This window comes from Poromitra crassiceps (assembly GCF_964638095.1).
Source record: "Poromitra crassiceps genome assembly, chromosome: 23".
NCBI classification, from domain to species: Eukaryota; Metazoa; Chordata; class Actinopteri; order Beryciformes; family Melamphaidae; genus Poromitra; species Poromitra crassiceps.
Genome location: NC_139639.1, coordinates 12,941,521 through 13,013,072, shown reverse-complemented (window position 1 = coordinate 13,013,072; position 71,552 = coordinate 12,941,521). Strand labels below are relative to the sequence as shown.

Sequence of the window (71,552 nt, the reverse complement as noted above, 5' to 3'; positions counted from 1 at the left end):
TGTGTGTGTGTGTGTGTGTGTGTGTGTGTGTGTGTGTGTGTGCGCGCGTGTGTGTGTGTGTGTGTGCGTGTGTCCACAGCACCCTCCCTTGCCCCAGTACAACTCTCCAGTCCTGCAGAAGCTCCAGATGGTCTTCAGTCACTACTATTTCACTATAGTCGGCAACGCGGTGGCACTGGCCAACGTCATCTGCATAGGCGTAAGTTACACACACACACACACACACACACACACACACACAGACCAAGCTGACTAACATACCCTATAATGTTTCCTTTGCGTGTGTTTCAGACCGTCCTGGTGTTGAACGCTGACAAGTCCATTGCCGAGAGAAACGACTACAACATGGAGGTTAGCAGCTGTGTTCTTTGTGTTTTTTTTGTCATGTGGACGTTTTGAAGTTGGTTAATGATGAACACTCAGCTCACATGCTCTGCTGCCTTGACTCAGGGTGCCGGTCTAAGCCCTTGTTACACGGCCCACCCTTGTATACACAGGACGCCGAACGTAAGTAGAGCTGAAGCGTGAAGCAGGCACAGGCTGAACTGACACCTAACCGTTCACACGAGAAGCCTTCTCTTTTCCTCTCACACAGTGCCTCCTCGGCGCGCCTTGAACCCGCCCACAACAACTCCCATTGACTTCATGTCTGGCAGCTTCAAGCTGGACTGAATCCTGAACGATCGCTCCAGCGCGGCTTCGGCGTTGCTTCGCCGTGGCGTGCGGCCGGTGTGAACGCTCTCACCTGTTAACAAGGACGCCGGAATGAAACTGCGTGGCTTCAGCGTGTGGCTTTGGCGTTGCTTCGGCGTGGCGCGCGGCCGGTGTGAACGCTCTCACCTGTTAACAAGGACGCCGGAATGAAACTGCGTGGCTTCAGCGTGTGGCTTCGGCGTGGCTTCAGCGTGTGGCTTCGGCGTGGCTTCGGCGTTGCTTCGGCGTATAGTGTGAACGGCCACTAACTGATTAACGCCGCGTGTGCTTCTGTGCTGCAATCCAATCCTCTGTGCCGATTTCAGCTTAATCACAATAATCACAACTCTGTCACTGTGTGTGTGTGTGTGTGTGTGTGTGTGTGTGTGTGTGTGTGTGTGTCTGTGTTGTCAGATCTATATAGCTTAAATTCAAACAGTGATTAATTAGTGCGTCTGTAATCTCAACACCTTTACAGATTTGAGAGAAGAACCTGTTTTCGGAAAATATATTCTCTGTTTGTTTTTGCTCATTCTTAACACATTCACTGCCAACGACGTGTTAACACGTTTTCAATATCCAGCTGTTGACTGCCAACGACGTGTTTACACGTAAAAAAAAAATCGATTTTTTTTTTTTTGACGGTGGATCGTTGATCTGGCCCTTTTGCATCTCCTATTATAGTGTTAGAGCCGCCGGGCGTGTGCAATCCATTCCGCCGACCCACTGAGTGGAGACGGTGCTCAGACTATTGAGAGCCAAGCAAGCCAAGACAGCAGCATGGAAGCCATTATCATGAAAATGGATGGGGCGAAAACGCTTTCGCTTTCGCCTGGGTCCTGGCTGTGGGGGATTGCAAACTTGCATGGTGGATTGCGGATGGAGCACACTTTGAGGCACGCAGCGTAAATATGACCAGAGTCGCAGGGGCTTCATCGGAGCTCTCGGCCAGGGCTCCGGGAGGCGGGCGAGTCCAGCCGGGCTTCCTCGGGGAGCGGCCAGGCACAGCCGCACAGCGGCAGCGGGGCAGTGAGACTGTGACAAGCTTGTGGTGCAGCAGGCCATTTTGCCTTGCAAAATAGCACCAAATTGGAAACAGCCATAAAAGGCTTTTAGAATGGGATTTTCAACCCATTCTTTTTTGTTTCTTTTTCGCTGTAATTTAGAGTAATTTAATTTCTATTCAGAAATTTATTTGAGAGGTCGAGAGTATGAGAAAGTGCATTTGCACAGGTAGGAAAGTGCTTGTGACACGGCGCTGCAGCCAAGAAGAACGCCCACGGAGGGAGGAGTTGAGCAGAGGGGAGTTTCCTGCTGTTATGGAGGAAATTACTGTTCAAAACTATTGTTTAGGTCTTACTGATGCCAAAAATGAATGGTTAAAGTGACTGTTCTATCGAATTTCACAAAAAGCCGTTTATCTCTGAATAATTTTTCTCACGCTGAAACCATGCTGTATTCAACTGCTAATGCTTACATAACTACTAACTCTACAAACTAACTCTTTTAGACAGAGAAAGCACACATTCTATTAGTTATTTTTAGATGATTGGTGTTCACGAAGTATTAACAGAAAAGAATCCTCGGCTGTTGTAAAATGAGCCTAGAATCCTCAAAAACCCCCCTGGCAGAACCTACCGACAGCATTGAAAAAGGCTGGCAGTCAATGTGTTAAGACAATCTGCTTCACAAATGAGTTGAAGTGAATGTGAATGAGCCCGGCCTAAACTGACCACTGTCCCCCATTGGCTGCCAGGTGATCAACTGTTGCTTCATCATCTACTACCTGTCGGAGATGTGTCTGAAGATCTTTGCCTTAGGCTGGAGAGGCTACCTGTCCTACAGGAACAACATCTTTGACGGCCTCCTCACCATCCTGCTCACGGTAACGTGGCTGCACCTGCTGAATACCTATGGAACTGTCGCGTTAACTTGACTCAGATGTTCAAGGAATACACAGTTTTGGGGGGATTGGCCCAAAATCATCCATGTGTCTCTGTTAACTCTACCAAAAACTTTTCATATTCCTTTAATGCAAATAAATTCAATTTCAATTTCACTCATTGCATTTATTTCCCCCATTTAGGCCCTGCAGATCACCATATTGGCCACCTACAGACTTCCATTGTAGGTTTCTATTTTACTCCCTTCATAAATGTTTACATATTATGATTGCACACCTGACTTGACACTGTGTATGTGTGTGTGTGTGTGTGTGTGTGTGTGTGTGTGTGTGCGCGTGCGTGCGTGTGTGTGTGTGTGCGTGCCTGCCTACGTGTGTGTTTGCGTGTGTGTACGTACGTACATGTGTGCACGTGCATGTGTGTGTGTGTGTGTGTGTGTGTGTGTGCACGCACCACAACAGGGACCCAACAACTCACAGTCTGTCTCTGTGGGAGATGGTTCGCCTGGTCAATATGCTCATCGTCTTCCGCTTCCTGCGCATCATCCCGGATATCAAGGTACAGGACATGCTACAGGACATGCTACAGGACAAGGTACAGGACATGGTACAGGACATGGTACAGGACATGGTACAGGACATGGTACAGGACATGGTACAGGACAAGGTACAGGACATGGTACAGGACATGGTACAGGACATGGTACAGGACAAGGTACAGGACATGGCTGCGTGTCCAAAGCTCAAGCTGCGCTGACACTCAACGACCTCATCACAAATAAGATCGTGTCATTTTGTGTCCCTATGTGTGTTAAGCTCCAGACACGTGGGCCAACAGTCGGCCATCGGTCAATGTCGGGCCGTCAGTGAGCGACTGTGGCCCTACAGTAGTTTTTGCGGTGTGTCCCGCACCGTTTGCCCTAGTCATCCCGCTCAGCCTGTTAAATCGTCAGTGAGAGAGATCGCTCCGATTGGCCGGTCAGCTGGCCTTCAGCAAAGCCCCTGGAGCCTGTCGCTGTATGATATCGCCCGTTTCGTTTCGTGCGCTTTCTCCATATTTTTCTAGCTCCGCCTCTTCCGTTTTTCCTCCACAAGCAAAAGACCAGGCAAACGCTGACAACGTCAGCGCCATCTGCGACTCTTTTTATCAGAGATATTCTGGATTAGAAGTAGCTATATTACTAAACCGTCACAGCACGCAAAAAACGTTCTTCTCACTTTTCAACGTCATCCCTACTGTATCTGATCATTCCAATACACATTTTCACAACGATGTATCATAACAACGGTTTGTATATGTGCAGTACTAGGTCTCACGCAGGCACACAACGTACGTGCTAGTTGTCGTCTATAAAGAGCTGCAGGGATGACGTATTTTTGTAGTCAGAACGCGGAAGTCCCGGACTTCCTGGTTCTTCACTGTTTCTGTCTATGAAATTTTTGAACGGGTTTTTGCCGCGATACTTCTAATAATCTCTCTGGGCAACGCTGGCTTAATGAAACGCGAACCAGAGTTCAGTCGGATAATCTTCACAGATGAGGACCACTTTCATGAGTTTTGTAGCGTAAATGCGAGCCCTAGAAGTAAAAAGCTCGAGCTAAGCTAATCCAGAACTACACACTGTCGCATAGGCTTCCACGTCACGTCAGCGCTCAACCTGGACTGTTGTTGGATGTGTGCACTGATTACCCCGGGCTGAACGGGCTGAACCAGGTGAGGGAAAGAGAATTTCCGTGTTCGTCCTTTGAAGTGGTGACGTTATTGACGTATATATCCCCATCGACTCAACAGTGTAGTCTCATTTAGCCGTTTGCTAGCTAGCCGCCCTTTTAACGGCACGTAAAAGCTTCAAAACTCATAAAAGTGGTCTTCATGTGTGAAGATGATATTACTAAACACTGGTTCGCGTTTGATTAAGCCAGCGTTGCCCAGACAGATTATTAGAAGCATCGCGCCAAAAACCCATTCAAAACTCCCATAGGCGAAAACAGTGAAGAACCAGGAGTGTTAGCATCGATGATTTCCGGACTCATCCCTGCGGCTCTCTATTGCGGTGTGTTCTTAATGCAACTTTTCAGCCCCCGACACAGGCGACGCATGCTAGTTCTTAGATGGCAGTCTGGTGTGTCTGGGCCCTGATGCATACCTCATTTTGTTTCTCCAGCTCATGTCTCTAGTCGCCAGTACGCTGCTGGACCTGGTGAAAAACCTCCGCGCCTTTGCCGGAGTGCTGGTGGTGAGTGACGTCATCACACACACTGTCCACATCAGCATACGGCCATACAGTTGGTGTGCCATGTTTGGTCATGTTTTATTTAGAATTAGAAACATACATTCATTTATTAATTCATTCATTCAAGAGTTTCATTCCAAAGTGAGACATCTACTATTTGAACACATAGCTGCTCTTTACTGTAAAATATTGCATTTTATTCAAAGTATTCGCAATATTAAGAGCTTTGATTTAGATTTAGAGGAGCAAACATACAGAAATGTGTCCACACTTGCAAAAGTGCCTTAATATAAATATATTAATAATAAAAAAATAATATAGTGATGATAAAAAGGAATATTCCTGACAATGACTTCCATCACAGACACGTATTTGTAATATTCATTGATATGGGTGATGCATTCAAGGAGAAAAACAAAATTATTATTTTTTTAAATCAAAGTGTAGCATTTTGGAGTGAACCTGCTACTGTACTTTCCTAACAGCAGATCCCTCCTCTCTCTGTAGGTGGTGTACTATGTGTATGCTGTGATTGGGATCTGGCTATTTGAGGGAGCAATTACACCACCATCAACACACATGAGGTATAGTGATATAGTGAACACACATGAGGTATAGTGATATAGTGAACACACATGAGGTATAGTGATATAGTGAACACATGAGGTATAGTGATAGTGAACACACATGAGGTATAGTGATATAGTGAACACACATGAGGTATAGTGAACACACATGAGGTATAGTGAACACACATGAGGTATAGTGATAGTGAACACACATGAGGTATAGTGATATAGTGAACACACATGAGGTATAGTGAACACACATGAGGTATAGTGATAGTGAACACACATGAGGTATAGTGAACACACATGAGGTATAGTGAACACACATGAGGTATAGTGATAGTGAACACACATGAGGTATAGTGAACACACATGAGGTATAGTGAACACACATGAGGTATAGTGAACACACATGAGATATAGTGAACACACATGAGGTATAGTGAACACACATGAGGTATAGTGAACACACATGAGGTATAGTGATAGTGAACACACATGAGATATAGTGATATAGTGAACACACATGAGGTATAGTGATATAGTGAACACACATGAGGTATAGTGAACACACATGAGGTATAGTGATAGTGAACACACATGAGGTATAGTGATATAGTGAACACACATGAGGTATAGTGATATAGTGAACACACATGAGGTATAGTGAACACACATGAGGTATAGTGAACACACATGAGGTATAGTGATAGTGAACACACATGAGGTATAGTGAACACACATGAGGTATAGTGAACACACATGAGGTATAGTGAACACACATGAGGTATAGTGAACACACATGAGGTATAGTGAACACACATGAGGTATAGTGAACACACATGAGGTATAGTGATAGTGAACACACATGAGGTATAGTGATATAGTGAACACATGAGATATAGTGAACACACGAGATATAGTGAACACATGAGGTATAGTGAACACACATGAGGTATAGTGAACACACATGAGGTATAGTGAACACACATGAGGTATAGTGAACACACATGAGGTATAGTGAACACACATGAGGTATAGTGAACACACATGAGATATAGTGAACACACATGAGGTATAGTGAACACACATGAGGTATAGTGATAGTGAACACACATGAGGTATAGTGAACACACATGAGGTATAGTGAACACACATGAGGTATAGTGAACACACATGAGATATAGTGAACACACATGAGGTATAGTGAACACACATGAGGTATAGTGAACACACATGAGGTATAGTGAACACACATGAGGTATAGTGAACACACATGAGGTATAGTGAACACACATGAGGTATAGTGAACACACATGAGGTATAGTGAACACACATGAGGTATAGTGATAGTGAACACACATGAGGTATAGTGATATAGTGAACACACATGAGATATAGTGAACACACATGAGGTTTAGTGAACACACATGAGGTATAGTGATACCTCCTTAATATAGTTTTACTTTTCTTCTCCTCTCTCATCTACTTAGCTGGTTTACATTCAATAAAATGTCTCTCACTGATTTCTCTTTCCCTCGCCAAGAGGAAAGAAGCTTCCTCTCACAATACTTAGCCTGCACATTTTAAAACGGACAGTAAACGCTTTCTTCCTCAGTCCTCATCCACCACGTTATTGAAGATCCATTGCATTTACACAGGAGCCAAATGTGTGTCTCTGACCACGTCTGGAGCTGGTTTGGGTGATCAGATCTTCAATGCATTTCCATGTGTGATCAGAAAACACCGTGAAGATCTGTTAAAACGCAGGGGGAGAGGAGGTCCAAAAAGCGAAAGCAGTCAAATACATAGAGACAGTCCGCATGTGTGGGAACGCCCACAAAATGTTAAACGGCTGGCGCGCGAGTGGGGTAAAACCGCCCATATATCTCATGGGCTGACTCACCAAAAGACGGTGCTGCAGCTTTAAACTACATGTTTGGGGGTTCTAGAGCAGAACACAAGACGCCTGCTCAGATGTGCGTTTACTGCGGTGGTTAAATCCCCGATCGTGTCTGCCTGGGCTGGGCTATCAGCTAAATTCTAACTTTGCTGAATGGATAGAACGGGGGTTTTTACCCCACCCTGACCACGCCCCCAGCCAGGCTGAGCCAGCTAACCCAGCGTCTATGACGAGACGTGGCCTCAACCTATACCAAATGTCGAAAGCATGATACCGTCCATACAGATGAGCTTTGCTCAATAAGGGTTGAGTAACATAGTGCAAAACAAAGTCACTGGTCAGCACAAAATCAACGTGCTGACACAGGCAGAAAGAGGCTACAGCACTTAATGTGCAAATTAAAGCAGGCAAATTACAGCGGGGCTAATTAGTCCCTGGTTCTTAATTGGTTCTTAAATGTGTGTGTGTGTGTGTGTGTGTGTGTGTGTGTGTGTGTGCGCGTGTGAGTATGATGTCCAATTCCAGCATGGAGAACATCACCTCTAACGTGAGCTTTGCATGTGGCACGTATGAAGAGCTGGGCTACTGGGCCGACAACTTCAATGACTTCGCTGTGAGTAACACAACCATCCAGGAGAGTGTTAAAGGATTTAATTTGATACCTTCCCTCTCTCTCTCTCTCGCTCTCCCTCTCTCTCTCTCTCCCTCTCACTCTCTCTCGCTCTCCCTCTCACTCTCCCTCTCTCTCTCTCTCTCTCTCCCTCTTACTCTCTCTCTCTCCCTCTCTCTCCCTCTCACTCTCTCTCGCTCTCCCTCTCTCTCTCTCTCTCTCTCCCTCTTAATCTCTCTCTCCCTCTCTCTCCCTCTCACTCTCTCTCGCTCTCCCTCTCACTCTCCCTCTCTCTCTCTCTCTCTCTCTTACTCTCTCTCTCCCTCTCACTCTCCCTCTCTCTCTCTCTCTCTCTCCCTCTTACTCTCTCCCTCTCTCTCCCTCTCCCTCTCTCTCTCTCTCTCCCTCTCTCTCTCTCTCTCTCTCTCCCTCTCTCTCTCTCTCTCTCTCTCTCCCTCTCTCTATCTCTCTCCCCCTCTCCCTCTCCCTCTCTCTCTCTCTCATATTGCATGTATGCGGTTTTACAATGAAAGATCTGGGTAGTGAAATGGGACTTTGTTTTCCAGCCTTTCTTGTTGTATTTAGTCCACACTGTTTATTTCATGATAATGACCGGCTCCCTGTACATTATACCACTTATTACACGGCTACGTACTAAAGAAAGCTACGGTAACACTTTTTGCCACCGGGTGTCGCGAATGAGCTAAATTTACCGGACTTCTTTCTGCAGATTGATATGACTGGACTTGGTCCTCCAGTCTTTCAGAACGGCGTGCATAGCAACGGTCTGTTATACCTAGCAGCGGTAGACCGTAGAATGATAGAACCACTCTGCCTGCGGCCTCGTGGGATAACAGCTGAGCAGCGGGATATATTTGCCACAACACACTGGCTCTCATGCTATATTGCTTAAATAACCCCCATGTTAAAACTAAGTAGAATATTGCTTTAAATGGGAAGTGATACAGCATCTGCCATTACTGTATGAACCTCTACACGCAAATAATGTCTGTTTTCTCTTTGTCCAGGATCACTACCCCGCGACCCCCGGAGACGAGGTTTAACCAGTGCCAGGCCTCTGAGGGTAATGCTAAGACGGGCCGACCTCCACTAACTTCGGTCCCTGCCCCCCCCAGCTCCACAGCCACAGTCCTTGTCACCTCCCCACCCCAAACTGACTCATCACTAACCCCGCCCCCCAGCAGCACCATCAGAGTCCAGCCCAAGCAGCACCTTCCCCCATGCTCCCCGGAGAGCCAGGACCTGGCAGCCGAAGATCTGCAGCACAACAACAGCACGGCCCTGCTCTTCCTCTTCCTCCTGTTCTTCCTCCTCTTCCTGGCCGCGCTGGCCTACAACTGCTACATGCAGTACCTCCCGGCACCCTGCCTGCGGCTGCGGGCCGCTCTCCTGGGCACTCACAAGAAGAACCCTGTTCGGCCCCGAGTACCGGGCCTGCGAGGCGGGCCTCTGCTGTGACAGAGAAACTGGACCTGACGGAGCGGCACCCCGACCCAGAATGGCAGCCAAGTCGCCCCAAACTCAGCTCCGGGCGCTGAGACAGACCCTTCCCGAGCTCGCGCCCGACGCCCCCGCACTTCCTGCCGAAGACTCCTCCTCCGCCCCGAGCCCGCCCCTGTTGTTGCCTCAGACTGAGACAGTGAATGGCACGTTTCACCTAATGTGAGGAGCCTGCGGGCGACCAGGCGGGCGACGAGTCGCCCTCCAAAAAGAAAAAGGAGTTCTGCACTCCTTCCTTCATAAAGAAGAACAAGGAAAAGACAGACTAGATCGGGCCAATAACGGATGGGTCCTCACGGCTGGCTTCTGCCTCTTTTCACTTTGCTGTTTGTCTGCGACCATTGCACCGTTTGAGCAAAGCCACACTTCTTACACACATTTCTGCTTTGATATCATTCGTCTCTGCTCATTAATTAACCTGTTGTTCTTTGTTAGCGTGTGCCAATTTTGTATATAGTTTAAAAAGGCTCAACTGCTTGAAGGTTTTTAATGAATCGTTGCTTTTAGTTGTGAGCGAGTGATGCATTCTGTCTCCTCCGGTCCATCGGAGTGGCTTTCTTCTACGCATGTCTACTACTTAAGGTTCCCTCACACACCTGATGTGAGCTTTGGGCTTTTATTGCTCTTGTTTATTTTTATTTTATTTTTAAGAATATTACTCAAACTGATGTCACCACTAGAATGTATTGGGATTGTATCGAAAACATGTCCAAGTGTCTTTTAAAAACAAGGAATGCAAAAACAGTAGCTTGTATCCTCTCATTTAACCGGTGGTCAATTTTGACAGTGAAAGATACAACTTGCATAGTTATGCAGTGTAAGTACAGATTAGCACAGGCGAGTAGAACCACAGTAGGGCGATCTTCAGTGGATGGAAAATACTGTTTAAGTCCATATTCATGTGTCCAAAATCCATTCTTTGTTGCAATTATTATTATAATTGGAACTCACGCTGTTTTAGTGCTTTGAGCTTTATGAGATTATTTGAACCTTTCACACAGTGGAATCATAACAAGTAGCACTCTGACTGGTGCTTCAACACCAGGCCCAACATCACTAGGTGCGTGTTGGTACTTCCACAAGTGATACTCTATGTATAGTCTGCTAGTGGATTCAGGTGTTGAGGACAGTTCATAGCCTCTGATATCTTGCTCAGTGAAGGAATGTATAAAAGAAAAGATTCTCCATTTTAATTTTCTTTGGCGTTTGCGCCCTAGTTTCTCTCCATCTCAGTGAAAGGCAGAAAGCCGTGACAAATGTCTTATCTTCGATAATTGGCTTTGTTTGCGGATAATGAAAAATAGTTTTATTCAGATTTTTCTCGCGGTGTCGATGGAGCCATTGTTACTGTCTGTGAGAGAGCACTGTGAACCACCGCCTTTTAAAAAACCACATGGGAACTGCATCTAGATGTCATGGCGTATCATTGAGTAGGTACAGTTGTTACAAAACATGTGAATGATATGATCACTACTATGATGCTGCATGTCAGAGCCCCTCAGCCGAGACTCTCCTGTTTAAAACTCCACTTCAAAACAAATCCACTTCTCAATGAGTATCTGTTGCTTTCCGGTTTGCGGTCGAGACACTGTGGACATTGGGGACGCAATTCTGTTTTGAATGGCATTGATGTGTGATCAATGATGTGCTTGCAAATATAGCAACAGTTCACACAGTGACCTGAACGGGCGCCACTGCCTGAGACAGCGAATGGCACGTTTCACCTAATGTGAGATGCCTGACAAACCCCCGGCCTCTGTTAACGCCACAACAAGTGGCTTATTTTACAATAGGTGAAGGACTGCATGGCGTTAAAATGCATAGAGCTTGTTCCGTCGACTTAACGGCCTCTTTCGATTTTGCTATATTGTATATTGTATATATTGTGTATTGTATATTACTAGTCATGGTTTTCATTTGAGTCTGATTATTTATTTCTTCCCATTTAAATGTGTCATCATTATACTGTACCATCTACGGACTTAATACGACCACCTCTTTTTCTCTCATGGTCTTTTTCAACCATGAATAAAAAAAACACTATCTTGGAAACCATTTGTGTCTGAATTGTGTCTGATTGTAGCTCACTCAGGTAGATGGTGTGTTTACAGTTACAGACCATGTTGAATATAGGCTGCTTGGAGTTGGGATTGTGAATTTGTGGAACAATGCCGCCCCCATCTGGCGGAGTCAGGCTACTCGGCTCCGCCACTTGTAAGAAATAGAGAGGTCCAGGAACGAGTCCGGAAATCATCGATGCAGCCCTGGTTCTTCACAGTTTTCGCCTATGGGAGTTTTGAATGGGTTTTTGGCGCGATGCTTCTAATAATCTCTCTGGACAACGCTGGCTTAATCAAACGCGAACCAGTGTTTAGTAACATCATCTTCACACATGAAGACCACTTTTATGAGTTTTGAAGCTTTTATGTGCCGTTAAAAGGGTGGCTAGCTAGCTAGCAAACGGCTAAATGAGACTACAATGTCGACGCGGATATTATACGTCATCACGAGTGAACGCGGAAATTCTTTCTCTCGCGCCTTCGCGTGGACGCCTATGCGACGTGTGTAGTTCTGGATTAGTTTAGCACGAGCTTTTTACTTCCAGGGCTCGCATTTACGCTACAAAACTCATGAAAGTGGTCCTCATGTGTGAAGATTATCCCGCTGAACCTTCGTTCGCGTTTGATTAAACTTGCGTTGCCCACAGACCTTATTTGAAGCATCGCGCCGAAAACGCATTCAAAAATCCCATAGACAGAAACAGTGAAGAACCAGGAAGTTCGGGACTTCCGCATTCAGCCTACAAAAATACGTCATCCCTGGAGCTCTCTATTGAACTCTTCCGATCTCCTAAATGGGCGTGGTTCTCGGCTTGTGATTGGCTGTCTGTCAATATTATGAAACTTCATTGGCTGACCAGTCTCCTAAGGGGGCGTGAAAGTGGCACAGATACAGGAAGTGACTGGAAGTTAGGGTGTCTCTATCTATAGTTGCAGCTTGTTCTGCACAACACATGTGTTGTTCTCTGCGAAAGAATTGATTCATTTCTCTTTAAGAAGCCACCAAAAACGTGCAAATGGACGGTGAGTTTAATCTTCAAAGACAGCTCTGTAATATCGCTCTAAAATACAAGTGCCTAACGCTACATAACAGAGTACAGACAGTTAATGTTCGCTCGTATGCTGCCTGAACCTCCAGCAATTTAGCTAGCGTTAATGTTGCCTTTCTTTTCTGCAAAATAACATACAATAACATAGCCTACTACTGTATCATTCAATAGCCTTTTTAAACCAACATGATCTGCTTTTCAGTTCGGCATGCATCCAATCTACGAAGCAGCTGTAAATTACAATTCCCCACGATCTTCTTCGACCAAAATACACCACTAAGGGTGGTACGTCAGTGAGCAACGCTACATTAAAAAGTATTTTTTTATGGGTGCTTTTTCGATTTGAGTATGCCGAATCGAGGGGTGGCTCTTAAGGAATCAGAAAAGATCCTCGGTCACTTTTGGTCAGATAATGTATAGCTTTGTCGAAGCAAGGTGACATTACATTACTAGACTTTTGGCTTGACCCCTCTAGACAAGTTGGATTGTAGCCTATAAAAGAATGGAGAGTATCAGCCATCAGGTGTACAGAAACTGGGAGTTTAATTGTAAAATGCATATTATCTGTCCATTGTTGGTGATACACGAAGACATTTCTAATTTAAATGTTTTGTATTGTCTTGGAGTAGGATAATGTGGGCAATGTAATAATTCATGTTTTATCCATGTGTTTTGGCACAGATGGACTTGTTCGAGCCAAATTCCCTCCTGACCTGGAGAAGATGCTTGGTGTTGAGGTGAGCAGACAGATTATTTATTTACTTTAGTTACTTCTGAGAGATAATGCCGCCCATCAGTAAGTAATAGTAGTAGCTACTTTGTCCACGTGGGGAAATTAGTTTTCGGTAGAAAAATAATTGTTGGCAGCGTTACATCAAAATAGGCACAGCACATCAAAACAAACACAATCACAGATCTGATCTGATCAAAAAATCAAAACATGGTGCACTATAGCAGCAGCTGGTGGTTACAACACTATATCAAGTAAATAAGAGTAGTTCACTGTTAGTAGTAGAGTAGTAAGAGTAGTGCAGAGTTAAACTAATGTGGAAAACATGCTACAGCGTCAAAGCCCTCGCCATACGTGCCGAGGGCTGTGCTGCGTCTGGTGAGCCAGACTCATTGAAAAAGTATTCCGTTAGAATGCATATGAATATCGATGAAAGTCTATATGGATTTTTCCCACAGTAAATTTCAAACCTAATAACCTGTGTGAACTTCATTATCGTCTTCCTCTCATCTCCAGTCTCAAACGAACTCTCAAGCAGACACTTTCGTCCAGGCTTTCCTGAGGAACAGCATCCAGTCCAAGCAGCAGGATCAGCAGGATCTGAAGGAGCTTCTGGCTCACAAAGCCGTGATCCTGGAGTACGCCCGGCCCAAGAAGAAGAAAGAGAAGAGCAACAGCAAGAAAGCCAAAGGGCTCAACGCCAGACAGAAGAGAGAACTGAAGGTTTTCCACATCAAGCCCGAACACCAGAGGTTGGTTGGTAATCAAAAAATCTGAATTGTCACAGTAGCTGCATCCTAATCATTTCTTACTGTTAAAATGCTACACTAGCCGTAAGCTAACTGTTGTATGTTCTCAACTCTAGATATGAACTTTTCCTGCCACTACATAACCTATGGAGACAAAAATACATTATTGACCTGTGCAATGGATTGAAACCATCCTGGTGAGTATCGGTTTGGAGCTCAGTGGTGTTATCGCCCATTAGAGACCACTTCAAATGTCTTTTCATCTCTGTCCTATAGTCTCTTGCTTGGTTACCAGTCATGTTACATCTCTAATAAACCTCTCTATCTTTTGTAGCAGTCCACACTTTGTTCAGCAGAAGCTTTTGAAGGCAGACTTTCATGGTGCCATTATCACAGGTAGGAGTTCACTTTTGCTTTCTGTGATGAAATCCCACTCTCTGATGGCCCACCGCAGAGCGAAGCTGATTACCGCTTCGCCGCATGCAAACGAGCAGAGGTGGAGATAATTAATTAGAATTGCAACGGCGCTAATACAAGGCCAAGCAATGCACACAATATAGCCCATTAGCGGCAACGGCGCATGCGCTGTGTACAGCGCCTCATGGCAAACAAGGAAGTAACTTCAGTTACTCTTGGTTAGTTTGGTTAATCTTTGTTAGATCTCGGTGTGTAGATTTACTTTGAAAATGGCCGTTTCCAGTAACTTTGGATTATTATTTTATCGCGTGGTGAGTACACGAGGCACAACATGTACATGTGGGTGTTTCTGGCGCTGTTGCAATCTGTACCATTCACTACCATAGACACTGCATGAAATAGGCCACGCCCATCACGGGGGAAAGCTCTCCATTCACTGCCATACACCAGCATCATTTTCCTTGAATTAAACATAGCTAAAAGCTGTTGTGTGGTGGGCTGTGCAGACAACGAATGTAAAAAATCGCCAAATTCAAGTTTTTTTTGTACTCCCGAGCAAAACAAGGAAGCTGTTGAGAATTCGCGAGAAGAAAAATGTGGGTTTAGCTGTCAAGGAAGTAAGTTGGAGTGTTCATCTTCCGGATATATGATCTTTGTGTGCAACACGTGACATAGGGGAACGCACTTATCTGGTTAAATAAAGGTAAAAAAAAAAAGGGAGAACGCCAGGATTGGGGGGGGGGGGGTTTTGTTTCCCCCCATTTTGGGTGTGGTTTCTGAATGATGACGCGCTCCGCAGTGTCTCTATTGTAGCACTAGCAAAGTGGTACCGCCCTTTGTAGGGAACGCACAGTGATGATAAAGGCATCCACATTATCCATTTACTGTCTGCAATATGGCAAATAGGCGAATCTCCCAAAATGTTGGCGTATCCCTTTAAGGCTAATATCAAAATTCAATCGATCATTGTTATGCCAAAATATTTCAATACTTCAGTGTTTCCCCCAGAACATTATTCTTAATCTTATCAGGGTGGAAAAGCCGCTGAAACATTTAGATCATCATGGACCACTAATTAAGGATGAATTTACACGCACAAAAAACGTTAAACAATAACAGAATAGACTTACAAGTGTCTAAGCCAAGTGTTGCTATGTTAACAATTGGTTGTCGACCATGACTTGGATGTATTTCTGTAAGCACTTCCTATCTTTGTCACTTTACTAGCATCTTGTCTTGTATTGCACAGTGGTTCGGTCCAGATGCCGTCATATGTGGGAACTACAGGGATTCTGGTTCAGGAGTTCAAACACGTCTTCAAGATCATCACCAAAGAGGACCGACTGAAAGGTTTGGCCAGCTGAATGTCTCTCACTCACTCAACACCTGTTTTATTTAGAGCAGTGGTTCTCAAATGGGGGTCCGGGGACCCCCAGGGGTCCATGGCACTTTGCCAGGGGGTCCACGAAAAGTTTTCGGGGGGGGGGAGGACTTATTTTTGTGTGCAAGAGCTTCATTGTTCAACGAAAATATGTTATGCTTTAAATCTAAAATGGTTCATGGATTACATTCTAATCTGACAAACCTATCAATTTAAATGTCAAGCACGGTACCATGGAAACAAGCTTTTTTTATTTATTTTTATTTACAGTTTTTCTTTTATTACACACAGACCACAAAACAATAAACAAAAATGTGCAACATGCACATACAAGGGAGAGGGAGGTGAAGGTGAGAAAACAAAAACAACCAACAACAACAAACATCCCCCACAACAGCAATGCAACACAGAGTCAAGCAATCGTTCATAAGTATTTCAGTATAGAATGTTATGGCAAACAAGGATGCCGGTGTCAACAGGAATCCGGATAGAGTGGGCAGCATCCACAATGAATAAAGAAAACATCCACTTTATGTTGTATAGGAAACTATCTAGGCTGTAAGGCTATCGATTGATAAGCTAAAGAGTTTCTCACCAAGTCCCACAGCTCAGTAGGACCGATATCAAGGTCCCCCAGCCTCCCGGTAACTCTTTCCATACTTAACAAGTCTAAAAAACCACTCACCCAGTCCTCTATTAAAAAGCATCTGGGTTTGCGGAACTTCCAATTTAATAAAATTATTCTCTTAGTGGCCAGAAAGGCCAGACCAACGATCTTCTGTACATGCTTGCTTTGTGTTTGTGTGACCCTAGTTCCTAGCAGACATTCAACAGGGCCAGCAGTAACGTTTACATTCAACAGTCTCGAGAGTGTGTCAATAACCTCTTCCCAAAATATTTTTACTGCTGGGCAGTGCCACAGCATATGAAATAAAGTACCAACTTCTCCACAATGCCAGCATTGATCTGAGGAGTTGGGGTCCATTTTCTTAATTATTGAGGGAGTTATATACTGTATGCCCTATGTAAAATTTTAAACTGTAGTATTCTGTATCGGACTGCATTAGCTATAGTTATTGAATCTCTCCATATTAAAGGAGGACTTACCTCCAAAACACTTTTTTTCAGCTTTTAACCAATATATATGACTTTGGGGGTGATGTGTGAAGAATTCTGGTCAGAATTTCCACATTTGACACCAAACTGTTGCCATTTTACCATTTGTATCATTTTTCAGCAGCATATCTGGCATAAGCGCCCTCTTAGGGTCAAAGACTGCTTTTTTTTTTTTTCTCAAATGAATGGGATATTTGACACGTCATGACGTCATGGTGAACCAAAGACTATGGGATTTCAAGATAATTACTCCCCTACCCCCCCTGTACCCTTTCAGCTCCTCAGAACTCCAAGCCTATTCTTATTGAAGTTTGCTCTTAAAATACTGAACCAAACGTTGTCAAAGTTGGCACATGTCTTAATTATAGTTAGTTTCCCGCTGAATGTGTCACTACTTTATTAATATCTTACCTGAATAAGCTCGAATGATGATGTTTATATTATCAGTCCGAGTTGGAAGCACTGTCTCAAGCCCAGGCAGGCGGGAGAGAGTCCTACTGTAAACCTCATGCACTAGCTCCAAGCTCCGCGGGCGCGCGCAGCAGAGCAGAGCTCTCTGTGATCTGAGAGTAGAGAGAGCAGTCTGATATTTCCGCAAACAAATATGGTCGCAGTTTAGCGCACATGTAAAATATAACGCTATACTACGACGTGACAACGTGACAAAGCTTCTCTAAACACATCGGCTACTATCATTTCCCTGCATCCCTCCTACTGAGATTATATCGGTAATGATTTTGGACAGACTGAATGCGCAGAGGAGAAGGAGAGATCTGCAGCTCTGCCCTGAGTAGCCCTGAGAGACACTCGCCTCGCTCCGACTACTGTGCCCGTCTGTGAAAAGCGTCCTGTCCAGTCGCACCTTCGCAAACAGATGCGGGATTCCCTCAATCCTGTACCCAATCTCAGACTGTATTCTCTAAATCGCACACCAGCTATTTCTGTCTGTTTGTTTGTTGCTCCGTGAGGTTACAAGCGCCCCATGCATGCAACAGGCTGTTTCGCCAGCCGGGGTCTGGCAGGAGGGAGGAGGCGCAGGCAGCCTGCACTGCGCTGAGAGGAAAAAACTTTTGCACAACTTTTAACAACAATCACGAAAAGCCCCCAAACTAAAATGAAAAAGGGACTATATGGCAACTTGGACGAGGGAATGACGTAGAGAAATCTCGCATTGTGTTACCCCAGAACGGGGGGTTTGTCGTATTGTGCGGTGTGCTGCTGTAACGAGCCCATGCCACTTTGCTCTCGTAACGTAGTTCAACACACTGCCATAGAGTTACATGCAGAAAAATAATTAAATTTCTAGTTCGCCACTGAATTACCAAATTGATATAACTTTCAACCATTTTGAGCAAAGCTCTTTCCATACAGGCCACCAGCGTTGGCTAATTGTTGATATTTATACAGATATGGCCCCTCTCAAATAAATTATTTTTGAGGCAATAGGCAAACTGTAATGGCGTCGATTTCCGAAAAAAAATCTGGACTTCAACACAGCCAAAGAGTCCAGTATAGACAAGAGCATTATGTCATTTCTTGGTTTTTTCCATAGGTATTTTCAAATCACTGTTCTAATACATATCTAGGGGGTAAGTCCTCCTTTAAGTCCCATTCTACAGGGTCTATTGACACACCTAAATTCTGTTCCCATCGAGTTTGAGTCAATACCAGACAATCAGTAGGGGAATGGGTCAGCAGCCTATACAGGCCTGAAACCCAGAGCCCAAAATCACAAATCAGAATGAGGGGGTCCCCGGTATATTTTTTTTATCTTATAAGGGGTCCTTGGCTGAAAAACATTTGAGAAACCTCTGATTTAGAGAGCTTCACGCTATCTCCCTCAGTTCCCTCAGTATCTCCCACGCTATCTCCCCCCCCCCCCCCCCCCCGCGCATTCTTGTTGTCTTTTCAGAGCAGGTTTCAACCCAGCGATCAGACTTGTGATGAAAAACCTTGCGCTCTCGGACGTCTCTTAAGATGTTTTGTCCCTTTCTTTTGCGACAGTGATCCCCAAGAGGAACAGCGTGTTTGTGGTGGAAATCAACGGCTTCGTCTCCCACATCTACGGAAACAAGTTCCAACAGCGTGCCAGCGAGCGCTCCGTCAAGAAGTTTAAACTCAAAGGGACCATTGACTTGTGATGGTGGTCGCACTGCGACGACGTGGCTCAGGAAGGGACATGAAGTCATCTGCAACTTTCATCCAAATCCAGTAGGATTTTGCAGCAGCATGGACAGTGGCTTGTAATTGACAGAAAATCAAATTTTCCCAGTCGTCGAGGAGTAGTTAAAGTAGAGAGAGGCCTGAAACTCCAGTGGGCGGGGAGTTTCTGCTCCGAGAGAGTATGTGCTGGAACGTGCGATTTGAACGGCAGAAATCTCAGCCACCGGTAATTCCTGAGTCATTCCAGATCAACAAGGAAGAGAGTGGCAGAGGAATCGAAGCTGCTAAAGACATGGGGGGGGATTTCACAGAGCACGATTAGTGAGTTATCCAGCCAGCTTGAAGTTGTTTTGGTTTCACAGTTCAAATCAGTATCGTTGGCTTATACGGTTTCACAGTTCAAATCAGTATCATTGGCTTAGGGCCTGTGTCCACCTAGCGTCTTTTCCTCAGGTCCAGCGTCTTTTTTCAGTTGTTTCCAATGGGGGGAGAGCGTATGCGAGCGCACACGGACGTGTAGAGAAAGTGCGCTGCACCCAGCGTCTATTTTCAGAGCGCTCCGGCGTTTTTGTGCGCCGGCTCCCAGCGCTCCCAGCTGAGAATAATTTAACTTTTCAGAAAGACGCTGGTGTCGGGTGCTCCTTTTCTGGCAACTAATCATATGGAGAAACTATCGCAACAGAGACAGAAAGGCTCAATTGTGGGAGCAGATTGGCTAGACACTTAATATTTCTGGTGAGTGTTGTGCTTACTGCTTTTAATAGCGTAGCCTACCTGTGTTGTTAGCTTGCTAGCTGTCAGCTATCAAGCTCCTACCGCACTGAGCTAACGTTGCTTCCTTGTATATTGTGCGCTCGGATCAGCGCTCCCCAGCGCACTCCCAGCGTTTAACGTCGGAAAAAGACGCTAGGTGGACACAGGCCCTCACAGTTCAAATCAGTATCATTGGCTTATACGGTTTCACAGTTCAAATCAGTATCATTGGCTTATAGGGTTTCACAGTTCAAATCAGTATCATTGGCTTATACGGTTTCACAGTTCAAATCAGTATCATTGGCTTATAGGGTTTCACAGTTCAAATCAGTATCGTTGGCTTATACGGTTTCACAGTTCAAATCAGTATCGTTGGCTTATACGGTTTCACAGTTCAAATCAGTATCATTGGCTTATACCGTTTAACAGTTCAAATCAGTATCGTTGGCTTATACAGGAGCAGCAGGTCATGCTGATTGGTCCATAAAGATGTCGATTCAGAGGTTTACCACCAGGAGAAGATTTCTATTCAATTAAAGTTGGCAATGCAACAGTAGATGGAAGCTTTATACTACGAGAGGGAGGGGGAGTTACTCATTCACTTTAGTTACATTATTTATATCCCATTGTTTTCTCCACCAAAAGTAAATGGACATTGGCTTTGTTGGATAAAAATGTCAGCTCCCTGAGAACAAGGTTTGAAATTGTTTCAGCTCTTTGATTTGTAAAAATGTGTTTTTATATAGGCAAAGCAATGGTTTATTTTATTATGTATAATGTCCAGTAGAGGGCAGAGCAGCCATTTACTTTGTGTGTGGGGGGGAGGGGCTGTATTCACAAATTTGCACGCCTCCAATCAGGTCCACACAGCTGCCAGAGTTTGGAAGTTTGTGGAGGTGAGTGGCTGAGGATCAGATCGCTGTGGATAACTGCTGTGTCTGTCAATATTGATCATGTAAATGAAGCTTATTTGTGTGATTAAATTGAAGTTGTTGCAATCAGTTGATTCCTGTTATTCTGTTTCTCTGTTGTGCTTTGTGAAGCACTTCATTGCACTGATTAGTTATTCTAGTTTTGTAGGAGGAGACTTTTGGAGCATCCTTCATGCATCTTGTCAGCTCTTTTTTGGTTTCCGGGTCAACAAGGAGACAAGGCTGTGAGGACGGAGGAAAGGATACATTTTCACCAAATAGGATACACCCATCTGAACCTTCAACAATGAGGACAGTAGCTATAAGCCGTACAGAGTAGACGTACGCACAGTCAACATAAAGTCTTACATTATCATACATGATCTAAAACAAATATAATAAAATGATGTGTAACAACACAGGCGAGGCCTGTGCGCGAACCCGGGTCTCCAACTTACAAGCCCAACACGTTAAGCATCAGCCATTAGCTAAGGCTCACGTTTTGGCTTTTATCCTTACAGACCCAGGATCGCTACAAATGTAATCGCTGCATGGAATCATGAAATTGAATTATAGCGAGGTAATTGCATGCAGGTTCCAGTAGAAACCTTCGTTAGATGTATATATATTACTAAATGATTAGTGAGCGGTGACTTAGGTCGGGGGAGATGGACAACTTACCCGGGGGGTTTCATGTGGACACCTTTGGTGGGGTCCTATGCGTAATATCCCTCACAAGCACATAAGCACCTTTTGTGGCTGGTAGCACCAAGTTAACAATGCCAAACGTCTGATGTATGTATTTTATTTTCCTGTGTCTGAGCCTGTTTGTCTTGTTCGTTTATTGTTCTATTAAAAAAATGAAAATATAATATATATATTACTTCCAAGGGATTATTTTCATTCAAGTCAGTAGCTGAGGGGTTAAGACAGAGGACTCTGAAGCAGGCGTGCTGGGATCAAACCCTGCTTGGGGATGTCTCTTTTCTCTCTGAACATAACCCTTGTGGGAGTGACATATTTCGACATTGTGGGGAAGATCTGGACGTGCAGGGAACGTCATAGACCCTTTTCACGGGGGCCATTTTGTGTCGAAAAGGCAGAATAAACACAGGTGCAAGCAAAACACTAATGAGGAGTCCCAAATTCCAATCATGGAAGTTTGAAACCCTCATTAGTGCTTTGCACCTGTGTTTACCCTGCCTTTTTGACACAAAATGGCCCCCCTTGAGAGGGGTCTATGGGCAGGGGTGGGCAATGCCCAATCAGACATGAGTCTTTACAACCCAATCAAAAGGTAGGACAATATTGCAACATGCACAGTCAGAGAGATTATCTCCTTTTCATTAGTAGATCCTGCACCCCATACAGCACAAGACTACAGAAAATACTGTTTATTGTTGCATTAGACCACACACAGCATCTCAGAGGGGTCACTGATCGGCACACCAGAGTCACCCATGGTGCCAAAATTTCAACATTGTGAAGAAATGTAAATAACATGTAGAACAGCACTATTAGTCGACAATAACCTTGCAGATAATTAACATCACACATGTAGAACAGGAAGTCCTTTAGCTAACATCCCAAAGCACATTAATAAACACATCTACCCCAGAGCATGCTGGGAACTCCGCCTACAATATATTTCTTTTCACCCCAAACCAATGGAGAAATTCAGTATGTTGCAGGAGGGGGCGGCTGCAGCAAGGCCCTGTCAGAGCCCCCCCTGTCACAGCTTTAGCAAAGAGATACCTGTGAATGATGCTTGGCAAAGTGGATATGATCATATTCAGCCAGACAGTCAGATGGAGATTTAAAATGGTGAGCAATTTTTATTTTTTATTTTTTTTTACTACTGGGGGCACCTGCCCCCCCTAGCCCCCCATTAACTCTGGCAATGCCAACACTTTTTCACACCTCTCTCTCTCTGTTCTATGTCTCTTACCCAGAGGACACCCACGTTGCATTTAGGTACAGTCAGTTAGATTCAGCTTGGTGGTGGTGGTTGCTTAAACCTGCACTAAACCTCTGGTGTCACTCCACATTTAGTCTTTAGGCTTTAGGCAAGGTGCCACAATAGTCTACTGGAAATTTCTTGGACCCAGTAATGTTGTTTCTTATGAACTTTTATGATTGAAATGTCATATTTATGCCTAGTGGATGAAATTCAACTTGGTTGCTAAAAGGGGTTTTAGCAACCAAGTTGAATTTCATCCACTAGGCATAAATATCAAATATGACATTTCAATCATAAAAGTTCATAAGAAACAACATTACCTTGCCTTGCCTAAAGCCTAAAGAGTAAATGTGGAGTGACACCAGAGGTTTAGCGCAGGTTTAAGCAACCACCACCACCAAGCTGAATCTAACTGACTGTACCTGAATGCAACGTGGGTGTCCTCTGGGTAAGAGACATAGAACAGAGAGAGAGAGGTGTGAAAAAGTGTTGTTTTGCTTGCACCTGTGTTTATTCTGCCTTTTCGACACAAAATGGGCCCCGTGAAAAGGGTCTATGATGTTCCCTGCACCTTCGTCGAAATATGCCACTCCCACAAGGGCTATGTTCAGAGAGAAAAAAGACATCCCTGATCAGGGTTCAATCTCAGCACACCTGCTTCAGAGTCCTCTGTCTTAACCCCTCAGCTATTGACTTGAATGAAAATAACCTCTTGGAAGTAATATATATACTTTTTTTTATTTTTTTATTTTACCTTTATTTATACAGGGAGTCTCACTGAGAGCAATGCTCTGTTTTTCAGGAGCACCCTGTTCACATTCACACACACATTCATACCTGGAAACTGACCAGTACAACCATAGTCTGATCTGCTGGCCACTGATCAGCTGATAAGTTCAACCAGTTTGATGAGTCTAACCGATGAGACAGTTGGGTGTATCCCATTTGGTGAGAATGTATCCTTTCCTCCGTCCTCACAGCCTTGTCTCCTTGTTGACACAGAAACCAAAAAAGAGCTGCTTAATAGCAGATCCTGTGCCCCATCAGACAGGTCACTGAACTGCACACCAGAATCACCCATGGTGCCAACATTTCAACTTATAACTTTGCAGATAACTAACATCATGCATATAGAACAAGAAATCATTTTAACCTCCAAAACACATTGACAAACAAACAATTGACAAACAAATCTACAAACAGAACACACTACCCCAGGGCATGCTGGGAACTCCGTCCACTTTCCTCTTCCACAGGTAGAATTTCCCAGAAAGCTTTGAGGCATAACTTTTGACACTCTGTTGGACCTTGATGGGATGCAAACACATGGAAAAATGGCCATGGATTCTGTTACCATTAGCCTACATAAAACAATGTAAGATAAATCAAGGTCCAAATGATTGGTAGCTTTGAATTTAGAAACTGAAAATCATACAATCTTATTGAGATTGTTTTAGATGGGAACCCTCCTTTGCAGTATAGAGACAGTCCGCATGTCTGGGAACGCCCATACAGGCTCTAGGAACGCCCACAATAGACGCTGGTTAGCTGGCTCAGCCTGGCTGGGGGCGTGGTCAGGGTGGGGTAAAAACCCCCGTTCTATCCATTCAGCAAAGTTAGAATTTAGCTGCTAGTCCAGCCCAGGCAGACACGATCGGGGATTTAACCACCGCAGAAAACGCACATCTGAGCAGACGTCTTGTGTTCTGCTCTAGAACCCCCAAACCTGTAGTTTAGAGCCGCAGCACCGTCTTTTGGTGAGTCAGCCCATGAGATATATCTGCGGTTTTACCCCACTCGCGCGCCAGCCGTTTAACATTTTGTGGGCGTTCCCAGACATGCGGACTGTCTCTATAGTTTATTGAGGAACACACCCTGAACTCATTTGATTGGTCACTGCAACTGCTTCTTCCTGAAAACATGCGGCAGGTAAATAAAATGTGGTTAAGATTAGGGTTTAGGGTGTGAAATTAGTGCAGTTTTTGGGTGTCCTTGGTCTTGTGGCATAATGGTTAAGGTGCTTGCCTTCCAATCTGAGAACTGGGGTTCGATTCCCAGTCAAACCATACACATCTTTATAAAACATTAGGTTTAGGCAAGTACAACAGTTTGGGTTATACTAGTCTTCTGGCTAGTTGTATATAAACAACTAGCCAGAGGAAAGAGTGAAAACCCGCTTTAAGAAGGCTGACCTGGTGGTGCAGAGAGGGTGCTTCCTGCCCTGCAGTATTGAGGCCTCGGTCACTTTTGAGGTCGTGGGTTCGAGCCTAGTAAGTAACTGTACTTCTACTTAACTAAAAGGAATGTGTGTACTTTTCCCACCTGTTTATCGATACCGTGTAAAATGAGTTCAAATGCATGTTGACAGATTACATGTGGTTAGAAACTGACAACCACTACCAATCACAGTCATCATGCCTGCTGCTCTAATATAAACTTCTGGAATTGCTGAACTAGAAAGTTTACCACAAAGCGACTCAAAGCCTCAGTCTTCTGATCCAACATCAGACACCTTGTTGTCCATTAGGCCAGGTGGTTTGACTACCGGAACAGGGTAACTTCTTATTTGTTTGCCACTAGAAAAAGGTTTTTGTTAAGTGTCTAAGAGCCTTTAGCCTCGGTCAAACCAGCCACACCTGAACAATCACAACAATCGTGGTAATCCACGACAGCTGCGCTGGATAAGGTAATCTCATCATGAATGGAATTAATGAGGGAGAGAAGTCTTCCTCAGAAAATCTGGGTTAAATCGTAACCATGCGTTCATCTCTATGCAATCTAAATCCCATAGAGATAGGCACTAGAGATAGGCACAGTGCCTATCTCTATGCAATCTAAATCCCATAGAGAGGGAGATGTACTCAGAACTTTAAACAATAATCTGAATTTATTATCAAACCCAAGAAAAAGTAACGAATAAACTACAAAAAGTACAATGGAGTGTGGTAGTCAGTATCAGTATTGTCTGGAAGTGTATGGTGGGTGCAGTGGGAAATGTGTGGTGTGTGTTGTCAGTGTAAAACAAAAGACAAAAAGGTGAGAGCAGCGTGGTCTCAGGAGGCAAGCATGGCTCTGGCTGTAGCTCTGCTGACTGGCAGGGCAGGGAGCCCTAAGTAGAAGACCTGGCAGCAGTGATCAGGTGCTGCCCATCTCCAGCTCCCAGCTCAACAGCAAGCAACCTGTAATGCAAAGCTGGAACAGTATGCAGGCCAAAGTAAATGACGATAGTCCCTATGGCCGTCACCCCCCCCCCCCTTAAGGAAAATAACATAAACATAACATAAAGAATGATGAAATGATGAAAGCACCTGACTTGTCATCATTGGACAGAGCCCAAGCTCCCTTTTATATATAAATATATATATATATATATATATATATATATATATATATATATATATATATATATATATATATATATATATATATATATAATGAGCTTATATACAATTAAGAAGGATTTAAAAAAAGCAAGTCAAAACAATGAGCGCGGACGTGAATTCTGCAAACAAGTATATTAATGACCCAGACGTGGTCTGAGCTTCAGCTTTTAACATGAATCTTAGTTAAAATTGGCTGTCCGAGCAGTGTCAGTCACAATTTATGACAAGTTATGTCATCAGTCAGTGATGTCATGATGTCACTTGAGCAATTGTGATATCATCCGTGATGTAATAAATCCTTCCTGGCTGAGGATATAAGTGGTGGGAGTATAAGTAGGGAGAGTTGGAGACATTTATTTTCGTAAGAAAATGGAGTATAATTGGGCCTTTAAGCAAGAAGTTTACAAAGGTTTACAAAGTTACCAAAAGCAAACAATGAGAAAAGCAAAAAACAAAAAAAAACAAAAATCAAAATTTCTCCTATTCTTTCCATACAGAACGGTAGTTAACTTTTTTTTTACTTTTGGTTCCTCTCAGGTTTTACTCTTTGCAATTCTGCTTCAACACCCCATGTGAAAATTATGATTGTAAATTTCAAAAGGCAACCTTTTCCTAGCCTGGGTAAACCCAGCCTTCAACGTGACGTCACAGGCTATGCCTGTAGCGTAAGTTTCTTCGTGACTCATAGCACGTAGAGGTCACGTGGAGGCTGGGTTTACCCAAGCTAACCTTTTCCCCCCTTCTGGCTAAACAGTTCAAGGCTATCATCACACACAATAGTTAGCTTATGGTAATAGCACAGACTTAATTCAGAAATATAGAGAAACTCCCTGGATTCTTGTGCTGCCATTGTGAAGTGTGTGTGTGTGTGTGTGTGTGTGTGTGTGTGTGTGTGTGTGTGTGTGTGTGTGTGTGTGTGTGTGTGTGTGTGTGTGTGTGTGTGTGTGTGTGTGTGTGTGTGTGTGTGTGTGTGTGCATGCGTCAGGCCCGGCACCACAGGGGGCTAGTGGGGGTTGTATTTTCTGCTGTAGGGGCCTCTCCTCAGCTGCCTCCCACATCTTCGTAGCGCATTAGTTCTCCTCGTCGCTGTCATCGGGACTGATGGCCAGGCTGTATCCCGGCGAGGTAGGGCTGTAAGTGGAGCCTTTAGAACTAGTTGGTGAGTAGGTAGGGGAGGTGGGCGAGTCCATGGGCGAGGTCAGGGAGTAGTGTGGTGAGTGAGGTCGTGAGCCAGGGGGGTGAGTGAGGTCGTGAGCCAGGGGTGAGTGAGGTCGTGAGCCAGGGGGGTGAGTGAGGTCGTGTGCCAGGGGGGTGAGTGAGGTGGTGTGCCAGGGGTGAGTGAGGTGGTGTGCCAGGGGGGTGAGTGAGGTTGTGTGCCAGGGGGGTGAGTGAGGTTGTGTGCCAGGGGTGAGTGAGGTGGTGAGCCAGGGGGGTGAGTGAGGTCGTGTGCCAGGGGTGAGTGAGGTGGTGTGCCAGGGGGGTGAGTGAGGTTGTGTGCCAGGGGTGAGTGAGGTGGTGAGCCAGGGGGGTGAGTGAGGTCGTGTGCCAGGGGTGAGTGAGGTGGTGTGCCAGGGGGGTGAGTGAGGTTGTGTGCCAGGGGGGTGAGTGAGGTTGTGTGCCAGGGGGGTGAGTGAGGTTGTGTGCCAGGGGGGTGAGTGAGGTTGTGTGCCAGGGGGGTGAGTGAGGTTGTGTGCCAGGGGTGAGTGAGGTGGTGAGCCAGGGGGGTGAGTGAGGTCGTGTGCCAGGGGTGAGTGAGGTGGTGTGCCAGGGGGGTGAGTGAGGTCGTGTGCCAGGGGTGAGTGAGGTGGTGTGCCAGGGGGGTGAGTGAGGTTGTGTGCCAGGGGGGTGAGTGAGGTTGTGTGCCAGGGGTGAGTGAGGTGGTGAGCCAGGGGGGTGAGTGAGGTTGTGTGCCAGGGGGGTGAGTGAGGTGGTGTGCCAGGGGTGAGTGAGGTGGTGTGCCAGGGGGGTGAGTGAGGTGGTGTGCCAGGGGGGTGAGTGAGGTCGTGTGCCAGGGGTGAGTGAGGTGGTGTGCCAGGGGGGTGAGTGAGGTGGTGTGCCAGGGGTGAGTGAGGTCGTGAACCAGGGGGGTGAGTGAGGTCGTGAACCAGGGGGGTGAGTGAGGTCGTGAGCACACATCCCCAGGAACGTTGTGACTGCAAATGAGGGGCAGACACCGTTAATGGTGAGTTGGTTGCCAAAACAGTGAAGTCTCAATAAGATGAAATGTTTTTAGCATGACCTAATAACACCTTATGTTTCCCTCCAGGCTGTCAAGGTCAAATATGAGAGCAGCAAGCTGTCAAACATCAGACTCCATCCTGCCCTGAAGTCTCCAGTGATCGAGAAGATGGCTGCAAGTCTTCTCTGAACTCTGACCCAGACAAGCCCTCCACTCCTCCTTGCCTCCCCATTCCCTCCCTGATTCTATTCATCCATCCCTCCACCCCGTCCCCCCAAGTCACCCTATTTTCTTATTTCACCCTTCTATCATTATCTATCTTTATTATACTGTTTTCATCTCATTTTAAGATTGTTAAAGTGTTGTTAAAATGTTAAAGTTTGAAATATTTTCATTCTGTTAAATAAATAATGTTGTAGTTTATATTGTAATTTAATGTTTCTTGTTCTATTGTTGTGTTATATTGTTGTAATAAATGTGCTTTAAACCTGTGATTTGACTTTTTAAAGGACAGTAATGAATGACTAGTTGATATTGAATGATGGACTCATCAGGTAAATAATTTTTTCTTCTCAAATATTCATTGGTTGCAGGTTAATTTGGTGCAGCACATGACGTGGCATTTCATAGTCATTATATACACGCACGCACGCACGCACGCACGCGCACGCACGCGCACGCACACACACACACACACACAGTAGACTATAGTCTAGGTGTGTTGGGGCAGCATGATATACACACCATCTGCAGCTAGAGGGAAGTAGCTTGTGCAAAGCTGACGTGAGCCATCAATGTGAGCCATGAAGAAGAGATACAGATAAGGTGAATAGATTCTGTTTCATTTCTGTCACCCAGACAAAGATCACCGGGTTGATCGGGGGCCGAACAAATATTGTCATGCCGCAACCCAGGAACTTTGAAGATAGAGAGGACCACAAAAAAATGTTCTCGCTACCAGAGGGCCAGATTTAGCTCAGGGTTGGGGACCGAATGGCACCGGCGCGAAACATTTTGGGGCATTTGAAGTCAGGTTTAGAGGAATAACTCATTTTAAATGAACAGTTGTGATGTCATTATTCAGTCTTAAACACCAATATTTGATCCTTTTCTCACTGACTCCTATGTCACCACCTGCTCTCCCTGCAGGGCTTGAAATTAACTTTTTTGACCACCTGCCAATATGGTTGCTAGAAGTTACCAGCCAATTAGAATTTCCACTATCCAAAATGTTTTTCTTGAAATAAACCAGAATATGAGTGGGTTAATTTAAGCATAAGTATCAATAAGTGGCCCGGGATTCTCAAAGCCTGTGTTGAGGGTCATACGAACAAAAATGCACTCTTGAAGCTAAAAAAAAATCCAAAACCAACAAGTTAATTATTTTTACTTCAATGTAGAACAGCCATTTCTTACACATGAGATCACTTTTATCCTTTTAGTCATAAGGATTATTGAAAGATATTCCATATTCCAGACTCAAATGTTATAACAGAAGTGGAGTATTGGCCAGAATGACATGAATGACATGAATGACACTTATTCAGCGGGTATCTTGCATGTTGCGTTCAGGTGCACTGTAAACTTTTTTTTTTTTTTTTTTTTTTGCAATTCCAGTGCGGGCCACACAGTTGGCGCTCGCGGGCCGCATGTGGCCCACAGGCCGCCAGTTGCCCAGGTCTGGTTTATTATATCGCAATCGCAATATTGTCCACCATAAGCACAAATCGCACCTTTCCCCCAAATCGTGCAGCACTACTGTAAACATTTTGAATGTAGCTGTTTATATACAGTAACACAAATAAAACTATTTTTGACTGAAGCATGCCAGTTTACTCCCTTTTTGACTGAGAAATGTGCCAATTTAGTAGACAATTAGGTATAGTATATCTATCTAGTATAGTATGGTATGTATAGTATCATAGTATGTCTATATCTAGACATATAATATTAACAGTCAGTAGTCCATACACACCCCGGGGAGAGGATATAATGAAAGAAAGACGATTCCAGGGAAGGCACTTTTTTGGTTTTGAATGACAGCAGTCCATAATTTAAGAGGGGGTAACCACTAATAAGCTACCCGTCATCATGGTCTATCTATCATATAAAAACATAATCTAGGGATGTATATGAATTTAAAAAATAATTCATTGCAGCACTCAAAAATAGTACAAAAATATCAAACTGTGTTAGATATAAGATCATACAAATAAAGATAATACACAGGGCTTATATTACACCCTGTACATTAAAGAAAATCGATCATACATGATCTAAACGGTGCTGGCATGGATGTGGAGTAGAGGGGACGCTCATGCACTTGTTGTGGAACTGCCCTCTTGTACTGGTCCGACATTACTGTAATCTTGTCTGGTCTCCTTGGCTTTGATATTAAACCTGGTCCTGTAACCTGCATATTGGGGGTGAAACTGTCTATTGAGCAACCAAAAATGGTCCATGATGTTATAACATCGGCCTTTCACTGCAGCTAAACGGATCATTCTAATGAATTGGAAACAACGGAAGCCAAACTGTTTCAATATGGAGACCTGGCGTAAAGACTTCATGGACTTGTTGTCAATGGAACAGGCAGCTCTACTCCTCCAAGACAGACTCAGGATCTTTATGGACCCTGGAGCTTTGTCACAATCCTCACTGGAATTTCTTAAAGAGACTTTGAATTGCTGAATCTTTGTTTATATTCTGTACACCCCCCCCCCTTTTTCTATTGTCTTTGTCATGTCCTGTTTGTATTATAGAAAATAAAAAATTATAAAAAATCAAATCACAAATAGAATTTGCCCACCCAGATGGTACCGATATGTACAATTTTGAGCTGTGTCCCATTCCCTCGAGAAGTCATTCTTCTACCTTAAGGGCCAAATTCACCCCTTATGATGGGACAGTATGGGTACATTATACCTTTTCTGAATCCTTATAGTCCTGTGAGTATTCCACTGTTTGTTGTTTGTATCTCTGATGTTCCTATGCCACAGTGCTGAAATAAAGACTATAGTTTAGACGAAAATTGTGGAAAAACGAATGTCACTGACAGTTCGAGGAGCTCCTGTGACCTCTGTATTTGTCAGACAGACATACAACTGAGCTTAAATGAAAGCTAGGAAGCTACCCTTTAAAATTCTATCAAACATGTTCTCATCAAACATGAGGAAAGGTCCTCAAAACGAGCCTAGAATAGGATATGCATCAGCACCTAGAGTCCAAATTATTGTAGGGGCTGGCTAACTTCATGAGCTGATAACTGTGACAAAGCTACCATTCTGCAAAGGCTATTGTTGGAGAAAATATAAGTTCCATGGGTATTTCCTAATCAATATGCTAATAATTGCATATGCATAATTAATGCTATAAGTTAACATGACATGACATCTCACACATATAGATTCACCTGTGGCATTGAGGACTTCTCTCCTTTTGCTGAAACCTTGGACAGTGCATCGCGACCCATAACAATTGATAACAGTTTCCCTGTCAGACGGCACGACGCACACACATTTCCAAAGTTCATCCCCCCTCCTCTCTGCCTTTCCTCCTCTCTGAGTATAAAGCATATGTCAAACGCTCAGTCATCACTGAATATTGGGACTCTGTATAACAATCAGATGTATACATTGAGATTCAGTCACTTCTATAAATCCAGTTTATAGGAGAATGTATGGTAATAAATATACTTTCATAAGACATCTTTCTGGACTCCTGGCTTCAGTTTATTTGGTTTATAGCTGTTACGTATATTATATTGCAGATGAGGAGTGGATAAATTCCATTCTCTAACAGCTATCATACTAAAATATCATCTATACATGTTCAAAAATCCTGATTAGAATTTGCCCACTTGAGTGGTACCGATATGTGAAATTTTGGGGTTTGGCCCATGGACTATCAAGTCTTTGCACTCAAATCCAAAGTGAAGACAGGCAAGTCCTGAGAAGTCCCAGGTCCTAAACTTTGAGTTCCAAGTCCTAAACAAGTCATAATGCGCATAACGCTGACATTGCATTTTCATATAATCCATCATGTACACTTGTCTTGAGCAATGCATTGTATGCACACAGCACACCTCAGTAAAAGAGGAAACATCAAAATAGCCTAGGCCAGAGGTTTTCAAAGTGGGATGTGGGCGGGGGCTCCAAACAGTTTCAAGGGAGCTATAGGCTCATTGAATTAAAGTGAAAAATATTACATTAGATTAGTTATTATTACATTAGTTATCAAAAGAAGATCAGATCACTATATATTTGGCAAGCTGCCACTTTGTACAGTGTCCCCAGCACGTCACCCACCCTGCCGGACGAACTCAACGCGTTCTACGTTAGGTTCAACCCCTCTGCCCAACAGCGACTACACGGACTCAGGCGCCTGAAGAAATTCGGGCTAAGGCCAAAAATTCTCAGGGACTTCTACAGAGGCACCATTGAAAGCCTGCTGACTGGCTGCTTCACCACCTGGTACAGGAACTGCACCACCATCGACCGCAGGGCGCTAAGAAGGGTGAGGCGCGCGGCCCAGCACGTAACAGGATGTGAGCTGCCAGAACTGCAAGATCTGTACAACCAGCGGTGCCTCAGGAGGTCCATGAAGATCATCAAAGACACAAACCACCCCCACAACAGTCTGTTCTCCCTGCTACCCTCAGGGAGGAGATACAGGGTCCCAAGAGCACGCACAAATCGCTTGAGGGACAGTTTCTTCTCGCAGGCCACGAGACTCCTTAACATATACAAATAGTGTAGTAGCCGTACTGTACCGCACTGCAGCTGCTACCATCACGTATGACTAATGTTCAATAGTATGTTAATTGGGTACCGGTATATGCTATTTGCACCTAACAGAATGTTATTATGTTTAGTTATGTTTGAAGTATGTTCATGCCATTTGCACATATGTGCAGTGAATACGCCACTGTCTGTGGCGTGTCTTACTGCTTTATTGCTTGTTGCCTCTTGTTTTTAGTTTTTATTTTTTGCACTATGTTGTAACGGAGTCTACAGCACAAGAATTTCACACATGATACTTGTACTACGGAGTGACAATAAAAATCTTGAATCTAGAATCTTGAATCTTGAAATCTTGAATCTTGAAATCTTTAATCTTGTCCAATTTGTAAAACTATGCACTCCAGTCAACAGCATATTCCATTTGATACTGAAAAGAATGTCCTCAATGTTATTAAAACAGTTATACAGAAACATAATTAGTAATGCATAGCTTCGTTTAAATGCTTGATTTATACTTTTAATGTGCAAATTAATCATTTTCAATGGCTTGTGTGTTCTTTTATTTTGAAAAACTCCGACCGGAAGTTCGTCAATTGCTAGTTCCATAGTATAGTGTGTGTGTGTGTGTGTGTGTGTGTGTGTGTGTGTGTGTGTGTGTGTGTGTGTGTTTGACACTTATTTTTACAGTCTATGGTTTGACAAGCTGCCACTTCCAGTGAACAGCATTTGTCCGTTAATATACTGAGAATAACGTTAATAAAACAGTTATTGTTATACATAAACATAATGTGTATTGTATCTCTTCTTAAATGCTTAATTTATTGTTTAAATGTGTAAAATTAATCAAGTTATTGGCTTTTGTGTTCTTTTATTTTTAAAAGAAACATACCGGAAGTTCTTACATTTGCCTGGCTAATTTCCCGACTTTTTTGGAACGTTACGTCGTCGACAACTCGGGTGTGACGTCACTCAACCGTGAAATCCTTCGCTCCCAGTTTTAGGAGACTTGCTGCTACCATTTGTTAGAATAGGCTCTTTTCACGCCCAAGTTGAACGCGGAAGTAAATAGAGACGGGGCAGTTTCACTTCCGGTGCGTTGCCATGTAAACAACCAATATGGCGCAATCTCGCAGTAAAGCTCGCTGTAGTGTCCCGTTTTGTTCCAACAACAAGCAACGGCAGCCTTATCTAAGTTTCCACGAGTTTCCAAAGGATGTTAGATTGCGAGCTGCATGGGTTATAGCGATGAGAAGAGACGAGGCTGCCATGTTCAAAATCTACAGCTATGTTTGCAGTCGTCATTTTGATGAGGATGCCATCTACTCGACCCTGAAAGGCTACAGACGTCTTAAATTTGGAGCTGTTCCCTCGAGGTTTGACTGGAACGACTGGGGAAGAGGACGAAGGTCGCCATATGAGAGGGCCGGTGAGCGACTTGGCGTTGTTGATGTCAGGGACGCTGGGTGTCATGAGGATGATAACGGCGGCGCAGATAGCGTTACCTCGGCTGTTGCCCCTTTCGGAACTGCTAACCGCTAACGCTACGCAGTCCCTTATTAGTACACCGCCGAAATAGCCACCACAGGTCGCTCCGTCTGTTAAATCTTTCAAACTACGCGATAAAGTTTCGCAAATGAAATTTCAAATGTACTTACGGAGCGAAAAGGGTTGTGTGAACCTCGGCGCATGGTGTTGAAACAATAGCGCCACTAATAAACATGTTTAATCTCTCACTGAAACCCGGGTGTCATTTCCTCAAAATGAATCAGCGACAAACACTCGTCTTCTTCTGCGCTGCTGTCATAGCGCTCGCTATCACTTCCGGCCCCAGCAGCGCAGAAGAAGACGAGTGTTTGTCGCTGATTCATTTTGAGGAAATGACACCCGGGTTTCAGTGAGGGATTAAACATGTTTATTAGTGGCGCTATTGTTTCAACACCATGCGCCGATGTTCACACAACCCTTTTCGCTCCGTAAGTACATTTGAAATTTCATTTGCGAAACTTTATCGAGTAGTTTGAAAGATTTAACAGACGGAGCGACCTGTGGTGGCTATTTCGGCGGTGTACTAATAAGGGACTGCGTAGCGTTAGCGGTTAGCAGTTCCGAAAGGGGCAACCTCGGCTGATGAAGCTGTGACTGCTGCTCCTTCAGATCACGACTATGCTTCCCCCCCTCCACCTGGTAAGCTTCAGTGCCTCCCCGTGAGAGTCAGTGATATTATACTAAAATTCTAAATGGAATGAAAACGTGACTGTGTGCTCAGTGCTGCTATCAGCTAGTCAGATGCTAGTCAAACTAGCATGAAACCAACGTTAGCTTGGTAAATATTATTAGGTACTGATGTGTGTGTGTGCGTGTGTGTGTGTGTGTGTGTGTGTGCGTGCGCGTGTGTGGCGGGGGGGGGGGGGGGGGGTGCGTGAGAGAGTATTAAAAGCGCTGGTAAGGCAGGGAGTAAGCTGAGGCGCAGGGGCTGCGCTTCCCACAGGTGGAGGTAGTGTAGCGATCCTGGGTCTGTAAGGATAAAAGCCAACACGTGAGCCTTTAGCTAGCTTGATGGTTAACGTGTTGGGCTTGTAAGTTGGAGACCCGGGTTCGCGAACGGCCTCGCCTGTGTTGTTACAATATCTTTAGAGGAGAAACTGTTGAATGTTTGCTATTAATCACCACTAGTAGCGAGTTGCGAGCCCTTCTTCACCACTCATGTGTACAGCAGCCTCAGTGCAACGGTGCAGTGGCGGGGGCCGCCGCCAGCGTGGCCGCTGTTCCTCAACACAAACAAAAACAAAAAACATTTTTATATGAAAAAATTGAAAATTAGGAACACTTCTCACGATTTTGCACGTCATACCCGCGCAGGGGTGCCCATAATAAATCGTCTCTGTATTGACATGCTCCACTTTGATGTGCAACCACCATTGTTACACAATAACTACATGAAAACCACCGGCTAATTACCTGTGGGATTTGGCATGTATGTGGGGATTTACGGGGTTCTGTGGGACCGTGAAGGCAACAGCCAGTGGGTTGGGTGAGAGTTCTCGCTGAGAAGAGCCTGGTGCCGCGAGGTTAGGTGAGAGAGAGAGGCTGGCTCACCTGGGATTGGCTGGGGGAGGGAGGGGAGCTGCGTGAGAGCCTGGGAGAGATGGCTGTGTGTGGAGAGGTGGAGAGCTAGGCTAAGCTAGGAGAGAGCTAGCGAGAATAGCCGTGGGGTTTGTTGTTTTCAGCCGTGGGCACGGCCATCAGTGCTCTTCGGGTTCGCCATGATGACTCCCTGCGTCGGCTATGGGCGGAACACAGGAACCAAAGCTTCAAAGATGTGATGTTATGGATCCGGCAAGTTTCTTCAAGTACTTATTTGAATACTTCGTTTGGTATGTCCATGCTTCTTATTTTTTCTCTAGCTCTGGCGAGGTTCTGGCTGCTAGCTACTGCTGCATTTCTATGGCCGGGGGAACGAAAACACTGGCACACAAATAGACCAGACAAATAGACAAATTATTGTTAGTATTATTATTGTTATTGTTATTATTGTACAAGTAGTGCTGGGTGATAATATAATATTATGGTTTATGGCAGTGATTCTTGCCATAAACCTCACCCGTCCTGCAGCTCACCAAGCTGGCCATGCAGCTTCACCCGCAACTCGGCTGCTGTGTGGCCAATGAGACCGAATGAGACCAGCTGACACCACTGATGATGTCAGATTTATGACATCACTGATGATGTCATCAGTGGGATTTATGACATCCCTGATGCTTTCACAGTGGGATTTATGACATCACGGATGATGTCACAGTGGGATTTATGACATCACTGATGATGTCACAGTGTGATTTATGACATCACGTTTGATGTCACAGTGGGACAGACACACAGAGCCCGAGCTCCCATTTATGTTGGGGATATATAGATAGATTAGATATGGCCAAATGGTGCGAATTAAAAGTGCAATAGAACACAAAGTAATCTAAGAAGGATAGAACATCAAATCAAAATCATTGCATTGCCTAGAGACTAAAATATATATATAAAAAAAATGGGAGTGAGATGGGACGGGAGTCATTCTACCAGGAGTGGGACGAGACAGGATTTTTTTTTTACCCTGGCCTGGGATTGGCACGGGACAGGAGTGAAAAACCACTCCCATGTCATCCTCCACTTTAGACTGCTGAGAGAGGCAAGGCTGCAGAGAAGTGTGGGCTGCTTTAAACGGCTCCTTAACAAGGAGCTGGCTGTGGCTTCTGTGCCTTTCAACCAGCAGACAAGGGTGAGGAAGGAGGTGTGTGAGGGAGTGGATGAGACAACAGCCCCAGGGTGGAGGTGTGTGAGGGAGTGGATGATACAACAGCCCCAGGGTGGAGGCGTGTGAGGGAGTGGATGATACAACAGCCCCAGGGTGGAGGAGGCGCACTCTCACTTCACGAAAAGTTTTTTTTTGCCTCTTCTTCTAACTCTTCTGACACGTTGCACTGTAGTGTGTTTCCTCCCTGAGAGCCAAATGGAGCAGGATGGACAGCTTTGTGTCAGCAGCGCTGCTGCTGCTGCCGGTCTTGGGACTGTGTGAGGCTCTGCCTGCCCGCTGGCTGCCGGGGGAGTACTCCAGCACCGCGGCTGAAGCAGCGAGGTTCGTCAGTGACTACAACAGCACGGCCGAGGAGGTGTTCTTCCAGAGTCAAACGGCCAGCTGGAACTACAACACCAACTTGACAGACCACAACTCCAAGCTGCAGGTAGGTACGACGACGGTTCCATGTCATTGGTCGCACACCCCAAAAGTCTGAAAAATGTCCCATTGGAGAGAAAGCCCGTTTATCTGACAATAGATAAAAAATTAATAAAAATTTAAAATAAAATTAATAAAAATAAATAAATAAATAAATAAAAAACTCACGTTTTGAGTTGAGTTCCCCTCCATTCCTCGGGCCCAGGCCGGTGTCATGTGACCAATGGGCAGTCTATACAGAGATAAGGCATGTTGAACTGGTGTGAGTTGAACCTTTCCCATAGAGAGGTCCCTGCCCGGACTGGCACCTCCCACTCACAAATGGATGCACTGTAGAGGCTGACATTATTTCGGGAATCCTGTGGGGTTTGTTTTGGTTTTTACCTACTTGTTTTTACGAAGTATGTTTTTGATATCTGATTTTAATTACTCTGCTTGAAACTTGCTTCTTATTGATATTCCTTTTTACATTTCTTTTACTACAGTGAAGTTGAGTGGGCTCTGAGTTTCATTGCAGGTGACAGATGTTTGCATTGTTGCCGGTATGACAAGAAACTTGAAAACTTCACAGGAACAAAGTAAATGGGAGCCGGCGGGACAGGAATCATAATACCGTAATTTCCGCACTATAAGCCGCACCGGAGTATAAGCCGCAGCAGCAAAATTGCCTGTTTGTTACATATATAAGCCGCACCGGACTATAAGCCGCAGGTGTTTTAATGTTTTTTTTTTTTTTTTTTAATTGTGTTTTAATGTTTAATTACCATATGTAAGGGTTCATGCACAGAGGGGATTGTCGGGAAAGAGATGGCTGTTTGAGGAAGCTCCCATTTATTATCATTTCAACAAAACAACATAACACAACACCACCTGTGTTTTTTTTTACAGTGCACACAGTGTCCGCGGTGTGGTGAAAAGAGGGCAAGAGAGGAAATTAAAACAGAAGTGGATTTATAGTTAGAAAGAGTGCTAAAGAAGAGAGAATTCAGTTTTTTTTTTTTTTTTCCCCGGAAAAATCCATAGATAAGCCGCACCGTTATATAAGCCGCAGGGCCAAAAAACGGGGAAAAAGCCGTTATATATAGTTTATATAGTTATATATAGTTTATATAGTTTATTATAGTCCGAAATTTACGGTAACAATAAATCAGGTTGATATAAATATGTAGTTAAATAAACAGTCGGAATGGGAGTCATTGTTCTTAAGACGGGCAGGAGTTTTCTTTGTGGGACTGGGTTGGGAGGGACAGGAGTGAAAATCCACTCGAGCCCTGGTTGATTTGGAGAATGACAGGCTCAGTTTCCTCCCAAAGTGGCCAACTTTGCTCGCGTGTTCTGAATAAATGTGCAGGGGGTCTTGCGAGCTTAATATGTCAACTGATTATTTGTTCAACTGTCTGACTTTTTGATATTTTTAGTTTGTGCTGTAAGGTTACCCTTAAACTTTTATCTAAGGATGCCTTTAGGAAAAACATTGTTGCATAAAATCACCCAAAGATTACCTTAGGATGTAGTAAGGGAAAACCATTCGATCTAGAGTGTTTGCTCTTAGCTACTTAACTTAAGTATTCCCTTATATGCTTGTCAAAAGTATCGATAGTATCGATAAAAGTCAATACTAAAAATTTGAAACGGATACAATACTCATTTGCAACAGGTATCGATAGTATCGATATGTATCAATACTAAAAAATTGAAACGGATACAATACTCATTTGCAACTGTATCAATATCAGCAGTGCTTTCTCTTAATGAAAAATCAAACATACCACTGATTTCTCCCTCCCTGTCATTGGTGGGTATCTTTTGCTTCAATAAATTCAAAGTATTCTGATAGGCTGATGACTAGAGCAGGTATAATCTGCTGTGTTGTGATAGGCTGATGACTAGAAGCAGGTGTAATCTGCTGTGTAAGGTCAAAGTTTTTAGTGAATTTTATCAGGTCTAGATTATGGAGAAGCGTGCATCTGTCCGTCCATCTGTTTGTTTCTTTTTTATGCCTCTTGATGTGTTGTCATCCCGCCGCGTGGTATCGAAAATGGTATCGAGTATCGATATTTTCCTGGGTATCGGTATCGAAGTAGAAATTCTAGTATCGTGACATCCCTATTCCCTTATGAATTATGCGTTGCAACAAGGTCCTTAGTAACTAAATTATTTGTGTAACATAGTAACATACCAGAATGGCTGAATTTATGGTGGTTGAAGAGGCTCAGACACAGAGAGAAAAAAGGAAAAGAAAAAAAAACATATATAAGGACGTTCAGTGTTACAACGTAGTGCTACCAGCCACATACGGTGCTTATGTGCTTCTAGGAGATGCTGTGCGTGGGGCCCCACGCAAAGGGTCCGCGAGTCACCCGTCACCCCTGACCTCGTCAAGATAGGCCAGAAACGGGTCCCAGACGTTGTTAACCACAACTGAAATGAAGGGGAAGAGGGAGACTTCCATTCCTTCAGAATTAGTCTTTTGGCGACAGTTGTCCCCTGTGTCAGAGACTGTTGCACAGCTGCAGGGAAGTTCAGAGAAGTCTCCGAGCAGCCAAAGATGGCAAGTTCTGCCTCCGGCTGAAGGTTTATTTTGGAGGCCTTAAGAGTACCAGTCAAATATCCTGGCCCAGAATCCCGCTAGTGAAGCACAGAACCAAAAGGCATGAGATCTTCCACGGTTCTTTTGACAGAGATTTCTTGCATTGATTTTGTCCATTATTTCTGGCCACATCCTCTGTTTGTGCATATTTTTTTTTACGGCTGCTGCATCATAGAAACAATAACTTTGTATAATTTGCTTACGCTTGCCACATTCTACAAGGAGAATAACATTTTCATCTTCGGTCCAGTTTGGCTTTCTATGTCTATATTCTCATTGTTGTCCATTTGGAAGAAGCTAGCTATAACATGCTGTCAAGTCATGTTAATGTTGAAGGATGCTGTGAGTGAAGTGAGCAGAGTGAAGCGTGCTGTATTCTGACAGTAACTACCGTAAAAACCTCAGTCTAAACACAAGCAAGGAGTAAACCTAAGATCCTTTATGGAACGCTCCGAAGTGAATCCCTCAGCTTAGGCAAAGATATTGCCTAAGGGACAAACTTAAGATTGAAACTTAAGGTAATTTATGCAACACCTTAATATTTGCAGAGATGACAAACTCAAACTCATTCCCCCCATGGCTCTATAGGTAAATGCACACCTAGAAAAGCAGGCCTTCACCGAGGCCTGGGGGAAGAAGGCCAAGCAGGTGTTCCCTCCTGAGTTGGTGGACACGTTCCCTGTGCAATTCGCTGACGTCAAGAAGCTGATAGGCCAGATCAGCAGACTGGGAGCCGCCAACCTGCCGGAGAATGACAGAAAGGAGGTTTGTTGTCATCATCATCATATACAAGGAAGTGGGTTCTGTTTGTTTCAATTTCTGTCCCACATTGGATGATGTCATCAGTGATGGTCACTCGAGAACAATTGTGATCTCACTGATGATGTCACAATGTCTATGAAGTTGAGCAATTGTGCGCTGAGTGATGTCACTCGAGCACTGCATGTGGTTTTATTACTTTATTAGTTAGTCTGAAGTAATAATTACACTTCAGGGTTAAAGTGGGTGCATCTCATTGTAAAATTGGACTTCAAACGGCCCAAATCTGGCTTCAAACGGCCCAAATTGGGTTTCAAGCGCCCCAAATTTCACGCGCGTCGGCCCATATCGGCCTGGCCTGCTTGGTATCTAATGCCCGGCCTGAATTATGATCCCAGTCCGCCCCTGTTTTTAACTATATCGCCCAGCCCTACTCATGATATATAATATACAGTCTCTAATGTATGATTCAACTTTTCCCATGTTCTAATCTAGTGTAAAAAAGCAAACAAACTGAAAAAACAAAAGAAAAAAATAAACAAAAATCGCAATAAATCGTAATATCGAATCGCAATAATCGTAGAATCGCAATACTTAACACGTTCACTGCCAATGACGAGTTGATACGTCAAAAAAAATCCAACGGTTGACTGCCAATGACGTGTTGATACGGTGGGACGTGGATCAACGCCCCCCACGTCTCCTATAAAAATATTGGAGCCACCGAACGTGTACAACCCATTCCACCGACCCACTAAGTGGCGACAGTGCTCTCCAGACTAGAAAAAGCAGAGCCAAAACTGCAGGGAAACGCGCGAGGAAACCATTCTCATACTGTAAAATGGATTGGCGAAAACGCTTTCGCTTTCGCGCATTATCGCGCTGGGAGCTGGCGGTGGGGGATTGCAAATTTGCATAATAGATTATGCGTGCAACACACTTTGAAACAGCGGCAGAAAGCCCACAATCGCACGCAGCTTCATTGCAGCTGAGCTCACAACCGAAACGACTCATGCAGACTCGCCCAAAGAGCAGCCGCCAGCAGCCAGGCAGCACAGACAGGCAGAGCCTCGCTTGTGACAAACGCTGCAAAGCCATCAGAGACACACCCACGGAGGGAGGAGTTTGAAGGAGAGGGGGGTTTCCTGCTGCTATGGAGGAAATTACTGTTCAAAACTATTGTTTAGATGTCTGACGTCTTACGCCAAAAATAAATGGTTAAAGTGACTGTTCTATCGAATTTCACAAAAAGCCATTTATCTCAGAATAAATTTTCAGACGCTGAAACCATGCTGTATTCTACTGCTAATGCCTACATCACTACTAACTCTACAAACTATCTCTTTTAGACAGAGAAAGCACACACTCTATTAGTTCTTTTGAGATCATTTGTGTTCACAAAATCTTAGCAGAAAAGAATCCTCGGCTCTTGAAAGATGAGCCAGAATCCTCAAAAAAAAACCTTGGCAGAACCTACCTACAGTATTGAAAAAACGGCTGGCAGTGAATGTGTTAAGAATCGCAATATAAATCGAATCGGCACCCAAGAATCGTGATAGTATCGAATCGGGAGATAAGTGAATCGCCACAGCCCTAATATATATAATGTAATGTACTACTATATATATATGTTATATATATAATATATTATATTATGTAATGTACTACTATATTAGCAGAAATGCTGAACTCTTTCTAAAATGAAAGCATGACTTCCACTCTTTTCTTGTCTCCAGTATAATGAAATTCTCAGCACCATGGACAAAATCTATTCAACAGCCAAGGTGTGTCCAAAGCCAAACGTTTGCTGGAGCCTGGATCCTGGTAAGTTGGTATAAATACATTTTCACATGAATTATTTGAAACCGATTTCTTCGAATATCTGCAGAACAATCTCTGTTGTGTCTACGGGTGGAAACCTGTAATTACACATCCGGAAGATACAGGCTCTCGCATGTTTACAAGGGCTTGGTATGGGAAATGAGCGCTAAAACGAAGTGTGGAGATAGGTCTGGCTATGCAAGACTACTGCGTTGCCACAACGCAATTCCTTTTTTAGGTAGGTAGTTAGGCAAATATATATATTATTTTTTTTACCCTTTATTTATCCATTCCAGGGAGGACCATTGAGAGCAAGCTCTCTCAAGGATGTCCTGATTACAATAATACAATTACAATCACAAAAGTTGCAGTACATCATAAAAATCACAGATGCAGACAAGTAAAAGGGCTATCCAAAGCAGGTGCAGCTCCTATGTAATGCATCCTCAAGTAGCGCCCTGAACGTCTCTATGGAGACCATGAACGTCTCTATGGAGACCATGAACGTCTCTATGGAGACCATGAAAGTCTCTATGGAGACCATGAACGTCTCTATGGAGACCATGAACGTCTCTATGGAGACCCTGACCTGAACGTCTCTATGGAGACCAGTCTGTCCAGTTTAAGAGAGTCCTGAGGTTTTGCAACTAGCCCTGAAGAAGGCCTTATGGCCGAAACATGTTGGCTGTTTTATTCTGTTCTATGTTCTATAAAGCTTTTTAATGAAGAAGAGTGCCTTGGAACCTTTTTTGATGAGTCCTGAAGTTTGTTCCATCTATCAGGAGCATCAAAGGTAGGTCATTCCAGTAGGTGGAATGACCAATCTGTCCGATATCCTGTAGCTCTAAAACTGAAAAGAGAAGACAAATAAAAAGTATGGTTTGGCTGGTTGTTGACTCCTCCTCTAAGGTTAATTTTTTAATAATTAATAATAATAATAAAGGGGATTCAGTTCTAAAAGGAGTTGGCTAAACGTACGCCACTTTTTCAGAAGGGGGGCAGCGAAAGTGATGTAAATTAACGAGTAACATAACTAATTACTTTTGATACCAAGTAATAAGTAAAGTAATCTTTTTACTTTTTCAAAGGAGTAATCAGTAACTAATTATATTTCCTGGGGGCACGGTGGTGCAGTGGTAAGCGCTGTCGCCTCACAGCTAGAAGGTACTGGGTTCGATTCCCACCTGGGACGCTGTGAGCGCTGAAGGAGTGCGTGCCCGTCCGCATGTCCTCGAGTGCCCGCCGCCCGGGTGGGGTCGTCAAAAAGGGCCTTTCTGTGTGGAGTATGCATGTTCTTCCCGTGCCCCCTGGGGGTTTCCTTCATATAGGAACCCCACACCAAAACATGCAATATCCTGGTCGCTGATGTGGTGCCTCCTCTGGTCGTTCGGGGCGCCTGTTCGGAGGGAGGGGAACTGGTTGGAATAACGTGATCCTCCCACGTGCTATTTTCTTACCGGTGAAGCTTCCCCTGTCAGGTGAAAAGAAGCGGCTGGTTAACTGCCCATGTCTCGGAGGAAGCATGGAGCCAGTTTCGGCTCTCCCCAGATCGGCAGAGGGTGGAGCAGCAACCAGGATAAATACATTTAAAAATTTGCACTAACGGGGGATAAAAATGGGATAGAAAAAAGTAACTAATTACATTTCCTGAGTAACTTGCCCATCACTATAAGTGGACACATATCTATTGTTTTAGCCTCCTCTTTCTGTTTGGAGGCGAGGCCTCAGCGTCCCTCTATTTGCTGTCATCTCTGTGACTGAGGGTGTGTTGATTTTGTTCTCTCTCTCCAGAGCTGACATCTATCATGGCCAACTCCAAGAGCTACAAGAAGCTGCTGTACGCCTGGGAGGGCTGGCACAATGCATCAGGTGTACCTCTTCAGAAGTACTACCCCCAATTTGTGGAGCTCAGCAACAAGGCCTCTCAAGCTGATGGTAGGAACTTCACCATGACCTGACATGTTGCAAGAACATGACAAGTCAAAAGTTTGGATACATTTTTCTTTATTTTTACAACACTATCTTCTATCTATCTTCTATATATAAAATTGAGTATGTGGGCTTTGTCTGTTTCAAGTTCTGTGTTCGGCCACAGCTATGCCGTTTTACGTGCGATCGGGCTGAAACCTTCGGGCGTGTAAAGTGACCTGACCGAGCCAAAATTTTTAATTAAGGTTAATTAGCTAATGATGAGGGACTTCATACTCCGGTGTACAACATTAACAACAAATATAGAAGCCTCTGAGGTCGAAAGGGTACTCTTACTTGGCCCTAGTAAAGGTTTTATTGGTTTTCTTTATAGCTTATTAAGGTCTACCTCTACTCTGAACACACTGGCCACCAAGCAGACATGGGAGAGGGACCTTGAGGTGGAGATTGATGACGAGGACTGGTGTGATATATTTGATAATGCCAAAAGAATTTCTGTGTGCAACAGACTGTGGTCGATGCAGCTAAGAATTATACATAGAGTGCAAATATCACCCAGCCTTCGTCATAAAATGAATGCTAGCCTGTCTCCCCTCTGCCTTAAGTGTAAGATAGAGGTGGGAGATTACACTCACTGCATATGGTCATGTCCTAAGATAGAACGATACTGGTCAGACATAGTGCAGCAGTTGAATGTCATTTTTGGTGTGGAGTTGGACCCAGACCCTGTCAGCCTTATTCTTGGTCTTCCCCATAAGAAACTCCTTTATAAACATCACAAACGGCTATTTAATTTATTAACTTTTGCTGCTAGAAAAAATATTCTTTTATTTTGGATTAAAGACAAACTTCCAACACAGAGGAACTGGCACCAGATAATTATGCAGCTTATGCCTCTGGAGTTCATGACATGTATACTGCACTCAACAACCGATGTCTTTTATAAAGTGTGGGAGCCTTATTTGAAATATATTGACCCTAACCTAGCAGAGACACTGACTATTGGATACCTCAACCGAAGTGATATTGCCACCTGATTATTGCCTTTTGCCATGTACATCTAATTTAATTTAAGTTATTTTATTGTATTCTCATTAATTTGTCCATCCTTTCCTTTAATGTTGTCCACATCTATGTCTTTGCTAACTTATGAAGTGTCTGAGCTGCCCTGTCTTTTTGTTTTTGTTTTTTGTCTTTGTCGTTGTCTTGTCTTGTAAAATTTAAAATTTAATACATTTTTTATTGAATTTTGTTTTTTAGCTAATGATGTGATGACATCAGTGATGTCATCAGTGATGATATCATCAGTGATGATGTCAAAAGTGATGTCATAAGGGCGCGCGCACACAGACACACACACACACACACACACACACAAGGAGGCATTGTGACAAGACTGATCAGTGATGTCATAGGGGGGTACACACACACACACTGATGATGTCATCAGTGATATTATAATGGGACACATACATACACACACACACACACGGAGGCATTGTTGACATCACTGATGCAATAACATTTAGTGAGCAACACACACACACACACTCGCCAATTGGGCAGGCGAGGCCACGCAGCAGCCGAGCTACGGGGCGAGGGTGCGTACTCGCGTAGCGGCCAAGCCTAGGCATTGAGCGCGCGTAGCGCATGGAAAGAACTTCATACATAGGATCAACTTCACTATTTATATTTGTGCAAGAAACAAGCATTTAAGCATAAGCTTTTAGATTGACATGACTTTAAGATAAGGAAAAACATTGAATCAGGGGTGTTCAAACTTTTGACTGGTAGTGTGTACAGTACATTAAAAAAATATATACATCAGGCAAACATCTGACAAGATGAACATTATGTCCTGTCTAGGTTTTAAGGACACTGGAGATTACTGGCGCTCCTGGTATGACACTCCAACATTTGAGGAGGATTTGGAGAAAATCTACAAGACCGTCGAGCCCCTCTACCAGCAACTGCATGCTTTTGTCCGCCGCAAGCTCTACAAGCAGTACGGCCCCAAGTACATCAACCTCCAAGGACCCATCCCAGCTCACCTGCTAGGTAGGGCAGATGCACCTTTTGATGTTGCCAGTACCTGGCTGGAGGCATGAATGTGTGTTACACACTAGACTAGCCTATACATCAACAGTTATTATAGATGCATAGGAGGAAGTGAAATGTAATCACACCAACTCCTGGTGACAGTCCACAGTATCGAGGGAGGCACGCCATTGCCTGCCAGTCATTTTGCCTCACTGCTTTAAAGAAACGGTGCTTGTGAGTAGAGATGTAATGGTATGAAAATTTCACATCACGATTATCGTGACCAAAATTATCACGGTTATCGTATTATCACGGTATTCGTAATAAATTGCTGAAAATGTTCAAAGAGTAGTGAGAGACTCACTGAAATCATGTTACGTTTTATATTGAAAACTCAGACCCAAAAAGGATTGACACACTCACTGAAATCATTTCTCCAAGGCTGCGCGTCTGCGTCTGGGAGACGGTTGCCAACTTTGGTTGATGATGGACAGTATTTACCATGTTTTTCAAAGCACTGTAACCATGGTAACACGGTAATCACGGTAACACGGTTTTAATGATAATGAAAATTTTAAACGGTGCGGTTATCGTAAGGAATTTGATCAGCAAGTTGATGCTGATGCTCGAGTGTCTGTTCTCCCTCTCCTTCAGGAAACATGTGGGCTCAGACCTGGCACAATATTTATGACATGATGGTCCCCTTCCCTGACAAACCCAACGTGGACGTGACTGATGAAATGGTCAAACAAGTAAGTCAGGGGAAAGCTGACATGACTATGGAAAAAGTGAAATTCAGTTGTTGGGTCTTGCAGACAATGAAATCAAACCCTTTCTGTTTTTCTGTTGAAGGTTGCTTTGCCAGAACCCACTGAGGTGAAGCATTTCATTGTTACCTCTCTTTCTCCAGGGTTACAATGCCACACTCATGTTCCATGTTGCTGAGGACTTCTTCACCTCTCTGGGCTTGTTGGAGATGCCCCAGGAGTTCTGGGACAAATCCATGCTGGTGAAGCCTGTTGATCGGGAGGTGGTGTGCCACGGGGGTGCCTCGGACTTCTTAAACCGCAGAGACTTCAGGTAAAACAGACAAGGTCCTGCGGAGTCAGCTTAGAACATTTTGCCTGGATGGAAAGTCAAAAACTTTGGAAAGAAATTTAAGCAAAAGCCTTTAGATCAGAATGGCTTCAAGTTCATGAGAAATGTATACATTCAATCAGGTGTCAAAACTTTTGACTAGTACTACTGTATTGATCTTCCATTACCGTTGATAATACTGTAACGGCACAGGCGAGGCTGGTATCGAACCCGGGTTTGTCATTCGTAAGCGCAACACATTAACCATTAAAGGGACCAACATGCTCACTTTATGCATAGAGACCGGATCGCTACACTGCCTCCCCTCCCCTGCGCTTCCGCGTACTCTGCCGCCAATCATCCCGTTTATGGCGTCCTTCCGCTCCCCCACGCAACCGGGGCGCCCTGCGCCTCCGGTGACCGCACCGTGATCCCTACCGACTAGGGGTGCACAGATCGATCGGCACGCAATCTGTATCGGCCGATTTTGACCTCATATATGCGATCGGCTGATTGCCGATATTTCTTTATATTAAGTTACTGTATTAAAACTGCTGTCATACAAAAATTTACAAAAAAAAGGTTATTTTCTCTTCCAAAATAGTTTAAAAACAATATACAATATAAAATTGCTTGAAATGCTGCCCATTGAAAATCAAAGCATATACGCTGGTTTACGTAGTTGCTAGAACAATATCAATATACATACTTTTCACACCAAACTGAGCTCAACTTGAAAATAAATAAATAACAAGTATGTTATTAGAGTAGTTGCAGCCAATTTAAATTCTGTCACTTGGATTTTGCTGTTTGAAGATAGTTGTTGAGCTGAGTAAACCCTGCAAAACCTCTCTGCAGAACTAATACAATTTAAACAATTACAGCAGTTAAACACATAAAACAAGTAAGGAATGTAGCTTTTATTTTTTAAAATTTTTTATAAAAAAAAGCCCTATCACTAATCAGGCTTTCCAACAATATAAAATACAATACCAATTGGTATTATTAAAGGGGAGAAATAATCGACCGAATTAACGTTTCCAAACTTTTTTAATCCTACAAGGTAATCGGTGATCAGTCGATGATCGGTTGGGCAGATATTTCCCATAGGCAATCGGTGATCGTGGCAAAAAACGTGATCGGTGCACCCCTACTACCGACAGATCCCACTTCTGACACCAATATAACGACACAGGCAGGGCTGATTTCGAACCCGGGTCTGTCATTCACAAGCACAACATGTTAACCATCAGACCAAAGGGACAATCCGGTTGGCCAAGGACCAACGTGCTCACTTTATCCATCGAGATGGCTACAATACTGTCGTTGATTATACTAACTGATAAGGAATGAATTGATAGTTCCTCCTCTTCAGGATTAGGATGTGCACCACAGTGACTATGGAGGCTCTCTCCACCGTGCACCATGAGATGGGACATGTGGAGTACTACCTGCAATACAAGGACCAGCCCGTAGGCTTCCGGAGAGGAGCCAACCCCGGTTTCCACGAGGCTATCGGCGATGTCCTGGGTCTCTCCGCCTCCACACCCAAACATCTGTACACCATCGGCCTACTGGAGGCTCTGACCGCTGACCATGGTAATTATAATAATAAACTTCACTTAAAAAGCACCTTTCAGAATATAGTGACAACCTTTTCGAAAAACAATCAATAAAATTCACGAGTTATTAAGTGCTTTATTTGTAATCACTTCCTGCAGAGACTGACATTAACTTCCTGTTGAAGACGGCTCTAAGCAAGATCGCGTTCCTCCCCTTTGGCTACCTAATTGACCAATGGAGATGGGGCGTGTTCAGCGGAGGCACGCCCCCAGAGCGCCTAAACTCTGACTGGTGGTACCTCAGGTTGGCAGTTAAGATTACTCATTTGATTTTGATTTTTTAATTTGTTTACAAACCCCCCTCCCCCTCCCATCCCATCCCATTTTTATCCCCCATTAGTGCTAATTCTAATGTATTTATCCTGGTTGCTGCTCCACCCTCTGCTGATCTGGGGAGATCAGCTTCCCCCGAGACATAGCCAGCCGCTTCTTTTCACCTGACAGGGGAAGCTTCACCGGTAGGACATAGCACGTGGGAGGATCACGCTATTCCAACAAGTTCCCCTCCCTCCGAACAGGCGCCCCGAACGATCAGAGGAGGCACCACTTCAGCAACCAGGATATTGCATGTTTTTGGTGAGGGGTTCCTATTCATAGCTTTCAAGGGGCGTTACGTGCTGCCGGGAACGCCCACCTGGCGGTCAAAAAAAAACTTAGGTAGGCTGCCAACCAAGTCGACTAGTTTCTCACGCTGTGTTTGTTCAGCCAAAATGCCGGATACCTGTTGTGCTATCGGTTGCACTAACCGACGAGGAGACACGCCTGGCTTGTGCTTTTACAGAATCCCGTCGGAGAAAGAAAGGAGGAGGTTGTGGATTTGTGCGACGTGGTTCAGTCGCTGGGGAGGGCAAAAAAATTTGCTTTTTTTTCTACCATCAAAGTACACACGTCTTTGCTCTTTGCGGCCAACATTTCATCAAAGGTAAGCTCAAGTAACGTTACAATAATGATTAATACCCCGTTAACGTTACTTGAGCTTACCTTTGATGAAATGTTGGCCGCAAAGAGCAAAGACGTGTGTACTTTGATGGTAGAAAAAAAAGCAATTTTTTTTGCCCTCCCCAGCAACTGAACCACGTCGCACAAATCCACAACCTCCTCCTTTCTTCCTCCCACGGGATTCTGTAAAAACACAAGCCAGGCGTGTCTCCTCGTCGGTTTAGTGCAACCGATAGCACAACAGGTAGGCTATCCGGCACTTTGGCTGAACAAACACAGCGTGAGAAACTAGTCGACACGGCTGGCAAGTTTTTTTTTTGACCGCCAGGTGGGCGTTCTCGGCAGCACGTAACGCCCCTTGAAAGCTATGAATATGAAAGAAACCCCCAGGGGGCACGGGGAGAACATGCAAACTCCACACAGAAAGGCCCTTTTTGACAACCCGACACAGGCAGTGGGCATTTGAGGACATGCGGACGGGCACACACTCCTTCAGCGCTCATAGCATCCCGGGTGGGAATCGAACCCAGGACCTTCTAGCTGTGAGGCGACAACGCTACCACTGCGCCACCGTGCCCCCCTACTCATTTGAATCTTTGGACCAGCTGAGAAAACGTGGTTTGGGAAAGTGAATGATTGATGCAAAAATGATTGGAGTAATGCCATAGAAGAATCCCATAGACAAACACCTCTCACGCCAAGGTTCTAGACAATTTATTTGTATAATTCACAAGCATGTCTCAGAGGGCTTCACAGAAAATTTGTCTAGCTAATTCTAGCTGACACAACAGTAGCAAATTACAATACTAATAATAACACATTGAACAAGGGGTGTGTGTGTGTGTGTGTGTACCGTCCCTCAACACCTACTGAGGTGCTCTTGAGCAAGGCACAACCCCCGACAGCTCTAGTGGAGCTGCTCAGTGGCCAGCAGTACATGACTGTGGTTTTAGTGGGCAGCTCCCAGAGATGCAAATATGTGAGATGCGCGTGCGAAGCGTGCAATATTTCTAGTAATAATAATACCGTAATAATAATAATAATAATTCATTCAATTTGTGTAGTGCCTTTCAATGACCCAAACACACTGGAAACTGAATCCATATATTCCTTCTGCCATTGCTCTTTAAAGGACAAAATACCAAGGCGTCTGCCCGCCCACCAAGCGCACAGAGGAGCACTTTGATCCGGGGGCAAAATTTCACGTTCCTGGAAACACACCATACATCAGGTAGCATCTTGTCCAAACATCTCCAACTGCCACCACTGACTAACACAAGGCACACCAAAGGTCTTCTTCTTCTTCTTCTTCTTCTTCTTCTTCTTCTTCTTCTTCTTCTTCTTCTTCTTCTTCTCCTCCTCCTCCTCCTCCTCCTCCTCCTTCTCCTCCTCCTCCTCCTCCTCCTCCTCCTCCTCCTCCTCCTCCTCCTCCTCCTCCTCCTCCTCCTCCTTCTTCTTCTTCTTCTCCTCCTCCTCCTCCTCCTCCTCCTTCTCCTCCTCCTCCTCCTCCTCCTCCTCCTCCTCCTCCTCCTCCTCCTCCTCCTCCTCCTCCTCCTTCTTCTTCTTCTTCTTCTTCTTCTCCTCCTCCTCCTCCTCCTCCTCCTTCTTCTTCTTCTTCTTCTTCTTCTTCTTCTTCTTCCGGGCCCCAAGATGAAAAATGATGGTTAGATACAGTAGGTGGTGTAGAAATGCAGGATTTTCCTGTCTCTCTCTCCCTCTGTCTGCATGTGTGTGTGCTTGTGTGCAATGGCTCGATTTGGATAGACCTAAGAGACTAGAGTGTCAGATGATGGTAAATACAGATGATGACGTGATGGTGGTGATTATTATTATTGCAGGTATTTTGTCAGCTACATCCTGCAGTTCCAGTTCCACGAGAAACTGTGTCAGGCAGCAAAGCACACAGGCCCTCTGCACACGTGTGACATCTACCGCTCCAAGGAGGCGGGGGCCATCTTAGAGTATGTGTACTCATAGGGCCTCCAGAGCTGACCACATTTACAGATATGAGCAAGTCATGTTTAAGGATGCAGTTTATGGATGCAACCATTTCAATCTTCTTCTTCCAGGAAGATTCTTCAGGCTGGCTCTTCCAAACCTTGGCCTGAAGTGCTCCAGGAAGCCCTGGGCACCAACAAGATGGACGCCGGTGCACTGATGAGATACTTTGAAGCCATTATTAAATGGCTAGAAAAGCAGAATGTGAACGAGACCCTGGGCTGGCCAGACCTCAACTGGCTCCCGCCCATCCCTGAGGGCTACCACTCAGGATATCTGTAAGCTCCGCCCATCCCTGAGGGCTACCACTCAGGATATTTGTAAGCTCCGCCCATCCCTGAGGGCTACCACTCAGGATATTTGTAAGCTCCGCCCATCCCTGAGGGCTACCACTCAGGATATTTGTAAGCTCCGCCCATCCCTGAGGGCTACCACTCAGGATATTTGTAAGCTCCGCCCATCCCTGAGGGCTACCACTCAGGATATTTGTAAGCTCCGCCCATCCCTGAGGGCTACCACTCAGGATATTTGTAAGCTCCGCCCATCCCTGAGGGCTACCACTCAGGATATTGGTAAGCTCCGCCCATCCCTGAGGGCTACTCAGGATATTGGTATGCTCCGGCCATCCCTGAGGGCTACTCAGGATATTGGTAAGCTCCGCCCATCCCTGAGGGCTACTCAGGATATTTGTAAGCTCTGCCCATCCCTGAGGGCTACCCCTCAGGATATTGGTAAGATTGCACAGGCTAATACTGAGTAGACAAAAATCCACCTTCTACCTACCTTTGACATACTGCATATATGTCAAAGGTAGGTAGAAGGTGACTAAAGGAAAACGACACACATTAAACTCACCTGTAGGAATGTAGATTAAAATCACAATAGCACCAAAATACACAGGTCAGGTTGACATGTTTAGATGTTTTGACATGTTTAGACTTTTTCTCAAGTAATTTTAGTGATTCATTTCTATATTTCCATTGTTAATGGTTAATGGCAGATGGGATTTGTTGCCGTTTTCTCTACACCTGGGCCGTTTCTCAATAAGTGTTCTTGTGTGTTCTTGCGTTCTTGTGTCCCTGTGAAACGTCATCAGTCGCAGCCCAAGTACTGTTCCAATACAAAGTTCACATTTCGCCAAGAACGCTTAAAATTCCCGGATGTGTTCTCGACACGCCCACTTTACCGAGGATGCTCTGGTTGGTGACTTGTGTCAACTTGGCAAGGCAGATATCCCAGCATGCATTTCGGCATAAGCAGAGGCAGAACCAAGCCCCCAGGAATAGCGCTGGGCTTTGAAGCCATTTGAACATGCTGGCGAAGCTCTGTATTGCAAGTCACGTGACGCCATGCAGCCCAGAAAGGAAAATTCCCATCCACTTGCATGGGGACTCCGGCAGCTGTTAAACCCAGGGGAATTTTTTCCGGGTGTCACTCAAAGTATAAAACGACTCTTTTAATTATCAACTAATTTTTTATGGGGCATTTTTTTCTTCAGAAGCCACTAAGAGCCATATACGGGGGTATTTTCTTCTTGTAATACAATCCATGGGTGGGAGGGGTGGGAGACGTCATGGAACACGTCATGGCACACATGCGCACTTCGCCTTGGGCTGCATAGTCAGGAAGTAAAACCAGGAAGAAAAAGCCCCCATGATGGCTTCATGCGCCAATGAGCTACCTCCGTCCGAATGCATGGGTGGGCGTGGCAGGTCCCCTATCCAGTTATTTTAATACATCCATGGGCAGAACGCAGCAGAGAAGATGCCATTAGCTCCGGAAAGTTTTTTACAATTTAAAGTTTTATTTCATCACTAAATTAATTTCTGATGACTTTTGATGCCTACAAGCAGGGTAGTAGGTTTCAATAAGTGCCACTTTACGAACATTTATGGCGAAAAATGGCAAAAAGTTCCAGAGCACAATTGGCTGCTTCTACATCAGCTGAGCTTTTTATTTGTGTAGTACTGCAGGCGGCCTCTGCGCTGGTATTGCGCAATACTCTCAAGAACGCATCGTCTCAAACTGCCAACAGCGTCATGTGTGCTTGTGACCTAGCAAGTTCATTCTTCCAAGAACGACTAGCAAGAATGTTCTCCCCAAGAACCCAAGAACAAGAATGCATTCTTGGTATTGAGAAACGGCCCTGGTGTGCATATGCATTTTCCTTCTCTCAATTACACAGGTGTCTGTCATCACACCTGATCTCATCATGTGACTGTATCATGTGACACTTGACCACTATATCTATGATGGCGTCCTGTACTGTCTTGTCTGATGAAGAGCATGTAGCTCGAAACGCGCTACAGCAATAAATCTGGAGAAAAGGAGCTCTGCGGTGTGCGAGTAGTTTTTATTCTTTTTGTCTCACTGATATCACAGTCTGCCACGATACGATTTCGATTCAATTAGCCCTTTTCACAGCTGCCATTTTGTGTCTTAAAGGCAGGGGAAACGCAGGCACTGCAACCAACTCACTAATTAGGGCCCCAGCACTGGAACACCTAAATGGACTGGAAGTTGGACACCCTAATTAAGGTTTTGGTGCACCTGTGAAACTTCCTGCCTTTTAGACACAAAATGGTGGCTGTGAAAAGGGTCTATTCAGGGGCCTGCGATCGATATGAGATGATATCGCCCATTTAACACAATCAGTTACATTTCCATCAACTCACAAAAAGCAACTCAAATATTTGACAAATGTATTTTATTTCTGAGCTCTTCCAGGCATTTATATGAAAAACAATCTGTTCAATCTAAAGTTTAAGTGTAAATGATTTTTTTAATCAGTTAACATAAAGCAGTGGTTCTCAAATGTTTTCACGTGAAGGACCCCTAAACTGACAGAAATTAGACCACAGACCCCCATTTGATATGATGTTGTCGCATGTTCCCCCATATGATAATAAGATTGATGCTTTTAGATGTTTTGTTACAGAAAGTGTATAAAACCCATGACCAAAATAGTCATTGTGTTACTTATGAATGGAATCATAGCGAAAATAAATTACCCCCCGTTTGGCTGGGGACCCCCTGGAACCCCCTCAAGGTTCCCTGGGGGTCCCCGGACCCCCATTTGAGAACCACTGCCATAAAGGGCCCTTGATGACCTTTCAATTATGAACATAATCAATGCCATGCTTGGATTTACAAGGCGTATCTTCAAGATGACGATAGATATCTCACTTTGCATCAATACACGATACGATATTGATGATGTAGCGATACATCGATAATAGCTCGATGTATTGTCACACCCCTACAAACAAACTAACTACTGTATCTACCTACCTATCCTGTTTCATTGACATAATTAGCTATGTAAAAAGAGTATCAATTATTTGCCTCAGCTGGAGAAGAACCTGGAGATGTCCAAACACACCATGGAGTACGGACAGAAGGCCCGTCTGTACAACTGACTTCCAGGACGGCTCCGTCAAGCGCTTGATCACCAGCAGAACTGGAAGAGGTGCGTGGGGCGTGGGGGGGGGGGGGGGGGGGTTGCAGCAGTTGTACTAGTTACACAAACATTTCTGAGTCAGGGCTGCTCAAATAGCCATAGGCACAATAGTTTTATTGGTTTAGTTAAAGAATAACTGCGCACTAAACCCTTTTTCTTCAGCTGAAACCCGATGTATGTGATACAAGTTTATTTATTAAGAATAGTGGTGTAATAGTATGGATTCAGATCAAAATCCTGACATTTTAGTGTAAGTCAGAGATGTATGCATTTTTTATTGTACTCTGTTCTTACAAATGTGATTGTATGTTGTAATTTTGATACGATGTTGTAATTTTGGTAGGCTATTGTATTCCTGTTTGCTTCTCTTACTTTTCTTCACAAGTTGCTTCTTGCTGGTTTGATTTGATCATGTGCACGCTTACATAGCTGAATCCAGAGCATGTTGTTGGAAAGTGAACAACGTATGTGAGCAGCAAGAGACTCCGTGACCATGTTTAAAATGTGTTTGTGTCTCAGAGACTCTTTCCTCGTCACAGTGAGAGGCTGAGATGCTGATTGAAAACACTGTTTAAAAAGGAGACTCTTCAATCATCTTCAAAGCCCCTGCCCTTTGCGTAGGGAAACCCCTTAGGGTGCCAGTGGCTCTCATCGCTCCAGGTTCCCCTCAACTCAAGAGACACTAACATTTAAATGATGAAGCTTGGAAGAAGGTAACAGACCTGTGGAGCATTTAGCTGAACATATAGTAGAGAGATGATTGTCTCCTGTTTAAATGCACAATATTCCCCCACAGACTGACTGTATCTATAGAATCAGTGTGACATCACACCGGAACCACAGCAGTTTACTAGTAGCCTATGAGTTGTGCCAAACAAACGTTATATCTCAAAAACTATACATCACATCGCTTATATTTTGACATTCTGAGTGAGAGCAGAAGTAGCTCAAGGGTCTGATGTATAATATATGTATGTCGTGTTAAAGTTGTGTGAACTGTCGCAGTTTTTAAAATGAAGTGAATTTAGTAGAAAGCACTGCTAGCGTGAGACACTCAAGGCTGGCTCCATAGGGTCCCATTATAAGCTGCCGTTTGTGTACCAACACTGATCCCTCGTATAGCCTACTGTAGCTCTTGGGGTCAAAAAGGTTGGTGACCCCTGACCCCTGCACTAGATTGTCTTTTCCATCTGCCACATGAGAAGGTCCCAGATCATGTGGAGAAAAAGGGGGTTATTTTAACAGATCAGTGTGGTAAATTAAAATGATGGGAACTAACCCTAACCCAAGGCAAACAACCATTAACTCATTCAGTGCCAGCCACTTTTGGAGAACGGATGCTCCCAGTGCCAGAGTTTTCAGAGCGTTTTCAGTGATTTCTCGAGGCCCACAGAATATTGTGTGATATTACTATGTAAACACCGAACACGCACAAGAACGAGCTGGCTCTATTGTATCATCAGCAAAAAAAAGTTTATTGATACCATTTTCCGTTCTTTAGTTATGAGCCGGAGAAGATAGGTTGTTTTCAGCGTTTTCAGGCTTTTCAAATTATTAGCTGAGATAATCCGCCTTTTGTGAAATGCAGCATTTCAAGCACATTCACTGAGTCTGAAGATAATATTTTCTGATGTAGTGACGTAGTTGTTGTGTGATGCCCTGCGTGCACCACCCCCCTCCCCCCCTCCCCCCGTAAACTCCTCCCCACACTGCACACAGCCTCACGCAACCATTATATTTTCGGAGTCCTGCGTTTGTGTGCTGCTGTCGGCTCTCAGCGCCACAGCAGGGAAGAGCCAACCCGGATTGCTGAATGGTTTGGCGTCAGGGGCTGCTTTCCTGTCTGCTAATCGGGTGGAGAAACTATACAGACAGACAGACAGACAGACAGGGACAGAGGGGCTCAGTTGTGAGCGCGGATTGACTCCTGTTCGGAGCCAATGTCAGCTCCCGCGACAGAGCAAATGGCTCTGGGAGCATGCATCGGGTTGTCTTTGATCCACGGCTTTTAGGCTGTTTCTCGGACCTGTCTCTAATCTGGACTGCACCGAGCAAGCACTGTCGCCACCTAATGAGTCCGTAAAATAGGTTATACACCTCCAATAGCTACTATAGTTGTACAGGAGCTGCGGAAGGCTTTGATCGACGTCCCACCGTCAAAAAACGCATTGGACGTCGAAGGACGTCCGTGGCATTCTACGTCACTATTTAATTGGACGTCGAAGGACGTCCATGGCATTCAATGAGTTAATATAGTAAAAATCTATTATATTTTCAGCAAAGCATTATATTTTCCCCTTTAAAATATAACTTACACCAGTTTCATACATCTTATGATGTCAACTTTAATTTTATCCCATACACCATAAAGGTATAAGCCTCTAGGTCTGCATGGAGTGAGGTTACACCACACCAGCTGTCAGCCACACTGCAGCTACATGTTGCAGCACAGTGCCCTCTAGTGGTGTCGACATACTGCTGCCTGCTGTCTGGTCTCAACTGCTCCACTGGTAGTGGTTACATCCTCCTATTGATAGGATTCTGTTACATCACCACACGGCCATCATGGTAGGAAAGTAACAGGTGATTGTAATCAATTAACAGGTGATTACAATCAAGTGACACAAGCAGCCAGGGATGTACTACCGAATGGGCCTACCGGCCGAGCCAGTACCCAGGGGCCCATAACCCAGAGCGTCTTCACAGGGTGCACCGTGGATCTTGTCCAAACCTGGGATCAAATTAACCCTTATGGCACCAACCCTTTATTTTTGACAAAATGTTCCACAAGTTTATGGACAATTAGAGGGTTATTGTACTTTTGGTTTTAATTGAGTGTGCCGCACTGTAAGACCCAATAGGCCCAAATGCAAGACTACATGCCTATAAGGTTTAAACTTCACTTCCTTGTGTTTTTGTAAAACAACTTTGAATTGAACTGTAAATCCATTGTGTGTGTTGCTGTAATAGCTGTATATTTTTGGGGGGGAAAACAGTGTGCAAACAGCCAGGGATGTATTACCGAACGGGTCTACCGGGCCCAGGCCCAGGGGCCCAATGCTCCAGGACCTATCTGTCAAACTCCTGAAGTTTACAGACAACACAGTCATCATCTGCGACTGCGATGAGTATGCATACAGACAGGAGGTTGAACGGTTTGCCCTCTGGTGCGGTCAGAACAACCTGGAGCTGAACACTCAAAACTCAAAACTGTACAGAGGAGTCCCCCAGCACTGGCCACCTCGCTATATCCAACAGCTCTGTGTCTACGGTGGAATCCTATAGCTTCAGTTCCTGGGATCCATAATCTCTCAGAACCTCCATCATCCAGTCTGTCCTCTGCAACTCACATCACTGTCTGGTTTGGGTCTCCCACCAAACACAACAGGCACAGACTGCAACAGATGGTCAGGACTGCAGAAAACAAGTCATTGGTGCCAAACTGCCCTCCATCCAGGACCTGTACTCCTCCAGAGTCAAAAAACCAGGCAGGAAAGCTAAGGAGAAAAACATGTTAATGCAAGGTGTAAAACCATAGGTGTAAACGCACCGTGATCAGGATGTGATCAGATCTGCCTGACCACATCTGGAGGTAGTCTGGCTCACATTGAGAGATCTCTTTCACCCCATTTACACCTGGTTTTTAAATGCGACCATTATCCAGATAACTTGGATACAGGTCATATTTAAAAAGGTGTAAATGTTTGAAAGCCTTTGTTTACAATGTGGTGTGGCTTATTTACACATTTACTGTGGGCTTTCATATTTAGGCTACTTGTATTTGTAAAATGTAACTACTTTATCTTTATTATTAATTATTATTAACTATTGCAGTCCTCATGACAGCCATGTAGGGGTGTGAAGCCTTCGTTTCCTGAGTTATTTTTCTCCTGTGTTTTGTATTAGTTAAGTTAGGTAAGATACCGGTTGTTTCTTTGGGGTTGTTTTTATTTGACAGGTAGCCTAAGCTTAACTCATAAATAGATTTTGGTTATTGTTTTGGGTTGTGCACATCACATTACATTAAAAACAACTGTTGTTGGACTGCAACCTATGGTGGCCTGGTCATCCTTGGGAGAGGGGAAAGGGGGGAGTCGCCTTTTTTATGTTATGTCTCTGGTTACCCCTAGGCTGGGCATACCACTGCCTATAATCCTATGTCAAAACAATGAGAGCAGAACAAAATGGCATTCAATAATACATTATTATAAGGTTCCTGACACTTTAAAAGTTGGACTCTGGTATTGATCATGCCTCCAATACAGCTGTCCAATTGTTTATACTTGAATATCAGGAATATTAGGCCTATGAATTGTGTCTCACCTACTGCTGTTCTGAGCTTGTGCCATTCCTGCTCTGTCTCAGTGCAGGTGTGGACAGACAGGGGGCACAACCTGCACATTCACCTCTGAGTAGTAATAATAATAAACTTTATATAGCACATTTCAAACATAAAATGCCAATCAATTACATCACCAGTTTGAAACAGCAAAGCAGCTGTGTGGTTACACACTGCAGTGCCAGCAAGACATGAGCAGTGATTTGACATGAGGATGACAGGATCCGAATCCCCAAGGAAAAATCTGTCATGAATCCCAAACACCCCCCCCCCCCCCCCCCCCCCCCCCCCGCTCCGTGACCGTTGCATGCAGGGACGTGAAACCAGACCTGCTTTGCATACAGGAATCATGGTTAAAACCAAACCTAGATTTTAATAACGCGGTGTGAAGGGTATAATGGGATGTGTGGGAGTAGTGGAGGGGAAGAAACTAGTTGTCCGTTTTTTTTAGAGGAGCTGGACTGATAACAAGACTAATGGATTAGGGGGAACATTGGATGGATTTGTCCAGAAGGAGGCGGTAATGCAACATGTTGGATGCCAACCGCCGTAAAAACAAACAGAAGAAGAAGAAGTGACCTTCCGGTAGTAGAAGGGACCAATGGTGTGGACGCGTTGACGACGGTGTTTATGTAATTGACCTGATTGGTCGACCTGGCTAGAGCGGGGAGCTTTAAATATTCTGTTTGCTGACACTGACGTCAGTCTCTCGCCAGTCCTTGCCAGTTACAGTAGAGCCACACTCTCTTGACTGTCGTACCGAGCATTGGAAGTCAACGCGTCCGTTTGAAGAGACGACTAGCTAACAGCCAGAAGACTAGCTAACAGCCAGCCAACATGCACCCGAGTGCCTACCGCCTGCGTTTAGCAGGAATCCAGCTTCTTCCTAATCGAGGTTTGGAGACAGGTGAGGCATTCTGATGATGAAAATCGATGGAGTTTGGTGCTACCGTCTCTGCTAGCCAAAAACAAGCTAACGTCAGTTAGCACATTAGCTAATGTGCTTGCTGGGTTGAGTGGGTTCTAACTAACATGAATTAACGTTACATCTTGAAGGTCGGTGGTTACGGTAATGGTTAACGTTAGGCAAGTAAACAACTTGGTTATAGGGGTTGGTAAAAAAAAAAAAAAAAATGTTAAACATGTTTTAATGGCCGCCGGGGTTTATCTTTGCAGGGCAATGTACACGCCCATTAGCTAACGTTAGGCTCTCCTATCATGCTAACAGTTTGTTTTAATTTACAGCATTTTGGTAAGCTAACTTAACAGATGGATGTTTGCAGTGCCTTTAAGACTGTTGTGATTATCTACTCACAAGTTGACTAGCGTTAGAAACCAGAATTAACGTCCGTGTGGAACAGTGGAACCCAGGTTCGGTGAAAGCAGTTAATTTGGCATTAGCCATATCCCTATGAGAATATGGTAATGGAAGAGCAGGGGTAATCTGCTGTGTATGGGGCTGTTCACAAAGCGTTTTTGCATGGAAAAAGCTGCCTGGAGCACTGTCTGTTTGTGAGGAGAAATAAACTTAACGGACACACCGTGATAGGGTGATCTGACGTTAGCTATTGCAGCAGTTCGGTCAAGTTGGAAATATACAGATTCGCACTTCTCGGACTGGAGGATTGCTCGTTTACGTGAAAATGAGGTTGTAGCTCGTTGTCTACCTTACTAAGATGGGAAAGAGGCGTCGTGTGTGCGGTACAAACGCTTCGTTTATGAGATATTGATCCAGGAAGTGCGAATCTGTCAATATATTTACAACTTTACCGAACTTCAGCCACCTCAGAACTAATGTGTCCGGTCGGTGTGGTCCATACTGCTATAGTTATGAGCTGCCTGTTACAGTATCGTCAATCCACTGATTACAACGTCATATGTTCTGCCAAAAAGTCATAATTAACTGCAACCAAGTGATTAACGTTAGCTAAAGGTGATAGCCAAAAAGTGATTATTTCTCCATATTGTGGCTGTTATGGAGAATGACAGTGCAACAGATTCTGTTAAAGTGTCATTATTATAAACAAGACACCAAGCCCTGCCAGCTCAACAGCAGTGCTGTTGTGTAGCTGAGCCTGACGTCCCTACTGTTGTTGTTGTTGTTGTTGTTGTTGTGGGTGGTGATAGCCCTTTTTAGTATTTACTATATATTCTCATTAGTATAGTAATATGCTAGTGTTTATATTTTTTATTCTTGTTGAAATGGCTGGTGTGATCTAAATTGCTTGTCATTTGTTAGGATATGGCACAGACACTCTTGATCATGGCATTAGATATGAGTCTGTAGCCAAAACCAAAACAAAGGCTTTGGGCCTTGCATAGCTGACTTGATTGGCTGTAAATGCACAGGGCTCCCCAGCAGATAGCATTGTGCATGATGCTACAGGGAATACATCTTCTTTGCATGGCTGTATGATGACGTAAAGGAGCTTAGTAGCTAGCAACACGCAGGAGGCGGCCTCCCTGTTGGCCAGGGCGTCAGGTGTGCGACTCGAATGGCTGAGGGGAGTGAGTTTGGACAGATAGAATAGCAGAGGTGAGTCAGAGCCAGAACCTTTTAGAGACGTGCAGGGTATCCGCGGGGTCTTGAAAAGTATTAAAAGTTGATCAATCAATTTAGGGGAAATTAAGGCCCTTAAAAAGTATGAACAAGTTTTGATTGCCATTGGAGAGGTATACAATTTGGTAGCTATTGTGCTGATGGTGTTAAATGAGCATATATTGTCCCATATCGATCGCAGACCCCTGAATTGAATCGAAATCGTATCGTGGCAGACTTTGTGATATCAGCAAATCTCGTATTGTTGTCCAAATAATCAATATAATATTGTATTGTGATGAAACTTGTGATTTACACCTCTATTGCTGATGTGACCAGTGGCGTTGTTGAGGTCTGGAAAAAGTATTAAAAAAGGTCTCAAAAGCTATTGAATTTAACTTCAGGATTCCCTCATATACCCTGGAGAGGCTGTGTGAAGCAGGTCCTGGCTCCTCGCGGGGCAGTGTTGGTGTGGGCCGCTCAGGAGGGAGAGGCAGTGCCTACAGGGCTGAGCTGCCTCCCACCCTGATTGGTTGACAGCTGTGGGGCAATCTGCTTTCCTTGATAGTCGGTGAGAGAAACACTGTTGTTGTACAGTATATTAATGGACTCTTTCTTTCTTTCTTTACAGGATCTAATTCTAAGCGTATGGTTCTGCTTCCTGAGTCGCCCAAAAAGCGGTAAGCACCTAAGAACTGAAAACACTTAAAGAAGCCCCACCCCCTTTAGATATTGGACAGGTTCACAACTCCTGCCCCCATCCTCCCCCATATGAGTGCTGGTTGTATGACAAAAAACTATTTCTCATTTGGGTCTTCTCTCTTTCAGGTTAGACGCAAGTCTTCATGAGGCTAGAGTGGATCAACTGATAGCATGGAATGGAGATCTCTCTTCCCAGGTAATCTAAAAACAGGATGTAAATCCTTTCTAGTCAACTTGGCATCTTGGGGCTTCCGGAGACTTGGATTACACCAGACGAGCAATCCCACATTTTCACTATTAATGTTTCCTTTTTATTTGCGTCTTGTCTTCACAGCTGGCCATCTCCAAGGCTGAGGTTACCAGGCTGAAATACACTCTGGAATCTTCTCAGATGGAGTGGAGCAGAACTATCTGCTGCCTTCAGGCTCAAATCAGCCAAGCAACAGCCGACAAAGCCCGCTTGATTCAAAATGAGCAGGAGACTGAAAAGTACTACAAGTCACAGGTGAGTGTGATCTCACACACTACCCACTGAACACAACATACTTTTCAATTTCTCTCTTGTGCAGATCTCTAAGGCTGGCTTTACACGCTGAAACCTTCACGCAACTTTAGTTGGTTGAAACTGAGGTGAAACTAAGTTGCAAATGATTTGCATGGTCTAAAGCCCTCAGCAACGCACTTGAAACTTGTCTGAAACTCTGCTGCAACAGTTGCAAAATTCTCAAGTTTGTGAAACTAGTTTTATGCAACAGCCAATCAAAATGCTGATAAGTAGGCTATGCTATTAATGCACTGATGCATGCTCGCATTTGCATGAAAATTATGTTTCATGCTATTTGCAACCTGCAACTACCGTAGTTGCCTAAAAGTTTCACAGTGTAAAGCCAGCCTAACTTATTTGAAGTTTCACAGTGTAAAGCCAGCCTAACTTAATTGTTGAATGGTGGTTGGGGGTACATTTGTTTAGAATTAACATAATTACACCAGAGTATTTATTTTGAAGTAATTAATGCTTCCTTTTGATGTGTGTCTTGTGTCTTCACAGCTGGCCTTCTCCAGATCTAAGCTTCTGATGCTGATAGATATCCAAAAATTTGCTGAGGAAGCGTGGAGCAGCCTAGAGTGTAAACTCCGTGAAGCTACAGCCAGCAAGGTCAGATTAAAGCCTCACAGCTACATTTAGTCCATTATGACCTGATGCATCATTTGTGATTATTTTTTATTATTTTGACATATATACTGTTACAATGTTGGATGTTCATATTAAATATATATAATTTAAGAAGTATATGATTTGAGGTGGATTTTCCCTTTACGCAAATCTAATTTTTAACCACTGCACAATTCCTCTTTCCACAAACTGTCTAAAACAGGAAGTGATTGAGAAGGAAGCAATAGATCTGAAGAATCAGCTGAACACTGCATCAAGCTCCATGAAGCTCATGAAGGAGAGCATCTCTGCTAAAGAGCAGGTGCTGAACACTGCATCAAGCTCCATGAAGCTCATGAAGGAAAGCCTCTCTGCTAAAGACCAGGAGCTGATTGAAGCACAGCAAGGCTACCAGGAGGCAGAGGTGAGTGTGATCTCACACAGTCACCAATGAACACAACACACTTTGAAGTTTTACATTTCTCTCTTGTGCGTATCTGTTAACTTAAATGTTGAATGCACAATCCTCTTTCCACGAATTGTCTAAACAGAACGTCATGGAAAATCAGGTCCTTGATTTGAAGAAGCAGCTGAAAGGTCTAGTAAGCTCCCTGAAGGCCAAAGATCAACAGCTGGCCTATCACCAGGAACTCACTGACCTGAAGGAGCTCCAGACGGACGGCATCTCTCACTATCTGAAGGCGGAGGTGTCGTTCCTGCTTAAAGAGGACCTGTTGATGGACGAGTACTACGAGGCAGAGGTGAGTGAGATCTCACACAGTCTCCACTGAACACAACACACACTTGTGCATATCTCCAACTTAAAGAGTTGATTTTGAAGTAAAACAAGATAGATTGTGTGTCAAGACTAGGGTTGTCACGATACCAAAATTATGACTTCGATACCGATACCTGCCTAAATATTGCGATACTCGATACTTAAACGATACCACGGCAAAAAGCTAAAACAACAGGAAAAGTCGTGTAATAATGGACGACAGAAGAACATGGGAGTTAAAATTCATGTTTTGAGTCTTCATCATACTTTATGTGGTGTTCAAAGATAGCTGGGGAAGGCTGCCTCAACTGATTCTGCTGGCATCTCATTTGACTCAATAGAAAATGAGGAAATGTGTTCAGTAGAGCGCAGAATAGAATAATGTCTGTTCAGTCTACTTTAGTGTAATCTGAGTTTGAGCTTCATCATTAAGTGCCAGATTTACAGTTAATCTCATGTATCTTTATTTATTTCCACAATAAAATGTATGTGGTAGCCTATGTGGTGTCAAGTGTTTTCTTGTTTGTTCATACATGTAGGCTAGGTGAGTTTTTGACAATTAGTATAACATTAATCATGGATTATTCTAAATAAATAAATAATTCTCAGTGTTATTAAAGCTTTTACATGGTAATATGCAGTAATCTGATGTTCCTTATACTTAGTGTATGTGAGTTATTTGACAGTTAACGTTATACAGTTTGCAACCTCATATCACTCTTAAACACCGTCATATAGCCTACCCCCTTGGCAGAGGTTAGGCGCATTGCCTTTAATTGCCTCGTCAAACGAACTGAAAAACGTTTGCTTGTCACAAAATAAATCACACTCGCTTGACTTGACGTTATCACATTCGCTAAACTGTGACACTTTGTACTAGTCGGATCGTCTGTTGGAGAGATGCTTTGGCAAGTCAAGTGGACGTGTTGTCTCCCTTTTGCCTGTGTAAACATCGTTTTACAGACGGACAGCTTTGATGTCCGTGCATGCTTCGGCATAGCCGTTGTAATCTGACTGTATGGTTGTAATATTAAGTGCTGACTCCGCCCGTGTGGGCCAGATTCAACATACGCTGTTAGAAATGACAAGCAAACCCTATCCTGCTGCTCTCAGGTAGGATAGAGGCTGCAGTGAAGGCGAAGCGCTGTGTGTGTCAGACAGGCAGAGCGAACGAGAGAGAGAGAGAGGGAGAAAAGCCAGCAGGCAAAATCCGTAGAGATTCAACACATTAACGTTGCTTCCCATGGTCAGAAAAAGTCGCCAGATTTGTCGCTAGTTGCCTTTGAGAAATAAAGTCGCCACGTGGGTCTGAAAAGTAGCTAAATATATCGACAAAGTCGCCAAGTTGGCAACACTGCATGTCCACCCGATCGGCTGAACAGAGGAGTGGAGAGTGGAGTGTCAGTGAGACAGGGGAGGGCGGACTTGGCACGCCCACAGGGAGTTGAAACAGACAGAGCAAAGCTGCAGCACACAGACTCCGGTGGAGAAACAGACGGTGGCACATGGATGCAACGCAACTCATGTCATTTTTAAAAGTACCGGTACTAAATTAACGTGGTATAGTATCCTTTTTAACGTCAGGGTATCGCGGTACTGTTGTAGTACCGGTATACCGTGCAACCCTAGTCAAGACACACACTCTGTCCCCTTCATTCCTCGCCCACCAATCTCACTAAATCCCTGTCTGTATCTTCCTCCAGTCTTGCCTCTTCCCTCAAGTCTTTGACTACAAAGACGAGCTCGACCCTCCTGGCAGCTCGTCCGGGGCAGTCCTCTCTGCGTCCATGATGCCTGAGCAGCTGCACGACAGTCGGACTCAACCCAAGGTTGGTTTGCTTTTTGTATTATTGTTGTTGGGAATGATGAATATTTCTTACATTTTGCACTAAATAGTGCTGGTTGCTATAATGTTGGCAATTTGTCTCCCTGTCTCAATCTGACAGAAAAGGGTCTTCAGCTGTTTTGCTCGTCCCTTCTCTTCGAGCACCCCCAAGAAAGGCCTGAGCAAAAGGCACAGTGCTCAGGTGGCAGCTGAAGCAGCCAGGAAGTCTGCCAGAGTCACCAGCAGCACGGCCAAGACACCAGGCCTGCCAGGGAGCGCTCACAAGGTGACCAGCAGCACGCACATGTTTGAGGGACACACTCTGAGCCATTAACCATTCATTGTTTCACACTCACTGAGAGATTTAATCATAGAAATACAAGATATACACGCTAGCGCCTCCTCTGGTCGGTCAGGGCGCCTGTTCGGGGGGCAGAAGGGAACTGGTGGAAATAGCGCGATCGTCCCACGTGCTAGGTCCTGCCGGTGAAGCTCCCCGCTGTCGGGTGAAAAGAATCGGCTGGCGACCACACATGTATCGGAGGAAGCGCGTGTGCGTGTCTACGGCTCTCCCCAGATCGGCAGAGAGGGTGGGGCAGCGACCAGGGCAGCAGGGGGAATTGGCAAAGTACAATTGCGGGGAAAATCAGGAAATAAAAAAACATTAATTGAAAAGATTTAACCCATTGATGCCTGATGCAGCATTTGCGTGTATATCCCTCATTTGTGTGTGTATCCCTTTAAGACCGCGAACCGCGTCACGCCATTCGCGGTCTTAAAGGGATACACACACAAATGCTGCATCAGGTATCAATGGGTTAATATAGAAATACAAGGGACAGCTACCCCGTGGAGTCTGTGCTTAGTTAGAGACTTGCACACACACTGTGTGAACACTAAATGCATGCAATCACACATGCCTAATATAGAATATACACAATTAGAAGGAGCAATTTGATCAGAGATGCAGTTTTATCTCTTGTATTTTAGATGCTTGCTATAATGTTGGTAATTTTGTCTCCCTGTCTCAATCTGACAGAAGAAGGTGAAGACCAGCTGTTCCCCCCGCCCCCTCACTTCAAGAAGACCTTCCAGCTCTCAACCTCACCCCGTCTTGAGTCGAGTGAGTCTCTTGCACGTACGCACACACACACACACACACACACACACACACACACACACACACACACACACAGTACATTGTCTTGAAAACAGCCCTGCATATAATGCCTCTCACGATTGCACTATTTGTGGTTCTCTCAGGTTGCAAAAAGGGAGCTCTTCGCATAAGGACAGAGGAGGGAGAGCAGCTTCAGGAGGAGCCAGAGCCCCCACACATTAAAGATAAGGACCGAGGAGGGAGAGCAGCTTCAGGAGGAGCCAGAGCCCCCACACATTGAAGATAAGGACTGAGGAGGGAGAGCAGCTTCAGGAGGAGCCAGAGCCCCCACACATTAAAGATAAGGACCGAGGAGGGAGAGCAGCTTCAGGAGGAGCCAGAGCCCCCACACATTAAAGATAAGGACCGAGAAGGGAGAGCAGCTTCAGGAGGAGCCAGAGCCCCCACACATTAAAGATAAGGACCGAGGAGGGAGAGCAGCTTCAGGAGGAGCCAGAGCCCCCACACATTAAAGATAAGGACGAGGAGGGAGAGCAGCTTCAGGAGGAGCCAGAGCCCCCACACATTGAAGATAAGGACCGAGGAGGGAGAGCAGCTTCAGGAGGAGCCAGAGCCCCCACACATTAAAGATAAGGACCGAGGAGGGAGAGCAGCTTCAGGAGGAGCCAGAGCCCCCACACATTAAAGATAAGGACCGAGGAGGGAGAGCAGCTTCAGGAGGAGCCAGAGCCCCCACACATTAAAGATAAGGACCGAGGAGGGAGAGCAGCTTCAGGAGGAGCCAGAGCCCCCACACATTAAAGATAAGGACAGAGGAGGGAGAGCAGCTTCGGGAGGAGCCAGAGCCCCCACACATTAAAGATAAGGACCGAGGAGGGAGAGCAGCTTCGGGAGGACCCAGAGCTCCCACACATTAAAGAGGAAAAGGAGGACCTCTGGACCAGTCAGGAGAGAGATCAGCTTCAAGGGCCAGAGGAGGCTGATATCTCCCAGTTCACATTCACTCCTGTCACTGACTGTGAATATTGAAGATGATTAAGAGAAGCCTCAGTCCTCACAGCTTCATCAAAGCCAAATTGAGGAGAACAGAGAGGCAGAGACTCTAGCCAGTAGCAGCTCAACTGACCAGATGAAGACAGAAGATGATGGAGAGGATTGTGGAGTATCAGAACCAGCCATGAAGTTAGATCCATTTACAACCAACTAGTGCCGGAAAAAAGTGCAAGACTTCAGACTCTTCTGAACCTGAGACTGAAGACACTGATGATTTATGACGGAAACTCTTGAACCTCAGTCGGGTTTAGTCACAGGTGAAGAAAGGCTTTAGTTGCTCAGTTTGTCATAAAAGATTTGACTACAGGAGCAATCTGCTGAGACACATGACAGTCCACACAGGTGATAAACCAGTTAATTGTGCAATCTGTGGTAAAAGATTTAGTCACAAATCACATTTGAAGCCACACATGAGAGTCCACACAGGCGAGAAACCAGTTAATTGCTCAGTCTGTGGTAAAAAAGTGTTGGTTGTAAAAGACGTGAAGAATCACACAAAGAGCCACAATGGAGAGTAACCATTTTTGCTGTCTGTGGTAAAAGACACATAGGGAGAAAGCCCTTAATTACTCAGTTTTTGTTTTATATACACTAATATAATTGTGGTCTGTGGTTGATTGTTGATGACGGTAGTTAGATGTAGCTAGGCTCACAGTCAGCCTGTTTCTGAGTGAACAGCTGAGTACAGTTGGGAAACTATAAACAGGCAGAAAAGGGAAAAATAACAACAGGAAATTGATATTCAAATGTGTTTAGTTAGTAAAGCAGAGGAAGCAGATTGAACTGCTAACTGTTCTGTTGCCTTGACACTTTTGTCTGACTCTTTTTTTTCTGGCTCTGAGGAGATCTGTCTGAATACAATGTGGTTCCATGGTGGAACATACATTAAGTCAACTTTTAACTGTGCTGTTCATTCTGTTTGTGTTCTTGAAACTACGTTCTGCATTGTTCAGTGTTTGTATAGCAGGTGAAACTATTGACCATAATTACAGTTTCATCTGATGTTCTATTCCGATTTGGTTCAAAACAGCGTAACTATACGCATTTCTATACAACGCAGCCAGGAAAAGTTTATATATAATGCAAAGAATCCAGCCGGGAAAAGTTTATATATCATCATACAGTATAAAAGGGAGCAAGTGGGCTTTGTCTGTTTGCTTCTATTTTTGTCCCATCACGATGATGTCATCGTGGATATCATTATCAGCTTATCACATCACTGATGATGTCATAGGCATTGTGAAATCATCAGTCACTCGAGCAATTGTGATGTTTTCTTTATAAAAGGGAGAGGCAACGGCCCCTGAGCAATTGTTCGCTGCACATGCCAATAGAGCAGGTGATGCCATGCAGCAGCCGAGCTGTTGGCGATGCCGCATAGCAGCTGAGCTGTGTATGCGAGCTGCAGGGCAGGCGAGGCCGCGCAGCGGGCGAGCCTAGTAATTGGGCGCACGAGATGCCTAGTATATATAGAATGTATATATGTATATAATTCCTCCAAATCCATGTGAGAGGTGGTGCAGAAGGTCTGTTTGTCTGTCTGCACCAGATTCATATTAAAGAAGGATTTTCACTCTGTAAAGGTCAGACTCTGCAGAAAGATCTGTTTGTTATTGTGGTTTCATGCAGTTCCCTCTTAATCCCTCTGGAACTAATAAAGTTATTTGAATCTTAACTTTTTGCCTTCAATTTTCCTTGTTTTTTTTTTTTTTTTTTTTTACTCCTATGACTGAAAAAATACAATGAGGTCACTAAGAACAGTAAACTGAACTAATGGGTCCTTATGGGAATGTTATAGACCGTTTTCACAGAATTGTGTCGCTATAAAAGTTTGGAACCTCGCTTATATCATGTCAGTTATTGTACTAGCAAACACTGCAACATGGAGTAAGCTGTGGGACATTTAAAATGTTTATGTTAAGTTGAAACTGTCAATATAAATATTAGTCAATATAGCTCAAATGAGATCATAATTTCTAAGAAATGACAGTCATATGAAGTGAGTTTTTGCAATGTCCCCTAAGCTGGCCCAAATCAAAAACACAATAAAATACCC

The 71,552-nt window shown here is 44.4% G+C and overlaps 3 protein-coding genes and 1 pseudogene across 6 annotated transcripts in view; all 4 read left to right on the top strand.

The window, feature by feature from the left end:
- The window catches only part of LOC310796730 (uncharacterized protein), a gene marked incomplete at both ends in the record, with an annotated part of 34,087 nt that extends 24,696 nt beyond the window's left edge, over positions 1–9,391 (top strand). Inside the window, 10 exons of the mRNA XM_083658967.1 lie at positions 80–199; positions 292–351; positions 2,450–2,578; positions 2,780–2,820; positions 3,059–3,155; positions 4,762–4,833; positions 5,338–5,414; positions 7,828–7,915; positions 8,643–8,701; positions 8,941–9,391. Coding sequence (XP_083515093.1) covers positions 80–199; positions 292–351; positions 2,450–2,578; positions 2,780–2,820; positions 3,059–3,155; positions 4,762–4,833; positions 5,338–5,414; positions 7,828–7,915; positions 8,643–8,701; positions 8,941–9,391 — 1,194 coding nt within the window. The remainder of the gene's footprint in view (positions 1–79; positions 200–291; positions 352–2,449; positions 2,579–2,779; positions 2,821–3,058; positions 3,156–4,761; positions 4,834–5,337; positions 5,415–7,827; positions 7,916–8,642; positions 8,702–8,940) is intronic.
- Positions 9,392–12,427: 3,036 nt separating this feature from the next.
- Positions 12,428–20,839, top strand: LOC310796989 (ribonuclease P protein subunit p29-like; annotated as a pseudogene). Its single transcript, XR_014553971.1, has 7 exons — positions 12,428–12,516; positions 13,224–13,279; positions 13,789–14,024; positions 14,138–14,218; positions 14,356–14,417; positions 15,688–15,788; positions 18,940–20,839. The product of XR_014553971.1 is annotated as a ribonuclease P protein subunit p29-like (transcript).
- A 13,990-nt stretch (positions 20,840–34,829) lies between these two features.
- On the top strand, positions 34,830–52,947 carry LOC310797297 (angiotensin-converting enzyme-like). 3 transcript variants are annotated; one of them, XM_083659661.1, is made up of 13 exons: positions 34,830–35,210; positions 37,505–37,759; positions 40,931–41,107; positions 42,838–42,925; positions 44,714–44,857; positions 46,718–46,909; positions 47,546–47,643; positions 47,802–47,971; positions 49,344–49,567; positions 49,690–49,834; positions 51,662–51,760; positions 52,368–52,490; positions 52,599–52,947. In XM_083659661.1, exons 1-13 carry the CDS (start codon positions 35,190–35,192, stop codon positions 52,807–52,809), a joined length of 1,947 nt encoding a protein of 648 aa, XP_083515787.1. In that variant the 5' UTR covers positions 34,830–35,189; the 3' UTR covers positions 52,810–52,947. The 3 variants fall into 3 exon arrangements, with proteins under 3 accessions (XP_083515787.1, XP_083515789.1, XP_083515788.1); XM_083659662.1 differs by lacking the exon at positions 34,830–35,210 and adding an exon at positions 36,249–36,400; XM_083659663.1 differs by lacking the exon at positions 51,662–51,760.
- Positions 52,948–61,094: 8,147 nt separating this feature from the next.
- Positions 61,095–68,704, top strand: LOC310796729 (uncharacterized protein). Its single transcript, XM_083658966.1, has 11 exons — positions 61,095–61,233; positions 63,497–63,545; positions 63,694–63,763; positions 63,902–64,072; positions 64,616–64,723; positions 64,944–65,144; positions 65,272–65,481; positions 67,202–67,327; positions 67,445–67,609; positions 68,363–68,446; positions 68,587–68,704. The coding sequence occupies exons 1-11, from the start codon at positions 61,164–61,166 to the stop codon at positions 68,611–68,613; spliced, it is 1,281 nt and encodes a 426-aa protein (XP_083515092.1). The 5' UTR covers positions 61,095–61,163; the 3' UTR covers positions 68,614–68,704.
- The last annotated feature ends 2,848 nt before the right edge of the window (positions 68,705–71,552 follow it).

Coding starts and splice junctions, on each gene's coding strand:
- LOC310797297 (XM_083659661.1), top strand. CDS start 35,190: ATGCTTCCCCCCCTCCACCTG. Junction 37,760..40,930: donor ACCACAACTCCAAGCTGCAG/GTAGGTACGACG, acceptor ATGGCTCTATAG/GTAAATGCACACCTAGAAAA. Junction 49,568..49,689: donor GGCTCTGACCGCTGACCATG/GTAATTATAATA, acceptor CACTTCCTGCAG/AGACTGACATTAACTTCCTG.
- LOC310796729 (XM_083658966.1), top strand. CDS start 61,164: ATGCACCCGAGTGCCTACCGCCTGCGTTTAGCAGGAATCCAGCTTCTT. Junction 61,234..63,496: donor TAATCGAGGTTTGGAGACAG/GTGAGGCATTCT, acceptor CTTTCTTTACAG/GATCTAATTCTAAGCGTATG. Junction 63,546..63,693: donor CCTGAGTCGCCCAAAAAGCG/GTAAGCACCTAA, acceptor TCTCTCTTTCAG/GTTAGACGCAAGTCTTCATG.